The sequence below is a fragment of the Hemibagrus wyckioides genome, linkage group LG24 (genome assembly GCF_019097595.1).
Source record: "Hemibagrus wyckioides isolate EC202008001 linkage group LG24, SWU_Hwy_1.0, whole genome shotgun sequence".
In the NCBI taxonomy this organism is placed as follows: Eukaryota; Metazoa; Chordata; class Actinopteri; order Siluriformes; family Bagridae; genus Hemibagrus; species Hemibagrus wyckioides.
The window spans coordinates 8652584-8724159 of record NC_080733.1 but is presented as its reverse complement, the minus strand read 5'-3'; the positions used below and the strand labels follow the sequence as shown (position 1 = coordinate 8724159).

The 71576-nt window shown below is 37.5% G+C and overlaps 6 protein-coding genes across 8 annotated transcripts in view; 3 read left to right on the top strand and 3 right to left on the bottom strand.

Moving 5' to 3' along the window:
- kiaa1522 (KIAA1522 ortholog) overlaps positions 1 to 5986 on the bottom strand; it is a 34631-nt gene extending 28645 nt beyond the window's left edge. The window contains exons 1-2 of one of the 2 annotated variants that reach the window (XM_058377802.1): positions 5738 to 5986; positions 4541 to 4821 (exon numbers count right to left, since the gene is read on the bottom strand). In XM_058377802.1, the coding sequence (XP_058233785.1) occupies positions 4541 to 4790 (250 nt within the window). In that variant the 5' untranslated portion in view covers positions 4791 to 4821; positions 5738 to 5986. The remainder of the gene's footprint in view (positions 1 to 4540; positions 4822 to 5737) is intronic. The other variant, XM_058377801.1, reaches the window with a different exon arrangement.
- An 11916-nt stretch (positions 5987 to 17902) lies between these two features.
- sync (syncoilin, intermediate filament protein) lies at positions 17903 to 22820 on the top strand. The gene is made up of 5 exons (XM_058377851.1): positions 17903 to 18051; positions 19124 to 19878; positions 21008 to 21430; positions 21570 to 21694; positions 21783 to 22820. Exons 2-5 carry the CDS (start codon positions 19138 to 19140, stop codon positions 21838 to 21840), a joined length of 1347 nt encoding a protein of 448 aa, XP_058233834.1. The 5' UTR covers positions 17903 to 18051; positions 19124 to 19137; the 3' UTR covers positions 21841 to 22820.
- On the bottom strand, positions 22788 to 28126 carry rbbp4 (retinoblastoma binding protein 4). Its single transcript, XM_058377853.1, has 12 exons — positions 27899 to 28126; positions 27100 to 27247; positions 26374 to 26519; positions 26086 to 26259; positions 25141 to 25256; positions 24854 to 25014; positions 24177 to 24303; positions 23968 to 24045; positions 23785 to 23861; positions 23629 to 23686; positions 23407 to 23517; positions 22788 to 23129 (listed from the first exon to the last, which is right to left on the bottom strand). The coding sequence occupies exons 1-12, from the start codon at positions 27912 to 27914 to the stop codon at positions 23067 to 23069; spliced, it is 1275 nt and encodes a 424-aa protein (XP_058233836.1). The 5' UTR covers positions 27915 to 28126; the 3' UTR covers positions 22788 to 23066.
- A 640-nt stretch (positions 28127 to 28766) lies between these two features.
- bzw2 (basic leucine zipper and W2 domains 2) lies at positions 28767 to 43277 on the bottom strand. 2 transcript variants are annotated; one of them, XM_058377854.1, is made up of 12 exons: positions 43190 to 43277; positions 36743 to 36813; positions 35648 to 35824; positions 34581 to 34684; positions 34292 to 34357; positions 33530 to 33665; positions 32718 to 32827; positions 32261 to 32431; positions 31054 to 31200; positions 30590 to 30728; positions 29327 to 29449; positions 28767 to 29194 (listed from the first exon to the last, which is right to left on the bottom strand). In XM_058377854.1, exons 2-12 carry the CDS (start codon positions 36804 to 36806, stop codon positions 29169 to 29171), a joined length of 1263 nt encoding a protein of 420 aa, XP_058233837.1. In that variant the 5' UTR covers positions 36807 to 36813; positions 43190 to 43277; the 3' UTR covers positions 28767 to 29168. The 2 variants fall into 2 exon arrangements, with proteins under 2 accessions (XP_058233837.1, XP_058233838.1); XM_058377855.1 differs by lacking the exon at positions 43190 to 43277 and adding an exon at positions 37820 to 37966.
- Positions 43278 to 43519: 242 nt separating this feature from the next.
- LOC131345127 (ankyrin repeat and MYND domain-containing protein 2-like) lies at positions 43520 to 50749 on the top strand. The gene is made up of 10 exons (XM_058377852.1): positions 43520 to 43736; positions 44210 to 44274; positions 45424 to 45562; positions 45692 to 45790; positions 45888 to 46048; positions 46978 to 47192; positions 47314 to 47449; positions 47878 to 48006; positions 48171 to 48300; positions 49706 to 50749. Exons 1-10 carry the CDS (start codon positions 43652 to 43654, stop codon positions 49882 to 49884), a joined length of 1338 nt encoding a protein of 445 aa, XP_058233835.1. The 5' UTR covers positions 43520 to 43651; the 3' UTR covers positions 49885 to 50749.
- Positions 50750 to 53650: 2901 nt separating this feature from the next.
- Positions 53651 to 57818, top strand: sostdc1b (sclerostin domain containing 1b). The gene is made up of 2 exons (XM_058377442.1): positions 53651 to 53993; positions 55419 to 57818. Exons 1-2 carry the CDS (start codon positions 53798 to 53800, stop codon positions 55790 to 55792), a joined length of 570 nt encoding a protein of 189 aa, XP_058233425.1. The 5' UTR covers positions 53651 to 53797; the 3' UTR covers positions 55793 to 57818.
- Positions 57819 to 71576: the final 13758 nt, after the last annotated feature.

Here is a 71576-nt window from a genome sequence, read left to right as displayed (position 1 = left end):
CAACTAACTGGGCAAAAATCCTCCTACAATATTCAGGTAAATTAAATGTTTTCTCGCCTTCAAATCCGCTACTGTGTTAAATGAGCTGTAAATCTGCCGTGCTGGAATGTGGGTCGAAACACAGCTGGAACTGAGACGAAATTCCATCCAGCTGCATTCCAGCAGGTTGAGAGACTGGCAGGCTCTCGGAGCACTCACCTGGTGCCAGCATGCACCTCTTCAGGGGCTCAGACACAGTGGTTTGTTTCTCATCTAGTTTTTTTGCTGCTATTCATGACCGCTGGTATTTGTGACTGACTAAAAGAATCAGGAACTGATAAGTAAGATTCCTGAATTCAAGCTGGCATTGTTCTGGCTTGATGCCAGTAGCACGATGTTTTTTTTTTCTTTTCAGACAATCTTTGTGTCCATTGTCTCCTGTCTCCATTCCTGGCATGCCTAGGTCTGAGCTACGAACAGGTCAGGTAGGAGAATCTCAAGGTTAATGCCATATGATACATCATGATGTGAATGGATAGGTATTCAGCATTCAGTATGTTTTAAGTACATAGCTGGTCAGGTGCAATGACAGGAAAAATTGAGGGTAAAGTGAGTGAAAGGAATGTAGTTTATAAAATAAAACATTGTTTGATGTGACAGTGTTTTGATGTGTGTAAAAGGATTTCTGTGTATCATACGATTTCATCAAATAACTTGCTTTTCTTCAATAATACACTAATAGTTCATGGTCATAGACTTGCTCCAGACATTTGTCCTTTTGTTAGACACTCAGCCACCACACTATAGACCGTTCTGTTGGTAGACTTTATTACTTTGTCTTTTCGCTGGTATGTTGGAACCACCGCCAAATGCCACGGTGAATATAAAAGTGAAAAAGTTTGTCTATAATTCTGTTTCGATGGACCTAAAAGAAACATTGAATAAATATTTCATTGCACATTTGTCAAGGCCATGACAATGCTGTCTTATCCACAGGCCTCTGGCCCTGTGCCCATTTCATTACAGCCACTGTGTTTCAGATGACTGAGATAGGAGAGTAGCAGGATGTTCCTAGAACTAAAATAAAAGGGAATGGGAAAAAAAGAGTGTGTGTGATGGAGGGTGGTTTTGAGGTAACACACTGGCTGCTATGACAACAGGAAGGGAGTTTATTGTCTCTCTGGTGATCTCTGTTATTCTTGGTTACAAGGGTCTGGTCTGGTAGTCTGGTCTAAAAGAGTGTGTGTGTGTGTGTGTGTGATATAATTATGGGTGTATCCAGCATGACCCTGTCTGAGGTCACATCGCCTGTGACCTTGTCAGTTTGGTTTAATACATGACCCACATCATTGTGATTATCCCCTGCAGTGCTGAACTATTTCAGTCTGTTCACACTGTCACCTCCTCTGTGTCACTGGACATCACAGCACACAGTACCTCAAACCCCAGGCCAGCATTCAACCGATGGATTAAAGTCACACAAAATCTAACTATAAAAGGATTACCCACTTAGTTTTTCCCACTGTTGACATTAAAGAGGTGTACAAGATCCCTGACTCTTAGTTTCCTAGTAAAAAGAAGACTAAATGGCTTCCTAAGTAATTGTGGACTGACTCATACCACTTAGAGACAACATTCAAGTTGATTTGCCAAGCAGGTGGTAGAAAGACGCAAAATGAGAGAGGTCAGGTGAAGTAAATAGTAAGAGTGGATGTGTCACCAGGTGTATCCATTACTGACAGTTACATAACAAAACCCCACACACCGAGAGAGAGAGAGACACAAGAGATGAACAAGATGAGCACTCTGAAGCTTACACAGCACACATACATCTCTATCATTCCAACTTCCAAATAAGTCTATGTAAGGTTTGCTTTTATACTTAAAAGGAACAATTATTTTCTCTCTATCTTTCAGCCTCATTATTATTTTAGCTTTTTTTCATCTATTTTTACTGGAAGGACCTGACTCACACGACTGTTTCTTATAACTGTATTCCTTTCTCATATTTTGCTGTGATTACTGAAAATGTGTTTAGAAGGTGCTAAGTAAAAGGCTTGATTGCATATAGTGCAAAACCTTACAAACTTTGGGACAATAATTACATGATTCAATTAATTCTATTTAACATAGTTCCTTCGTTGCTAAAACACAATTCCCAAATAGCACAAATAAATAATTGTTAACACTCTTTCCGCATGCTTTCCACAACTATTTTAAAATGGTATCCATCAGCAACACATTATGTTCTTTGTGGAGTTCTCCGAGTTCACCGGGTGTGAAAACCATGCCAGCAAGGCCTTTCATCTCCTGCACGCGGTTACATATTTGTTTTCGGGTGACGTATTGTGAGCATCTATATCACTGTCACTAGACATCATTAAACATTCAGCTGTGTGTTTTTCCAGTGTAATTATCAAGCGGTCACGTTTCACCCCTCCTCCATCTCCATTTGAGCACAGATCTCCACCCAGTAGTGATGTTCCCATAACTGATAACAAACAGACATTACATTTGCTCATAACAAAACCATTAACACATTTCCATTTGGCTCCATTTAACATTTTCAGTACACTGAGGATGCATAAAGCTTATCATTAATCCTACTTAGAAGGAAAAAAAAACTCTTCATCATTACATTCCACATCTTGATCCTAACAACAACCAGTATGGATATATGAAGGGTCTGTTAGAATTGGTGTGCATGTGTGTAACATGTTCTAACCTGGACAGAGACTGAGGGAATCCCACACAGTGATCTCACCCCTTATAAAGCCTCTGGACTGGATAGAGCCCCGTGAGGCAAGGAAAAGGGTGGATAGAGACCAAGTACAATGAAACAACGCTGACGCAATGGTTTAGTGCTGCACTATCAAGCACACAGCCCATAGATGTGCCTGAATCAGGACAGCTCTGTGGGCTCTCAGTATCGGGAGAGGCCCAACATAGCAGGTCTGTTTACACTGTGAGAAAAATAAGTACCATACAGATCTCTAAGGAAAGGGAGAACTATGTATGTAGAATATACTCTCAAAGGTACAACAGTTGTTGTTTAAGTCTAATTAATACCACTATGCTCTATTTTTAATCACCTTCTATAGCCCTATATGGATGGGATTAGTTTAATTGGATAACATCCGTAATCACTTTTTTTACATACTAACAACAGTTAATTTAATTCAGAATTTTAATAAATGATTAAAATAATAACATGATAAATATACACATTCATTTATTTCTAGAAAAATATAATACTGCATGATATTGTTTTTTTCTTTCTCTTGCTGATCGATTTCAACTGTAAGCATTATATGAACACAAATACAACATGGACTATAGCCTATTGATTGTCTGTTAAACATCAATGACACTAAACTGGTTTCTTAAGACAAAGCAGGAGAAAAGGGGATAAGCTGATAATCTACTTAACATCATCAACCAGATCCTGTTGATATATTATTTAGAGGTAGCTGATAGGCTGGTTGTTAACAGTCTACAGATGTTTGACTCGTGTCTACACCACACTAACAAAATAAAGTGTTATCAAAACCTCAGACACATCACATCCTTCGGTCAACAAAATTCCCTGCGTAGACACTTTATTTAGCAATTTCATTTCTATCCAGTTTAAGCTAGTCAATTGTATTAACAACCTAAGACCTCACACCAGGGTACAAAGAACATAGTATTGTGCAGTGGGGTAAACAATATAGCATAATAAGCAGTAATGAAGAGCTGAATTGGCTATAAATGAATGTGTGTGTAATTCTAGCTCCCTGTAATTCTGCAGTTCAGGAGTTGTAAAGTCTGTGAGAACAGAAGGGAAAAGAAGAAAGAGACAGAAAGAGAAAGAGAGGGTGTGCTCCAATTAAAAATGCATCTAATAAGGAATTCACTCTCTCATCTCTTTGGATCAATAAAGCATTGTGTCTTTAATCTCCCTCCTCTCTTGCATAGTCCTGTCGACATTCTGGCTCACACTGCCTGCTCTCTACTGCATGCCTGGATCAAAGTTTTCATCCTGAATAGAAGATCAAGAGCCAGAAGTTAAACTCAAAGACCTGATGCCTCTAATATGACCATATACTCATGGAGAGCATTCAAGCCTTTATTATATTTAAATAGTACAGTAATTGTATAATTTCAAACATCCATACTGTATATTTCACCCAACAGGACAAACAATCTTGAGCCATTTTTGGAAACAGTTTTCCACTGGTCTGGTTAGTCCACAAATCTCACCAAGCAGGTTTTAAAGAATGACTCTCGCTTAAAGATGAACTCTGTGGTCCCACATCACCACTGGCTGAAATACGGGCTATGCACATTTCGAATCAACAATGTTCCTTAAACTGACATAACAACAGAAGACTGAATCAAATGATCAACCAGAACACAAACAAACTACATATCATATGCTGAGATGTATAGAATAGTTTTCTCAAAAATGCCTCAGACCCTGCCATACCATACCAGGGCCCGAACAAGACAGAAGGATAAGAAGTGGATAATGAAAGCACTATGATGTTTACACACTAAAAACATCTGAAATGGGACTTACCTTTGGAAACATCATAATTGTCAACATCCTGTCTGATGGTGCTACACTCTCCAGTCCAACCTCCCAACCTCCCTGATCGACTTTGACCGTTACTGACAATCCTCTTTGGTTTACTGCCTTTAAACCAGCTGAATGTCCGACTCAGAGATGAGCCACGCTTCTTCCTGCTCTTGGTTATTTTATTCTGAAGGGCCAGCATCTCCGTGATGTCCTTGGGCACCAGGTCCCCTGTGGAGCTGCTCCTGGACATCCTTAACTTTCACTTACTGCAATCCTGTCACCTGTTATAGCAGTTGCATTGATGGAAAAAAAAGAAAAATAGTCCTTTTTAATCACATGTAATCATCCATAAAGTTATATGCTGTGATTGTGACTGCAGGTAGCTGTTCAAAACACAGCCCTCTCTTCACATGCACATACTACACCTGAGTTTATGGATTTTTCTACATCTTTATGGATAACAGATTAACAGAACAGTCAAGACAAATATTAGGAAGGAGTGCTAAGGGACCAAAAAGTCAGGAATGCAGTCAATCCTGACTTGTGGCTAGCTTGCTCAAGTGATATCAGCAAATCCAAAGGTTAGTGCTCTGTGGGACAAGCATTTTATCCATGGCACATATGCAGTTCAGGTGATTATAAAGCCCTTGTTTAACCAGCATGTCCAGTGGGTATAAAATATTCCTTTAGCAGTATAGTCATAAATAAAAAATAAAATTCCTTCTCACTAAACCTCATGAAACCTGGGAAAAAAAGCAGAAGAAAACAAAATGGGAGAAAGGAAAAGACAAAAAAAATGCAGAAAAAAAACTCCACTCCCTGTCAGAGGTATGTAGTAGAAAACTCCTAGCTTTGCCACAAGCACGTTGTTTTTTGCAGGATAGTGCCTGTGGCAGAAATCTCTCAGAGCAGAGTGATGCAGCTTTTAGAATGTGTAACTGCCCAGCCTCTGCAATATGCAATAGTGTGCATCAGACAACCAGAAAATGAGAGCTGCTTAAATGAGAAACACACTCCTGAACACACCCCCAGTGCAAAACAATCATCCCCAAACCCACCCATAAACACTCAAACTGTTTACTCGCTTAAATACAGTCCAAATTATATACTACAGACTCTATATGGTATTTTCTATGGACCTTGTCTACTCTAACATAAACAGTTCACACTTACATACTGCTGGACATGCATACATACATATTACATACATACACGAACACTCCCGAGGGGATCTTCCCTTCTTTTCTTGTCTGCCTTGTTCTCTCGGTCACATTGGAGCTTTGCGGTGCTGTTTATTCAGTTCTTTTGGGGTGACTGACGCTCCATGCTGGTCAGTCCTCCCCCTTCTGTCTGCTACAGCTCCAGTACTGCCCTGGCCTCTATTCAACTCCGCAAAGAGGAACTGCAAACTCACACGTGTGTTCCAGCCAGTGCTGTTTCACAATGACAGACTGCCTCCCTTTCTCACTCTCTCCCTCCTCTCTCTCTCTCTCTCTCTCTATCTCTCTCTCTCTCTCTCTCTCTCTCTCATACCCACGCACACCCCTCTCCGCCTTGTTCTTCGCTCCCAGACAGAGCTTTTCTGTTGTTCCCCCTTGTTTTCTTGCAGTCTCATGTCTTTCTTTTTTTCACTATTCCTTTCCAGGACTTGCTCAGGTTACTCAGGTAGTTGCCTGTCATATCATCAGGGGATGTCTAGTTAGCATCTGTTTATAATTAACTTTATGTAGTATTTCTGTTTTCGCAACAGAAACCTGGATAAAACAAAGACAGAAAAACCAACAGGAGCAGGAAAAATACCTATTTATCCTTTCTGTAAATGACAGCCAGAGTTCAGCAGGTGAAATATGAGCTTCACATGACACACCATGACCTAACAACCTACTTATCTCACAGTCGCACACAGACTCAAGGAGCACTCTCCTTTCCTTATAAACACATATTTGTTTATGCCGGTTATCTTCTATAAATGGATATAAAACATTGATTCTTTGATCTTTCTATTTTTTCATTTTCAATTACTTCAAAAGAATATTTCCTTAATCTCCTACAGCAACATTGCATGAATTGGCTATTTTCCGCTTTTTCACAGTGGAGTGAAGCTATAAAGTTGAAAATAAGTATAACGCAAGCAAATGATGGCATGCCACATGGGAGTCAGTGATGGGGAAATGGAGCAGGGCTCATCTGGTTTCAATAGGGTTACGATAGAGTAGAGCTAAGCTTACTTTCTGAGGGAGCCATAAGCACTATGCTTATGTGGATGGCTTTCTCATTGTCTACCTGCTTATACTATAAATGGTGTGGGGTTTGTGTAAATACAGAGCAGTGCAGTTTGTAAGACCTTTGTGGTATCTGTCAAAAACACATTCTTGTGCTGCTGGTATGCAGATGGAGTCTAACAGGGTTTTTAAAGCTAGACAGTATAGTTAAGCTTACATTTTATTGCATCCATATTAGATTAATTGCTATCAACATCAATACTTTGGATAAGCAATAATAGCAATAGCATCCAATGGCTGTAAAAACATCCTGCCCTATATATAAGATTAATTCTGTAGCTTAAAGGACTTACAGTCATGTCAGGTGATAACACAGAGTGAACCTCCCTGTATTAAACCTATATAACCTATACATCTGAACATGGGAAGGTATCTCAGAAGGTAGCATTCTATTCAAACATTCATTTCTGACATAAAACCAATTCCTTCTGTTTATAAATCTATTAATTTATATATTTATTAATGGATCAGTTACAAAATGGCAAAAACACTACTTTTCCACAAGTCGATTTGTTTTGTTGGATTCTTCAGCTATATTCAGATATATTAGATGAAAATATTTGCTTTCATCCTAGGCTCTTGTTATCTAACTAACTCTAATATATCTGTCCTCTGTATGTTCCTTCTGTACTGATGATGCAGCTATAATTTTAGACATTACAGTTGAATGACTGCATCCGTCTGATGATGACCTGATATTTCCTGAAATAACCACGTCATAGGTGTTGATTAATGGATTTTTTCTCATGTGAGTCAGTGGAAATGTAACTGGGATTAAAGCTAAACACAGATAAGGGAGATGTGTGGACTGGGATATGTATCTAAGAAGATCCAATATCTAAACAGTGGAGAGGTTTTTTTTTTTTCATGGTGCTTGTTTGACTTTTCCAAGCACAGATGGAGCTCTTCTGCGCTCTGTGCTGGACCGGACCAGACTGAGTTGAGTAAATCAGTGCTTTCTGGGGATCACTATCTCAATCTTTTTTTCAGGCTCCAGGCCAGAGAGACATTTTTTCAGGAATTTTGCCTGATGTGTTATTTGGGTGTGGACACCCAAAAGTCAGTGTTGAGACTGACTTCAAGAGTATGGGCAGAATATAGAGAGAGGCAACAGGAGAAGGAGAACCCCTGTACATAAGCATTTGAAGTATAGGGTGGGGCTGGAGTGAGTCAAACTCAAGTTTAGTCACTCCAAACAGATTGAAATGTTTAAATGCTGCTATAGCAACTATGAAGAAAACAGTCATCTGCTATTCCATGCAAAAAGTGTTTTTTCTGGTAAAACTATGGGGTACTAAGAGCAGAGTTCATTTCTGTGCAGCTGCGCATGAACATTAACCACCAGCATATCCTGAACTATGTGTGCAGTCTTTGATCTGGCAAAACCGACTTTCTCCAAGTGTAATGGAACAAAACAAAACAGTCTTAACAATCAACCAGGAAAATGCACATTCTGCGTCATAACCTTCAACCAATAAGCACATGCTTTTAACATACTCACCAACTAACCAGCTTCTAGCGTCTCCTCAGAGTTTACTCTTCTCATATGGAGGATTTTTGGACAAAATTATATAAAATGTCCATCTATATATATGTCCATCATGGAAATGAAATCATCAGTACATAAATACTGTTAATACTAGAAATAGAAAAACTATTTGTTTTGGTTAGTGATGTGATGTATCCAGTGCTTATCCTGGGAATGAGATTGGGAACACACCCTCTTACAGGCATGATTTTGGGAGGTGGGAGGAAACCAGAGAATCTGGTGAAAACCCACAAAGAGACAAGGGGAGGACATGGTCACATGGACAGATACTTGAGCTCAGGATCAAAAAATTGAGCCCCGGAACTGACTAGTTTTGTTGAGACTGTGCCCACTTTAGCCTGTCATTAGCTAATAAGAGTGGAACCCAGTGTGGTCTTCTCTTCTAGCCTGTCAACCTCAAGATTCAATGTGTTGTGTTTTCTGCTCAGCCCAGTTGTAAAGAGTGGTTATTCATGTTACTGTAGACTTCCTGTCAGTTTGAACCGATCTGGCCATTCTCCTTTGACCTCTGTCATCAACATGGAATTTCCAACCATAGAACTGCCACTCACTGGATGTTTTTATACTTCTGTCACTGAGTGATGGAGGCATTATTATTTCAAGCTATCCATCTGTCTGTCAGTGTGTCTGTCTGAGATTCCAATTAACATAGTATCCATACAGAGAACCACTGCTTGAAAGCCTGTAGGCTTTATACTATTCCACAGTCCAAATAACTGAGATCATGTTTTCCCCATTCTGATATGATGCATGACTGTATGAAATGTGTTGCTTTAACATGATTGGCTGATTCAATAATGAAATCAATGTGCAGGTGTACAGATGCTCCTAATAAAGTGTTATCTGAATGTCTGCCATGTATGGAACCAAATATTCCAGACTACAACTCCACTGCTCATACAGCCAAGAGAGTCAGTGATGAGAGCTGAGGCAACAAGCAGGAAATCCCGTGTGCCAGCAGGACTAAGCCTCCCTTTTCCCACTCCTCATTATCCCACTGCTCCTCCCTTTGTCCTCTGCATACTGAATTTCCTTCTGCACCAACGAGTTGCTCTGCTGATAACACAACCACACACTGTACCACACAGACAGCACTGTACCACATATACACAATACACACACACATTCTATTAGATAAAAGAATAGCTAGCAAAGCTGTCCATTCTTGGTGCAGAGCCTACAGACATGAGCTCACCTTTGTGCATCTCTCACATCCACATTCAACAACTATGTCCAGTTTGATGTCATAATCTCACTGCAACACCAATACACTGTCCAGAGTAGGTGGTGCACACAGACAGACAGAGGGCAAGCCAAAAAATGTGTTTAGAGTTCCTAAATAAAATCTTTACATGACAAACAGGGAAAAAAAATCTATTCAGTTATTATCTGCTGGTTATTATAACATACATAACTTTGCATAAATCCTACAAGCTTTCAAGTAGTGATTATCTTGGATATTATGTAAATTGGAACCTCAGACAGACAAACGGTTTAATTAATTGTTTCAATTTATTGTTTTCAATGATATGCACACCTTCAGTGTTAACTGGCGTTAGAAATACTAATAGTTTATGGTTTATTATGAGTCATTTATTTTTGCACTTCTTGCCATGAATGAAACCACAGGTAATGGCACAAATAAGATATACAGCTCTGGAAAATAAAAATAAGAGTCTACCGCAAAATAATCAGTTTCTTATGTTTATTTCTTCCAGGTTCATGTATTGGTGAGATGAACAGTTTTGTTTCATTTTTTGTGAACTGCTGACAATATTTCTCCTAAATTCCAAATATAACTATTGTTATTTAGAGTGTATATTTATAGGAAATGACAACACATCAAAATAACCCAAGATCATGCAGAGCTTTAATAACTCAAATAAAACAATATGCAAATAATTTGTACACAAATTGTGTTAATGCTTTGGCTAAATAACATTAAGAAATCAGTATTTGGTGGAATAACCCCGATTTGCATGCGTTTTGGCTCCACCAGTTATTCACATTGCTGTTGGGGAACTTTATACCACTCTTTTTGCAAAAAAGCAAACAGCTCAGCTTTGCTTGATGGTTTGTGACCATCCATCTTCCTCTTGATGACATTCCAGAGGTTTTCAATAGGGTTCAAATCTGGAGATTGGGCAGTGGTCTCTTTTTTTTTTCCAGAGCTGTATTTCATTCCTAACAATCAATACCATCAGAGTAAATTGTCTAGTTAAGTCTAATTAAAATAAGAACATTCTGTTTCATGCTTCTGAGCATTCCATCAACTAAAACCTATATGACTCTGACTTGAAGTCTGCCACAGGGGACAGGATATTTCCCAAAAAACATCGACAGAGCTGTTTCTACACTGACAGGTCTGATTTGAAGGATTAACCTTCCTTGTTTACCTTTGTTGTCAGCGCAGCCTTAGAACACACTCAAAAACTCAAACGTGCGTAATGTAAGCTAGTATATTTTTATTTATATAATTTATATTCATATATTTATATATATATATATATGAAAGGTTTTCTGGACAAAGCATGCAGGAAACAGTGAAAGAATGAATCAAAGCTACTTCTCTCATTCTCTCTCTCTCTCTCTCTCTCTCACACACACACACACACACACATATGCACACATTTGTCTTTTTTTTTTACGTTTCTGCTGAGTGAGCAACCCTTTGAAAGATCAGACATGCAGTCTGTTTCATTATTCCTTCCTTCTGTTCTCTCTGTTTAGGGGAATAGGCACGTCCAGGCATGGTGTTGACCTTCTATCTCTCTCACTCTCAGGCCTCTCCATCCTCAGGGCACACTGAGAGGCTGAATGTCCTGGAATTCCTCCACCTTGCTCCATTTGCACCACACAAAGGCCTGGAGAAAATGTTTGTGTCAGTTTTTTTCCACATCCCTGAAATCGTGGAGCTGAACAAAGTGGGCGTTTTGTTTTAAGTTACAGACATGCTTGCTCTGCTTCCTTTTCTAGATGGTTTAATTATTGCCTGTGCCAAGAGAGCCTGAACACACATTTACTCATTGTAGTCCTAAATATACAGTACATTTTGCTGGTGCTGTATGTACATTCCTCATCTCAAACTGAGCATTAAAACAGAATTCAGATTTCTTTACAGCTCCACTGGGCAATGAGGTTATTCAGGACATTAATGCTCAGATGGACATTGTTTTGTTTTTGTCTTTTTCCAAGTACACCTTTATTTCTGGATCTCTGTTCAGGAAAACTGCACTGACCTTGCTCACTGGAAAACTGGTCTGGTCTTTCCTTTGTCTATAACATGTCACAATATATCAGTTTATAGTGGAATTTTTGAAGAATGGAAATAATTTACAACAGCTGAAATGCAAACTGTACATTTTTTATTTATTAATTTTTTTGTAAGCTTATTTGAACTCATCCCTGTTGTTTGATATATATTGCAAATCTCATACTTTTAGGTCCAAATATTACTAGTACAGTCGGGTAGAAATAAATAGTTCTGCTCTGCAGTGAATTATGAGGCTTTACTCCTCTTTCTATTACTGTTCTGTGTTTATTATATTGCAGTAAATGGTAGGAATGTGCATTTTCTCACACAGCAATGCTAATGTATGATAGACTAGCCAGTCAGTTGTTGTATGAAAAACATAGGGAATATCTGGGCTTCTCAGTCATACATCTGTCTGTTGTGGGGTCAGGTAGAGGCCGTCTTATCACATCTGTGCATTACAGCTTTCAATGGTAGTGCTCAAACTCAGACCTGGTAATTATGTACCCCACTAATAGACTCTATTGTAGGGCAGTAGAAAAACAGCCAATGTGACAACTCATATAATGAGTATTTATAAGCCTACAAAAGCCACCTAGGGAGCCTTGACATCAGATATTTAGTACTTGTTCTATCTCAGTATGTATACAAGCAATAGTAGTTTCAGGATACAGGTTCGAGTATATCCTCAAATCTAAATACTTTATCTGTTATATCTGTAGATCTGTTACAGGCATTCATTTATTTGGCAGATGACAAATCTCAAAGGGAGAAATTTGTCCTGGTGTTTAGGTGAACAGTTAAGAATTACAAGCATTACTGTGTTTTTTGGATTCTAGGATAACTCTGGGGTACTGAAATATAACCTAAGAGCCATTTCCATATCCATATTTGTTTTCATTAACAGAAAACACTAAAACTTTTAGTGAGCAACAATACAGCTGCTGAAATAAAAACCAACCAACGTTTCCACACTTATCACCTCATAGCTGTGGTCATTTGCTTCACACCTCCAAGGTTGGGGGTTTGATACCTGCCTCTACTGTTTGTGTGTGGAGCTCACATGTTCTCCCTGTGCCTTGGGCATTTCCTCCAGGTTCTCTGGTTTCCTCCCCCAGTCCAAAGACATGTGTTTTAGGCTGATTGGCATCTCTAAATCGTCCGTGTAGGTGTGAGTGTGTGTGATTGTGCCCTGTGATAGACTGGCATCCTTCCCAGGGTGTACCCTGCCTTGTGCCTCAAGTCTCTGGGATAGGCTCGAGATTCCCTGTGTGCCAATTGGAAAAACTGTGTGGAGAATAGATGGATGGAAGTGTTCCCATGTAAACAGTCATATTTGGAATCTGGGACAAATCTAGAAAAGAAATCTATCTATCTATCTATCTATCTATCTATCTATCTATCTATCTATCTATCTATCTATCTATCTATCTATCAGTCTGAGATATGATCTGATAAATATTAGGTTCTGGAAGCGAGGCTGTCGGACATTTATAGCAGTGTCAAAGCTGTATGTGGACCAGATGAAAGTGGTAACTTGGAACGGCTTTGTGTTATCACTCATTTCTTGTCTGGGTTGTGTAATGTTGGTGAGCTGTTTATTTAAGACTCAAAAACTTGTTTGTTTACAGTATGATGGAAGACTAGACAAATGTTAATGTTATTTTAATAACTCAGGCCAGCCAGTGCATAGTAAACATCTATTTTTTGCACACATGGAAAAATGGGAATCATGGAATTGGTCTCTTCTTGACCATCAGTGATAGCAAAACGATGGTGCAGAGCAGCAGCAGAGTAAAAAGGGTTGGTACTAAATGGAATATAATAAATACAAGATAGATTCAATATATATGCCAGGTATATTCAAATAAATCATCACCTCTCATTCCCCAACAACCCAATATGAGCAATTTATATATGACAGCATGATTAAAGTACACTTATGCATTGTTTATTGACTGATTTTCAATAATTGGCAATTGGCTGGCAGAACTTACAGTCTTACATGTCTTTCTCAAATCTATATTCTAAAGCCTAACATTTATAGCCAATAAATAGGACTACCATTTTTTATTCTCCACCTAAAACACACTGACCTGAATGAAATAATAAAACACACGTAACACCTTGATAGTCTTTTCAACCCATTCTTCACGTCCTTATTCATCGTGACCATCAACAGTGGCACAATTCAAAAAACGCTTAATTACCAAGCAGCTGACTGAAAGATAAGGATAGGTTTGTTGTCTTTTGCCTTAAAGGCTTCATTATCACTGCCATCATTATTATTTTTTTTCAGCCTTTTGAGCTGACATTGTTTCAGGCAGTGTCTAAAACATTTGGGTTCACTAGAAACCTGTTCTAAGACTCAGGGGCAAAAGATTTCTGTGAATTAGAAAGGATGGCATGAAGCTTTAAACATTCTGAAATGTCACTGAAACAAATGATGGAGGGGAAAATAATAAACTTTCAACTAAACCTGGCATGACAGTCAGTAAAATCCAGCAAAAAGTAAAGCCATTTTGTTGGATACATTAACAGTTACAGTATATGTGGTATAGCCAATATGCAAGCCTGCAACATTTAACATGAATGGATGGTTGGATGGATGGTTATTTTATATTTGTAGAATATATTTTGACAATCTTAGCCTAAATAAAATAAAAAATATAGTGATTAAGTAATCCACTAAAACAAGTACATTCCAGTACAATTTATTCCATCATTATATCACAATTTCCAGGCGAGTGTTTCATCAGAAATATGGAAAGTGCTTTAGAGACCATTACAAGAAAGAAATTTGTTTAAAATGGATGAAATTGAAATGACTTCTGAGAAATGAATGTGACCTTCATCTTGAGACACATGGACTCAAGCACAGGGATGGAAAGTAACAAGCTAAATGTTTTTTTTATTAAAACTGTTATACACTTATTTATCTCTTTTATGGAGTTAAAAATAAACATTATATTCAGGACACAATTTAAAAGATAATATTTGCAAATTTGAAATAATTGAATTCAAGACCAAATAAAGCATTTCTTACTGAAATGCCACACTTTAGCGCAAAATGTTTAGTCAGCGGAAAATGTCTGAGACAGCGGAGATAGATGATAATCTCTGGCCCAATTAATCAGGTATCTTCAGTTTTAAATGATTCAAGGAAACAATGTGATAAAGATCTGCAAATGACCCAATTAGACATCAGCATTTCACAGCTTAACATGCAACCTGTGATGACATGTACATACAGATAAGCCATTAGCTGAGTGAGTTAGATGAGATGTTAGAATGTTAGACAGTGTGAAAACAGTACTCTGTGTTGACTATATCTACTGTAGTTGGAGACATATTTTACTTAACATAAGCTAGCTAAGTCATTCAGATAGCTGCTGAAACCCAAACTAGCAAACTTTAACTTCATATTGTTCGTAATCAAGGTGGCGTTAATTACATGCTAGGTAAGAAAATGTTCAGATTTGTTGTGTCAACTGCACACATAAAAAAGCTCTCAAGTAGCTTGTGCCTAGATAAAGTATTTACTCCAACTTAAGTAAGTTTCTATGACTATTTTTACTGTTACGCAAGTGAATTATCACAATAGTAACAGTACTTTAGCTCAAGTCAGTGTCAAGCATACAATGATACAAATAACAAAAGTTGCAAGAACAGAACATGCAGTTCTGTAATAAAATGTGACAGAATGAACCTTGGCTTTTTTTCTCAAGTCCAAATTAAATCCACTCAACACAGTTTTATTATACAGTCGCAGTGCTGTTGCATTCCCGAGAAGTTTTCTACAAGCTGTGTTTCAAAGGAGAGGCAGAGAGAGAGAGAGAGAGAGAGAGAGAGAGAGAGAGAGAGAGATTACAGATTCCCACACATTGGTGTGGATGTAAAGTGAATGATTAGAAAGGAAAAAGCTACCCAGGCCCTGCACTCATACTTGTGCACATATTCAGGTGGAAGGAGAGAGGCTTTGAGACCACCCAGAGATCTGCTGTGTGAGAGAGGACCCTTCTAAAACAAACGAACATTCCTGAGTAATTCACAGGTCCTTATGTCTCAATCTGCATGGATAAGAGCTTGAAAGGGCAGAGACTGGGGGACTGGGGGACTGGGATTTCTTACACTGCTACATGGCCTTCACAATGCCCTCAGGTTTGGGATGTGGAATGGAAAGAGAAAGTAAGTAGCGCCACCCTGTGGTCATAGCAGAAAAGCACAGTTTGAATGAAGGATTAAAATCTGAAAAGTTACGGTAATATAAAGGTTTCTATAGAATCCACAGTATAGAAGACACAGTAAGGCATTAACAATGATCTGAAGTTTACAATTATAATTCAAAATAGCCGTTAATAGCAGATTAACTATTGACAATTTTAGCAGATTAACAATTTAACAGGAAATGTTAAATAAATTAAATAAATAAATAAATAATCAGTTGCATATTATTATTATTATTATTATTATTATTATTATTATTATTATTATTTATTTTTGTTGTTGTTGTTGTTTTTGTTGTTGTTAATAATAATAATGCTAATAATAATAATAATAATAATGTTAATTATAATATTAATAACAACAACAATAACAAGGTTTTGTTGGGTTTTTTTTATTTCCAGACCACATAACATCTTTAGCTAAACAGAAGCTGAGCAGCACCACTTTGTGGTCATAAAGGAGAAACACACCACTGGGAACTAAGGGATTTTCTGTTGCAGGAAAGCCCCTGGAAGCCACTGCTCTTTTCCATTAGCTCATGTCCACCTGTTTGACTCCCCTCAGGCCACACAGCTTGTACTTGCAGAAATCTTTCATACATTATTTCTCTTAACATTTTTATTATTTTACTAGAAAATTCCCCAGGCACATGGCATGATGGCTCCCTCAATGATATGATTAATATGAAAATGACAAAAATCATATGCTATGGCCTTGAACACTGGTTGAACACCTAGGATTCAATACCATACTAAGTCATTGATGCTAGTGTTGTAAGACACTGGTGTTGTTCCTTTAATTTGTCATCCATCTGTACCTGATTTATTGTATCAAAGCCAGTTTAAAGACACAGTTTGAAACTGCTTTTAAGACAGTTATAAATAGTGATGCCCATGTATTAATTTATTTCTGAGCTTAAAAGTTTTACTTTTACTCAAACAAGTCATTTTCATTTAGAAATTAGGAGAAACGCTTAGGGGCAAAACAAATTGTTAAGTTCAAGAAAAGCTTTCTGGGTGAAGCTTCTTTGTTGAGTAAGTTGCATATTTTGGTATTAGTCATATATAAAACTAATAATGTGAGTGATATTATTTGTTTATTGATTGACTTACCCTAAATAATATGTGATATAGTTATTAAATATCACATACTGCATGCCCAGTAACGTTCTGTATTCAACACTAAGAGAGATATATCTTTTAATCATATTATTTTGATTTCTATCAAAAGTCTGTCAAATTGCAGTGCTTAAATGGCTTGATGTATATATATATATATATATATATATATATATATATATATATATATAATTTATTAATAATTATATTAATAAATTATGTATATATTATTATTATATTGTATTATTATATTATAATTATATACATATTAATTTTTATATTTAAAGTAAACAGAGAAATAAAGAACCAAAGTATATCCTTCTGTCTTCTGACAGGTCATATAAAGTACAGTGTCTATTTGTAGGAGCTTTGGCATTGAACAGGCATGGAGGGAATTCAGAACCGTTACACTAAAAGACTTACACTTTGTCTTCATGGCTTCTCCAGCCTCAGGGTTGCACTCTGTTTGTGATAGATTTCAACCCTTAGGCTTGATGATAGCCAGGCTTTCAGGTCACGTTATAATGTCATTGTTTAAGAGTATTCAGAAGTCATCATCTGTGAAGCTTATTTCATATTAAGAGTTAGCACACAATATTGAATGCAGTATTTAATACAACAGTATAATGTTTTGAACACAGTTTTGCAGCTAGCTCTTCCTCTGTTTTTTTCCCCGAAGTGACATCATAGTGTCACATTTATCTGGCTGCCCTTTTCTAAATCCCATTTGATACTTCTGCTTTGTCATGGGCGATATGCTCCTAATTGGATTCTGACATTTATTTACATAAAATCCTCTTTCTGGAGACTCATTGGTTTATATCAGCTGGTCAGCTCCTGGTGGACCTCTTTGAACATGCTTAGCTTAAGATGGGCTCTATGTTTAACTGGCTCATATTTCGTCCCTCCTACTGTTTATTCATAAATGTAAACAGAGCCCAAGTTGCCTGGGTGACTCGGCAGTCTGGGAGAAAGAAACCAGATGTCCTGTGTCTCTGCCTTATTTTCTGACTTCTCCTGGCTCTTTCTCACTACTTGGATAGTGCTCTGAGACTGTGGGGGAAAGAAACCTAATTACTGTGGTGAGTACATGGCATGTTGGCTTTCTTCATGCAAAATACATGCGAATGAATCAAAGTCACTGCAGAATATAAGAAATTGTGTAGCATAAGGTGTAGATACATTTGTGAAAGATCTTGACGTTTTGGCTTTTGGTCATCTTAAAGATCTGAATGAAAGTTTTCTAATTTCAACCTAACAAATTTGTTTCAACAAATGTTGTAACTGGAGATTTGTTTGATATGTTTTTGATGCATCAGTGAAGAAACGTAGTCATAATGAAGTGATCATAAGTGCTAGTTTGTAGTGGGCTTTGTGCAAGTGTGCCAGTGGAATGTGCCGTGCCTGTGCCCATGACTGGCAGCTGCTCTCTCTGAGCCTGCCGTTGTACCTACTGACCCCATTTACCATGGACATGTTCTGTCAGACCATTTAGGGTATCATAGACAGGAATATCGCATTTTCTCCCAAGGGTACCCATAGCAATAGTGCAGCTATTTGCTCTAGATCTGGAACTGAGGTTCAAGCTGCAGCTTGGCAATCATTCGTCACTGTGCTGCACGGCCCATATTGTTGCAAACTTCAGTATCCATCATCTGTACTTTATACTTCCCCCAAAAATTGTTGTATTTTCTGATAATGGCACACATAACTAGCTTTTCTCAGTACTGTATTTTTGTCCGTAGACTAATCATCTATCAGCTGTTCATTAGGCTTGTGCAGCTGCTACTAAATGAGCCGCATGCCTCTCAGATCTTGAATTCCCCTCAGCTTCACCTCCATGTCCATTTACTACACAGTGCAATCTAAAACTCACAAAGCATCCAAACATTATGGTTGTTCAACAAGACCTCTCTCATTACCAAGCATGGAAGGTTACCGAAGGGACAAGTCAAAAATCAAGTTCAACACGTCTCAAAGTTTCCTTGGAGAATGAATAGTGCTCTAAAGGGATGTTATTTGGGAAACCCTCTGTTGTAAAGTTTCTTAGAAGGACCAACTAAAAATCTCTTTAGGTCTGACCTTTATTTAAGAATGTACCTGTATGTAAATGCCAGAATTGTGTAATTCAGCCCAAAATATATTTATCCACAGGTAATAAACTGAAAATGGAGGAAGACATTGACTTGGAGGAGCCTTGTGGGTCTCTGTCTAAGCCCAAGGAAAAACATGATCCATTATTTATTGAGGAAGATGAAGATGACTACTTTGAAGATTGCTTGGAGGAGATCCAGGCTGCATTTGCTCTTCCTGGTGTTTCCATGGCCTATTCACAAAAATGTCAGGAAACCTTGCAAGCTGAATTTAATGTACTTATGAGACAGATGCTGGCACAGCTAGATGAATTTGAAACCACCCACGAGACCAAATCTACTCTACCATCTTTATGCACAGATAGAGAGAACATTTCAGTAGCTAACTGTTTCAAGAATAGTGCAGAGTGTGAAGACTGTATTTCAGACACAGCAGAATCCATGGCTGTAGTTGAACATGAAGGCGGCACAGTAGAAACAGTACCAGAGCTGTCTGCAACCATGGAGCTAAAGGAGCTGGGGACAACATTTGAGAGCTGCATTGAGGAGGTGAGGCGACTAGAGGGCAGGAAAGAGGAGCTGGTGCAGGAGCTTCTGGAGCTAGAGAAACCCATGGAGGAGGAGACTCGTGCTTTGAGAAGTGAACTGGAGGAGGCCCAGAAGCTCCTGTGTAAAGCTAAGCTGCAGAGACACAATCTGATGAATGAGATGCGATTCTTCAAGAGACGCTTGTTTGCTGCTGCCAAGGAATGTGCACAAAGCCAGATGACCTTGGTCATACAGCAGAAAGAAGTGGAGCAGCTAAAGGAAGAACAGGTACTGTCTGTCTATCTATCTATTTATCACTGACCTACTGTATTAAATTTGGGTAGGGCCTCCATTTGCTCTCAGATCAACTGGAAACCTTCCACTGAGGTTCTGGTCCATGATAAAATAAATGCATCGTGCAGTTCCTGCTGATTTTCATGCTCCCAAAGGTATTCTATTTCGATCCAGTGACTGGGAAGGCCACTGCAGAACAATGAACTTATTGTGATGCTCATGAAACCAGTTTGAGACATCTTTTGCTTTGCGACACAGTGCATTATCATGCTGAAAGTAACCAGCAAATTGTGGCCTTGAAGGTCACCAAACCATTATACCTTCTCCACTAGCCTCACTGTTCACACAAGGAAGGTTGGGTCTATAGACTATAGATGTTGTTAGTGCCAAAATCTGTGTGCCTCAGCCTCAGGATTTATTGACCATTCTACATTAACTGTCCACTAGTGGTAAGCCTGTGGCCACTGCTGCCTCTGCTTTCTGTTCTTCCCTATCAGAAGTGGAACTTGACTTGGACATCTGCAGTTTTAGCCCATCCACCCCAAGGTTTGATGAGATGCTCTTCTGATCAACACAAGTGTACTGAGTAGTTATTTGAGTTTCTGTAGTCTTTCTGTCAATTTAAACCAGTCTGAATATTTTTCATTGATCTATCTCATCAGCAAACAAGCGAGCTTTTTCATCCACAGAACTGCCACACACTGAGTGTTTTTTCTTTATTGCACCAGTCTGAATACTCTAGAGACTGTTGTGATCAGCAGCACCTCTGGCACCAACAACCATGCCAAGATCTCAGAGATCATTTTTCCCCATTCTGATGAATAATGTGAACATTACCTGAAGATATCTGCCATACCTTCATTATTTTATGTATTTTATGCATTGCACTGCTGGCACATGATTGGCTAACAGATTGCATAAATAAAGATTGCATAAATTGCATGAAAGAAAACACATGAAAACACATTCAGCTAATCATGTTGCCATTGTGTTCTGCCATGCAATATTCAACTGCACTTAAAATATTGATGCACTCACCTTAAAATTGTTGAAATGTACCATGTTCCCTATACACTTCATGACAGTGCCCTATATCTAATGCCACATTGTCCTCTTCAATCAGGAGGAGATGAAGGCCTTTGTTGAGAAGTTGATTGAAGGCATTGATCAGCTTCATTCTGAACACCAAAGCCAAGTGCAGGCTTTACAAAATCAGATAGATAACATGACCCAGGAATCCAGCAAGGACAAGACACACTCGTACCTGTCCCAAGGCCGACGTGCTTCCCTCGACCTACAGCAGTACCTGCAGGGTGGAATCAAAGCGCTGGAGGAGTGGTATGAGCCCAGACTGGTAGCTTTACTAAAGAGACGACAAAGCAGCACTGATGCTTTAATAAAGTACAGGGAGCAGTGCCAAGATCTGAAAACCCAGTTGGGGCCCCTGAAAGAGGAAGAACAAAGGCTGGGACTAGAGAGGGCCCGTCTGGAAGAGCGCATCTATCTGATGGAGAAGCAGAGAAAGGAAAATGTGGAGCAATACCGTGTATGTAATTAAGTCTGTATACAACTTTTGAATATGCCTAGGTATTGAGACAAATTTTTCCATATTATAGATCCTGAAGCGATGGTTTTATCTTAGGTTGCAAAATATAATGCACTAAAGCCATTTAATTTTTTCCCAGGCAACAATAGACCGCCTTGAGGAGAGCAGCCGAGAACTAAAAACTGAACTTCAGATACAGATACATAAGATAAAAGAGATGGAAGAACTCAAGAATAGTCTGGCCAAGCAGCTATACTTCTATAGGCAAGCGTTATCATCCATACAAATGACTTACGACTTTACGAATTATCAGACAAATTACCTGAAAGATGTCGTATTTTTAATTACACAGAGAGAACCTAGAGGGACAACCTCCACAGGACATCCTACTGATGGAAGAGAAAACCTGATCGATGAAGAATGTGACCTAATGCTTCGGTTTGGTATTAGTGATAGAAATTCTTCTTGCTGTTTCTACAGGGATGGTCTGATTGTTTAACTCTTAAATGTAAATAATCTCACGTTGCACTGCCATAACTTTAATAGCGTAAACATGCATGTGGGTGCCCTTTCATAAATATTCCAAAGCAGGCAGAAGTAAATACGCAACTTAACAGCACCACTCACCCTCTCTGCAATGTCACATCAACAAGGAACGTGTGATGGAAACTACCCAGATTTCAATCTGCCCACTCAAACGGCTCAGAACTCTCTAGAAATACCAGCAGTGTTGACAGGGATGTGAGTCAGAGTGGAGGAAATAAAGCTTTTATACACAACAGTCTGAGTGCTAGTGACTTGTCTTTATAACCGCAAATAAGTCGAGACACAAGAGAACATGGACATATTAGGGCATGATGGTCGAACGCTAAGAACATGCTGTCTGAAAGACACTGAACAGGTTTAGATAAGCCTCAGTAATAAGACAGCTAAAATGCTTTATTTTGATCAGTGTGAACATACTTAAATAAATCAAAATGCTTAAGTCAGAAAGGTATAATTACTATGGCTGAATCATTTCAATGAAAAAAAGTTTATTCTCAATGTTCTGTACAACAGTGTGGACATAAAGAAAGACACTGAAAAACACAAAATGATTTAGAATATTAAAGACAATAACATGACATTAGACCATTGTTGAGGAAAAGTACAAAATGAAGAGTACACAAGTCACCATGTGGACCCTTGATAACATTTGCATGAATGACCCATGTAAAAAATAAATCTAAAGTCACCTACTGACATCCACCACAATTATGGACTATGGTAATTAAGTATGTGGGCCTAAGCATCTTTCGATTTCAATTTTACATCCTTTTACCCAAGACAAGCCCTTAGAGAATGTGAAGGCTATGGGATAAACATTACAAAAAAAAAAAAAAAAAGGAAAGGATGGGAGCTTAATAAGCCGTATTGAAAATTAAGAGCAACCAATTTCTCTTAGAAAAATACACTTTTCATATTAAAGAGAAATACTTTAATTCATTTTTTTCTCTTTCTCTCAAGACACTTCATTTTGAGTATATGAGAGTGGCTGAAGATGCGACTGATGCAGTTCACCACTTCAATTGGAAAGAGCATGGTCATGTGAGACAGTGAGGTGTGGTGGATGGTCGAAGTTCTACAATGTTTTATTTTATCCCTGGACCTCTGTGTCTGCTGCTCCTTCAGGGTCCTCATCATTGTAGATGTTCTCAGCCTGCAGGAGAACAGTGCAAAATTGGATTAGGGATTGTTCATGTTTATATACAGACACGGTCAAATCTATACAGCACATAACTAAGCACTGTTCTTTTAAATCCCTTATGTAAAATAAACAGATGACCAATATACCACACACTGATTATTTATCAGCCTGACTGTTTATCTTAACCATTGCCCAAGGTCTACATTTTGGTTTAGTTGTGAATCTTAACAGCTGAATCATTTACACTAGCTTTCAGAACAGCTCAAATGTGCAAAACATATTGACTCACCATCTGCCAAACTTGCATGATGTTGTCCTCAGACACAGAGCAGATCACCCATGGCTCATTCGGGTTCCAGGAGAAGTCAGAGATCTTCGCTGTGTGTCCACCATGGATGAACTGACAGAAAAAGAAAAGCATAACTATCTAACTAATATACACACCACACATACAGATACATACACAAAATCTGTCTGAACTACTAATTAACGACAATATGTTGCTTCTCACCAGTAATTCAGGAGGCCCATCTTCTGCATCTTCTGGTGATTGCTCCTCACCAATTTTACTGCACAAAAGAATAAAAGGTTGTGTCATGTGATGGATTACAGCAAATTTTTTTTGGTTCTTTGAGGAATTAGGAACAAAGTGAAGGTAAATGGTTACCTGAGGTCCCAAACATTGAGACGTCTGTCTGTTCCGCTGGAGGCCAGGATGGTCTCGTTATGAGGTGACCACTGAACCTGTAAGCACGTTTTTTTAAAATAAAAAAAAAAAAAAAGGTCATAAATATTTGCAATAAGATTGAACCAGCATAACTGCAAGTGATTTTTAAAGCTATTCCCATACCTGGAAAATTTCGTCTTTGTGCGACTCAAAGGAATGCAGCTTCAACTTAAGATTCCTGAGATCCCACAAGGCAACAGTCTATTAAAGAAATGTGTAAAGTTTATGATGGGATTAAACAAGACATTCTATTTAATAATAATAATAAAAAAGTAAAAGATCAAATATTCTTTACATGGGGACACAATTTGGCCTCCAACTATTGTTCCTACCTTGTCAGCAGATCCAGTAGCCAGGATGAACTCACTGTAAGGATTGAATGAGAGGCAATTGACCTCTGCAGTGTGTGCATCTACTGCATGACTGGGCTTGGATGTGTTGTTAGAGCGTGTATCCCAACTGAAACAGAAAAATGTGGAAAGTTTTGAATTCTTAAACTCTAACAAAATTTTAATAAAAGTACTACTTCTTCAAGATCCCCATTTATAGCTGTTTTTGACTCATATTATAAGACTTCTAGTCAAAACAGTGAAGTGTGTGAATACAATATTCACATCAGCTTGAACAGAATGTCCCTTTTTTGGTTTCCATTTATTCCAAGTAAATGTCAGATGGCTATGATCCTCTGGGATTGCACGGCACTTTTAATTTACTTTAATGCATTTGCAAGCTCGTGCTGAGTGTACTTCAGCGATACGAAACAGACCACATTGTTAATGATGTGTTATAAATGAGGTTTGGGTTGTCAATGTGGCATGGAGAGGGAAGCATTTGTACTTCTGACTAAAATGGCTTTCAGGCATTGATCTCTGGAATGGCAACTGAATCGCTCATCTGTGAGAACCTGGTGCATTTATCCGTGGATAATTCTACCATGATATTTTTCTGACACTCTAGAGGCTTCAAAGGCCCAAGCACCTTTAAGCTTCAATAGTCTAAGCTAACTTACATCATCAGCTTCTGGTCATCTGCTACTGATCCAAAGAGCGATTCATGCAGAAGGTGCCAGGACACATCCTCCACCACAGCAGTGTGACCAGTGAAAATGGTCTTGGCATCAACTATTTTCCCTTCCTTGGGTACTGTGCTGATGTCCCACAGACAGATTGTCTGAAAACAAGAGAGAACATCATAAACCCATTAGTATGTGTATATACATTACAGTGCGGTGATCTGACCAGCAGTATATTCAATAGTGAAGTGAAATAATGTGAAAACAGGCATGATGCGTCTTACATGATCATCGGAGGCACTGAGCAGGCAGCCACTTAGGTTGGGGTTCCAAGACAGACCATAGCCCTCTTTCTGATGTCCTCTCAATCGCAGGTCAGGAGTGCATTCTCCAGAGGGGTCTACAGGAAACAGGTAGCAGATTGGAAAGACACACCCACACATTAATGTAATGACAAATACAAACTCTAGATTCCAAGATTCCTTCTAGGTTTAAGATTCTCTGGAAGAAAACTGACACTGCAAGCTATATGTTGAATAACACAAGCTGTACTGGGTTGTTTCCTCCTCTGCACAGACAGATCTCACTGCTGTGTGCATGCACATAAAGAACAAGTGTCCCAAGAAACATATGTCTAACTACTAAATGACAAGTGGTGGGTCTACTGACTTACTATTTAGCAGTATGCAGTTTAGGATGCTGCAACTAACCTAGTAACTCTAAAGAGTGTTGTATGGTGTAGTGTTTAATTCCTTCTCCAGTCTATGGGGAAAGAACCTAGAATACCTGATCAACAATCCACACCAGAGAATAAAAAGACAATGACTGAAAACAAAAGATCTGGAATTACTCAACCAACTAGCCTTAAATGCAAATATGTAGAGAAACTCTTCAACATCTCCTGTTAGTTATTAGTCATAGGCTCTTCTGTTTTCATCAATAAAGTTGTCAGACCAGAAAGAAAATGGACTTATTTGCCAACTCTCTCAGACTTCACTTTTACACAAACTATCCTCCTCTAATAATGTCTGCAATGTGCAATAGACAACAAGCAAGTAAATAGGACTCCAAAGTAAAATTAAGAATATCTAAAATCATCACTTTTTAAATGCCAAGAAACTTACAAAAAGCTACAAAACACTAATTTTATATTTCATTAGCACTTTAACCGACTGTGACATAAGAAATAAACCGGTTGTTCTACACAATGACTGAAAAGATGTTCATACCTGGTTTGGATGGGTGTTTGGTGTAATCAAAGACCAGCACATCACTGGTTGGAGTCTTGGTGGCAATGATGCAGGGGTTCTGAGGCATGTAGCGAGCCCGGTTCACTTCTCCTTCATGGTTAATCTTAATTTCAATCTCAATCTTGCCACTCACTGATCCAAAGCCACCAAACTCTGAAATCAAAACAGGACAGACTTCATAAGACAACCTGAAAATATGATATACATGCACACATGCTTATATCAAATACTTAGTAGCTTATCACCAAATTACATAAACACTCTTACCCCCTTTCTCACTGTCGTAATGCGAGGCATCAAACTGGGTATCATCATTGGGCAGCTGAACGCTGGCAATGACCAGGTGGTTTTGCTCATCAGAGGTGTGGGTACCGAGAACCAGCCGGTGGACACTGTAGTCTTTCCCCTCAGGCCTGCAGGGTACAGGACACAACAAACCCGTTCTTAATTAAATAGCAGATGCAACACAGAACAAATTCTTAAAGTAATTCAGCTCAGAAAAGGGACGATGTTTTGTTCATCTGTTACAAAACATACAGACGTCAGTATTTGAAGCAAGGTTCTACATGGTGTGTGAAAAGATGATCAAATAGACAGTAAACATATAAAGCACCAGGATTTGAATATTAAAATCACTATCTGGGTATTCCTTTTACTCGACATCCACACAAAGTCTTATAAAGGAAAAAAAGGTAAGCTATGTACTGAGCTTAATGTAAATGTAAACTGTGCCACTTACACTGTGACAGATCTATCAGAAAGTTTGACAGCAGAGTTTGTGCATTAATGTAAATGTAAACCTATAGCCTCTACCACCAACTTATAACACATAACTAATAAAAGTTAACCAGGTGTCTGCAATGTATGTTTATACACAGTTTTGTTGACTTTTTTCCGGGCATATATTTTCAGTTTCTGGTGTTGTGCTGCTCGTGTCATCTGAAAAAGGTCTAGAGAAGATGAGGACCCTGTGCTTCAGATGGGAGTGTGTACCTGGTGACATCCGGGAGCCACTGCGCGGTCAGACTCGGCCACTCGAGTGCGTGGGTCATCACCAGGTCGTAGAGGAACGGCGTGTTTTTCTTCCATATCTTATACTCTTCATTGATCACCCTCTCCTCAACTGCATCATCAAAAGCAGCTGCAACACACCGAATGGAAAATCAGGCGCTTATTGAGTGACATGTGAACGACTAAACTTCCACCTTAGCCACACAAATAAAAAAAAATCACACACAAAACTAAACAGTCTGAACATCTCAAACATCACTTCAGGAGAAAACGGACAGCTTTAAGTCTTTACTGGATCACGTTCGCAAAGTAAACATACAGGTCTAGGGAACTCGTGCACAAATACTCATATTTAATAATTAATCCAGAGGGAAACACAAGCTGTTAATATATTTGCCGGAATTTACTTTACAACGCATTCTTACAGGAAATAAATGTGCTGAGGCTAGCATGCTAATTCATTCAAATAGCTGCCGCTCACCACCGGCACCTAACCCGGCCAACCTGTCAACTACTTTCAGGTGTGCAACTTTAATTTCTGGCGTAGTTCAAAGTGTATCACAAGATAATATACTTCAGCAAATAAAATTCTTTATAAAAAAAGTTAAAAACACTGCAGCCATGTTTAGAACGCCGTTCGCTGGTAATATGGCGGGACGCGGCCTGTGTTGATACGCAAATGGCTAACAATTAGCAACATTAGCTGAGGCAGTGGAGTGGCTTAGTAAATCTCTCGGAATTTTAAACAGCCGTGCATACGGTCTCCTTAAACAGCGCTTACCTTCTTTATCAGCCATGCCGATTCAGTGAGTAATAATTATACACCTACAGTCCGATAACCGAGATCACCACGAACGGAGCTTCCACATTGACGAGTGCAAGATGCTCTTTGTCTCGCGCTGCCGTGCACATTCGCGCCAACTACAGCCGGAACCGCAGAAATGTCCACCAATCAGAGAACTGTAGCTGGAACCGCAAAAATCTCCACCACTCAGAGAGCAGCAGCGAGACCGAACGCTCTCCACCAATGAACGGAAGCTGCACCTGGGACAGAACAGTCTCCACCAATCAGAGAGCAGCATCCTGCACAGCACGCGCTCCAACAATCAGAGAGCAGTAGCAGGCGCAACACGTTCTCCACTAATCAGGGAACAGTAGCTGACGCAGCACGCTGTCCACCAATCAGAGAGCGGTAGCCGACACAGCACGCTGTCCACCAATCAGAGAGCGGTAGGCGACACAGCACGCTGTCCACCAATCAGAGAGCGGTAGGCGACACAGCAGGCTGTCGACCAATCAGAGAGCGGTAGGCGACACAGCACGCTGTCGACCAATCAGAGAGCGGTAGCAGACGCACTATGCTCAACAACACAGAGATTCACCATCGTGGAACCATTTTATATTCAGAAACTTTATATTTGGTTAAATTAAGTGATTACTTAAAAACTCACTGGTTTAACATTCAATCTTATGGCTGTGTAACTGAACATACTAATCTTTTGTTATAACAATGTAATCTTTATGTTTCTTTATGCTTCTCTTTTAAACTAAAAACCTAAGTGAAGGCAATACTGGGAGCTTCATAACCTTCATAGTGTAACAGCACATTAGATATAAAAACACAGGGCTTGATTTATGCCACTAAAGCATTTGGGCTTTAAAAAAGTTACTTTATTGGGAAAACAATTTAACACTTCTCACTGCATTACAGTTTCATGGGGGGAAAAAAAGAAAAAGCTATAAACCGTCTAATCCCCCACATCAGTAAAAACTAGATATTTAAGTGACAATTCAGCAAAAGATGGTGCATATAAAAACCATTTTATTAATAAAAATTACTCATACATACAAGCGGGTTTATTCAATTGAATATTTGAGAAGCTAATTTACACAGTACCTGATCAGCATTAGTAAAGATTATGTGTCTTTTGTTAAAAGGATATCTATGGCTTCTCCCGTTGGTTGTGCTCGATTGTCTAGGAGTCGTCCTACTACAGTGCGCTAACAGGCTTCAGAGAACAGTGTGCAGTGATCTCCAGGCGTCCCGAATGCTAATCTTCTCTCTCGGATTCAGACTCTGCCAGAGAGAGTACCATACACAATTAATGATTTACCTTCAGCAGTGGCTGGTATGATGTATATACAGTAAAGCAAAACTGAGAACGAAGCAGAGTTTATACTTTTCAATGTCTTTGTAAAACCTGCATACCTTCCTCGGCATTCTGAAGCCACTCCACAAATTTCTTCATCTGCTCCAGAAAGACGCTTTTCCCTTTGGCAGCATGAGCATCTTTGTACCATTTTAAAATGGCTTCCTCACTAAGGACATCAGCTATTAACAGAGAAGGGTGCAAAGTCACATGAAGACCATTTGAGTTTTTTTTTTTTTTTTTTGAAGTATCTGCTAATAAGTAACGGACCTCTGACACGAAATCTTTTTTTTGTAATTATATTGAAACAGCAATCTAAGAAGGTACTATATTTTACTTTATTCTTTATTATTCTGGAGTGTCTATGAACCTTGTCTATGAAAATCTTGCCTATATACATACATAGCCAAAAGTTTTGAGACACCTGCCTTTACATGCAGATGAACTTTAATGACATCCCGTTCTTAATCTGTAGGATTTAATATGGAGTTGTCCCACACATTGCAGCTAAAATAGCTTCAACTCTTTTGGGAAAGCTTTCCACAAGGTTTATGTTGTTGATGTAAGGCTTGGATGCAGCTGCACGGCCATGAAACCCTATTTCATGAAGCTCTCTATGCACTGTTCTTGAGCTAATCTGAAGGCCACACAAAGTTTGGAGGTCTGTAACGATTGACTATGCAGAAAGTTGGCGACTTTTGCACACTGTGCTCCTCAGCATGTGCTGACCCTACTCTGTGATTTGACATGGCCTACCATTTCATGGCCGAGTTGCTGTTGTTCCCGTTGCTTCCATTTTGTTATAATACCACTAACAATTGACCGTGGTATATTTTTGTCGTGAGGAAATTTCAAGAAATGGACTTATTGCACAGGTTGCAATCTATCACGCTACCACACTTGAATTCACTGAGCTCCTGAGAGTGACCCATTCTTCTACAAATGTTTGTAGAAGCAGTCTGCATGCCTAGGTGCTTGGTTTAATACACCTGTGACCATGGAAGTGATTGGAACACCTGAATTCAATGATTTGGGGGGATGTCCCAAAACATCTGGCAATATAATGTATATGTAGCAGTTGCTCCATTGAGAATATTGTAAATACAAATATGTTATTTGGAGAGGAGTTTACATGATTTGATTAACATCATTTAAAGTATATAATTAAGGGACAAAATACATTTGTTTGGACAGCACACACTTTCTTTGTTAATCAGTTACATTCAGGGTAAGGTGTAAATTGAACAAGTATCATTTCTTCTGAAGCTATTTATATCTACATACCATAACTGAGCAAGTGAGTTTTTGCTATTATTAAGTACCTTTGTAGAACAGCACCACTATCTTGGAGAAGGATTTCATGAAGTGGATGTTGTCATAACAGTACTCCTGAATCTTCAGCAGCAAGACCAGTTCAGATTGACCCTGAGTGCTGAACACAGCCAGCAGAGGAGCGTAGTGCTACACAAAAAAAAAGTGAGACATCAGGATGACTAATCAGTGAAGGCTCATAGATACAGTTATGAAATAGCAGAATAGACTCGTAACAGTAAAAAGAGCTAAAAGAAGTGCTCTGAACTTTTGCTCTGGAATGAAGTTTGTGAGCAGTCTATACGGGCAAAAAAAACTATTATACTACGAATGTCAACACCAACACTATGAATAAATTGCTTAGCTTTCCTGCTTCCTACACCCAGGGACATGCAGGTTAGAGTCACAGTCACTGCAGTAAGATGGCAAAATGTATTTAACATATTTAAGGAGAACACCTCTGCAACCTCGGTACCTTTAGGTGTTTGAGGGCCTGCTCAGTAACCAGCTCTTCCTTCTTGTTCCACTCCACAGCGTTCATAAGGCAGGACCAGAGTAAGCCAATCACAGCCTGCTCCTGCAGATCATTCCTTTTCATTTCCTCCTTCACATACACCACAATCTGAACACGAAATTGAACATCTAGTCAATACCCATATACACTTACACCCAAATACATACATACATATCTTTTTAAGATATTTCTAGATTTTCAAAAGAATAAAATTCTGCAGCCGACACAACCAAAGTTGTATTTTGGTTGGATTTTCATACAAAATCAACTTATTTCCAGATGATCTGTTGAGATGCATTTCAGAAGAAGCTATTGTATTAAACACTAATACTGGATAATTGTTGATCTTGAGCAAAGTGAAAGTTTTTGCTGCAAAATATTAAATTAATGTGTTGAATATTACTTTAATAAAACAAGTTACATATTTTTCAATAGGTTTTCTGAAAGTTGTGTTTCCAACTCCGCTATAGGGTCAAAAATGAAACATGACTTTTGAATCAGTAGACTTACAGGAAATTTATTTGCATTTGAATGTATAAATCTAAACCTATATGATTATTTAAGGAATAAAGAGCAATAGGTTGCGCTGTTAAAGGAAATTGATCAACACCAAGGTGGTTTGTTGCGGCCTGATAGGAGTTACTGTTACAAGCCCATGTGACCCAATGTGTTTTCTTTCACTTATACAACAATTTTACAGTAAGTACAATTTGCTATTTATTAAAGAACGACATCATACTTTTTATACATTTATAATTACATTCAACTTTAAACTTAAGGTTGTCTGCAAATCAGGTTTGCTAATGACTTATTTAGTAGATATACAGTAAACACTTACAAAATGCCAAATCTCCTTTTAGATCCATATTAGAATAAGCTTTGCAGTCTTGTAACTAAAACCACTGTCAGGGCTGCTGATCAACAATTAATCAACATGTTCTGACCAATCAGAACCAAGAATTTAACAGGTCAGTGGTATAAATTTTCTACACTAACTGTTATTTTAAACTGTTCTTATATAAAATAATTAAAATAGTCAACTGATAGGATTAAAATTTAGAATATAGACTTTTATTCATTTAAAGAATGTTTCTTTGACCGATATACAGGACTTCAAAACAAATAATGTTAAAATACAACCAAAGAGATGGTGACTTGGCATGTTCACCTCTCTGATGGGACACTCTTGAGACAGACGCTCTTGCAGTTCTTTCTGCAGCTCCTTGCGAGTGCCCAAAGACTGCTGCACACGCAGGTAGTCCGACAGCTCCTTTAGCCCGGCTTCATTAAAGTACATGGAGAAGTGCTCCACATTTTGCTTGTTGGCAGGAAAGAGTTCCTGAGGATATTATATGGGACTGAGTTAATGAATACCAAGTTAAATAGAGAATTAAATATAACATAAATTATTTTAAAATGTAGTAATACTGTACAAAAAAAAAGTAAAGAGCTGTAAGATTATCCTGTGTTCTTTCTTGTTTACAATGTCCAGTTCTCACGGTCATGAAAGCTTAGAGCAAACACCTTCACAGATCTGCTGATCATCTCAAATTTAAGCATGTTTACGATATTAAATATCATCCACTTATTGAAACCGCAGGCAATTTTTCCACACACAAACATACAAGAAGTTTCTTATCCAGGCTGGCCTTTCTCAGGGCTGAAGTCACAGCATTGGCATCTTTCTCAGCTATCCATGCCTTGAACAGCTTCACTGCAAAGGAAGCAGCGATTCCTGTATAATAAAATTAACATTAAACTGAGTGAAACAATCAAATTTCCACAAACATAGAAGGATTGTTCTGAAAAACATCAGGGTGCATTTACATGGTGTACAATTCCAAAATAACCTTTACTGGCACTGAACAGTCACAAAAATAGACATGTCTCTAAAATGACTACAATTTGAACCTACATATGGAAGAATAAGTATTGCTTAGCTAGTACGCACATGTAAAGTGTCCCATCCCTACAGGGATTTCCATACATCTGTTTTAATTAAAATATGAGAACTCTACTTCAGAAAAAACTTTTGGTGCTTGGCAGAGGTGCAAAAGTTATATTGCCAAAACTAATCTGAGACGACTTTGACATGGTCCATTATCATGCTGTTAGAAAATGAGTAAATTGTGCCATGGGGGAATGCCCACAGACAAAATCACTGAGATCACATTTTCCACAGACTCCCTAAAGCCTGTAACTACATGATTTAATACACTGCACTGCTGCTACACGATTGGCTGATTAGATAATTGCATGAATGTTTTGATGTGCGGGTGTTCTTCATAAAGTGCTCAGTTAGCGTATGTAATCATAATCATAAAACATTTAAGTGGTTATTGAAGATTAATGAATGTCAGATCAAATGTGAAATCTGTTTACATGCACACACACACACACACACACACACACACACTTAAAGCCGAATGTCACAAACCTTCTTTCACTATGTTATCACTGAAAAGGCTGGTAAGGATGGCAGGTGGCAGTGTGCCAGTGGCCAGCAGGATGCCGGTCAGCATGGCAAGTTTAGCCTGCTCAGACTCAGTGAAGGCTTTCAGAAAGAGAAGCAGCTGTCCAGGACAAACAAAGGCATAAAAAAAGCAAAAACACTGAATACTTCATTCTTAATTATATAGCAACCAGAAACTTTAACATAATGAGTATTTATTGACTACAGTTTCAAAAGGTCCACAATTATGTGGTTTGGTTATTATACCTTGGGCACACCTTATTATGAAATATCTAGGCTCACGTGTTGAAACTGCCAGGTTTCGGATTCAGTATCGTGAGTCAGTCTGCAGCTTAACCAAAATTCAATTTGAAGAAGAAAATCAACACTAATGGGATAATATAATGAGGGCTACACAGTACGGTATAATACATACTGCATCGACCATTAATGTGTTCTGATCTCAGTGTACTAGTCTTATTAATCAGCAAAGCTCTTCCAAAATAAAATGATCCTTCAGATGTGGCCAATTTCATAATAAAGGTGCAAAGATGTAATTAGAGCCTGTCAGAAGAGTTATAAAAGGGAGCAACAGAGACAACACTGACTCATCCTGACAAACAGAACAGAGCTCTTATACCATATAGCAGTATTTACACTGACTGATGAAAGATGCAAGAAGAACTGTTTTACCTCCACACAGTATAATCACCATCTGCTGGAAGAAGTAGAGTACAAGCAAAGTACCTTTTTTATTTCTTCCTCAAATGCCTTCTCCAGATATTTGTATCTCCTGATAAGTTTATTGAAAACCTGGTGATATGTAGATGGAAAAAAATGAAAAATAACTAAACAAATGCCTTTCCAAAGTGTTGTAATAATAATAAACAGTTTTATTACAGGATAATGTATAACAGGATTAATGTATAAAACATAATACCAGGAGTGTCATGTAGGTCTGTACTTCAGAGCATTGCTTTTACTGTTCAGTAAGGTGGAGTTAGTGAAGCAACATCTGAGTATTATCAAGCATTACCTGAGCATAGCTGCGAACAGCAGTGTGATTTTCCTCTGTAGTGAACACACAGTGAACAGTCACCTTGGTCTTGTCTCCATCATCAATGCGTGTTCCCCCGGGGGCTGGAAGGCAATCAGAGGTTAGTAGTTAATGGTGTAATGGCTAGCATGATTGTACACTGCCTATGATGAGGTCAACAAAGGTGAAAAAAAAAAACACAATAGCTCAACACCAACACCATCTGCAGTATGTAAGCTTACGAATACATTGTATGGCCACTGTATATGTGTATATATATATATATATATATATATATATATATATATATATATATATATATATATATATATATATATATATATATATATATATATATATATATATCAAAGTTCTTCCACTTCAAATTTGGCAAACCATATCTTCATGGAAGTGGCTTTGTGCACAGGTGCACTGCCATGATGGAACAAGCTGCCTCCAACAGTTTAAGGAAGACTTGCATATGGGAGTGACCTTCCTAGGTGTCTACACATTTTTTCCCATATAGTGAATCCTGATAAAGATATTAATGGTATTAATCGTTTTACCAAAGAGCTTACTAAGTCATTGTGTAATAATTTAGAGAAACGGTCATTGGTATAGGTGATTACACAAGGCAGATCAAATTAATGTATGAAATATAAAATATAGCTCTTATTTAGGTTTATTTAAGTGAATGTAGGGTTGACAAACTGTCCATAGCAACAGATAGTGTTTACAGTAAGTGCATATCTACTGTATGTGCATTTACATTTATTGTATTAATTTCAGCTTCAACTCACTGTTACTCACTTTCCCTAAACTGTTTCTTTAAGGCAGAATTCATACTTGTCCCTCTGATTAGTGCAACTTTATACAAACCCCATTAAACCATATCAATGCACCGTTGCTATTGATCGTGACACTAAGTGAAGCATAACTCCAGCTGCCAATTATTTTTCATATAATAATAATAATAATACTGTAAATGTAGGAAGAGCTTTTAAAACATCTAAAAGTAAAATAAAGTACAGCACAAACCATTAACATTCTGCTTTCTTAGTTCTCACCAAGCATGCTCCCAGCGATGAGGATGTCAAACAGAGTGTCAGCATAACGACGGTAGTCCAGTCTGGAACCGGTGACATCCAGAAACTTGGCTACAGCATCAAGATCACCCCCAGCTTCGTAGAGGCCCTGAATGATTGTGTCTCTGAAAACCGTGGGCTCAAACTTCTCCTTTTCATCTGCAATAACCAGAGGGATGTAATCAGAACCAAACTGAATGGGGGACCGGTTCAGACTGGTACAGATCAACACAGACTGGTACATAGTACTTTTCATTAAGTGGTCGCTAAAAACATTTCTCTTCTGGAATGCTGGAGAGTGATGAATACTGCACTTTTTAATGAGATTTATAAGCTAATTACTGTCCATCATTACTGTACATGGTCCACGAATTCATCGGACTACAGGAGTGAAAGTACACACTAACAGTCTGGCTGTGGCAGTGACACCCCACTTCTGAACAGTCCATAGCACCTACAGAGCAAGGCTTTGAAGTGTGACACCAGTGTCCTGTGATAAAAAACACCCTCACATTTGGCAGCCACAGGCCCCTGAGGAACATTTTGTAGGCCAAGCTAGGCTCAGGATGAAACAGTTTTTCCATGAGCATTTGTCTATGAAGCACTGTGCTGCAATCACAGCCCTCTAGCCCTAATTTATTTAAATCATGTAAAGCCAGTTTGAAATGTCCAGTACCTGAACCAATGTGGGCAGCTTCAGTGCTGCTGTTCCTGATCTGTGTGTGTGTGTGTGTTTCAGGTGGAAAAATAAGCAGCAGTAGTGAGGTGGTAGGGGGTCTGTACACAGTTTAGTGTTGTGCAAGAGCGGACACAAACAGTCTATTAATGGAAGGCAGAGAACTGCTACAGGGACTTTTGCAACAGAGAGTGAAAGACTGCAGCACATGAATACCTTAGGGGAGTGTGTATGCGTGTGTATGCACTTACATGGATAGGCGCCCAGATAAACTTGGATAAAAGTCATTTTGGAAACCATTTTTAAACAGCCTCCAAGACAAAAAAAAAACCTATATAATCCAGTTAAATTACTGCAGCATATGACAGTATAGCTGGACAGTGCTGAAAATGGACACTTACCCCTTTTTCTAGTCTTAAACCGTTGGCCTGTAAGCACTGGCTTCTGTTGCTTACCGGTATTCATAAAAGTCCTGAAAAGAAATAAATAATAGGTTACTGGAGTAAGACAGATTTCTTTTTATCCAGACTTGGAGAAGTGTATTTTTTAACTAAAACATTTTCATGCCAGTACAAATCGGACTAAAAGTCTAAAGATATCATCAGACTGAAATATTCCCTGAATCTGAAGGCGGTACAGAACATTAAAGGAATAATCCAAAGAATTTCAACCAGTAGCACATGTGTGAGTATTAAAAAGACCAGCATTTTGAGATCTGTTTATACAAAACTCACTTAACCTTGGATGTCTATGGGTAGTTGCTGGGGCATTCGTTATATGCAAAACACATTTTTAGAGGACGTTTTAATGCTCTAAGAGTGTATACTTTATCCTTTCAGACTACTTTTTCCACACAATCTGTGCTTATGTGTAACCAATGTAGCGCAAACTGCTTCGATTTCCACTTGATCTCACAGAGCCACAAAATGCTCAGGAAAGCATTTTTTTTTCTTGCTGTATTGCTCTCTCGTGCTCGTGTCACATGTAGGAATTCACATTACAAAGCTGTTCATTGTAAACAATTTTTGACAATTCAACCTATTAGGCTTGAGTCATGAGTTTTTACAGTAGAGAAACAGGACAACTATTCTCCATTTTTATTACAAATATTATACATGCAGCAAATACAAATTAAGCTTACAAAAAAAGGCTGCCATATTTTATCAACGCACAGCTTATGTTTAAATTATAAGCACTTATTTTATTACTTATATTAAGCAGTCCTAAAAAAAGATCTGGAGCCGATACAGGTAATAACAGTCAAGAACCTGATTCCACTTCATAAAACCATCATTCAGAAAGCAAAACTACAGTAAAAATTTATAACACCTGACTTTCTCACTCCCTTATTTTCAGTAACGGCTTCTGTGCCAGGTATTTCCCACGCATCATCACGAACACTTTCCTGAACACACGGCTTATCTGAGGTGAAGCAGTACAGAGGGAACAGAAAAAAGCCTTCTGCTTGAAAAGCTTACCAGCTGTAATGTCCTTTCCACTACAGAGTGAGAGTGATGTGCGTGTGTCTCTCTGAGCACTCCAGCAAAAAGTGACTGCCGTGGTCAGGCTCACGCTGCTCTGTGCTAAATATAGAGGAGCTCATCTCTGTGACAGCGTAAACTTCAGTAAGCCAGGCATGGGTCATGTGTCCTATTACAGTAAGGACATGTCTGAACATAGTCCACTGCCTGGCATTGTGCAGATGCATGCACACACACACGGTTTTGCAACAGTTGATGGCATTGTCCTAGTCATGTCTCCATCACATCTCTAAATATATTTGACATTTTCTTTTAAAAGTAGAGAAAGCCAGTTTACTCAAAACTCATGTATAATAATAACCTACTGATTGATTTTAGTCGATAAACAAGCACAAAATCTGCATATACTCTACAGTACATTAAAAGTGCTACATTCACAATAACAGCATACTTGATTATAGCTCTTACTCTTAAACAATTAAAAAATTTATTCTAGTTCCTACCTAAAGTACAAAAAGGATAAATTCTTCCTTTTGAATATTTAGGCACATCTCTGAATGGACAAAAAAAAAATGGACCCTAGGGTTATGGTTTGGGTTAAATGGACCCTTTAATTCTAGAATTTACAAAAGTGTTATGCATTTGCAGACCTATATGTGTTGCCCTTAGAGTAAGCAGGATTTGAGTAAACATTGTGTTTTTCCATTGTGCATATACACAGTTCCTTTCAGGTAAACAACCACTAATGATTCACCAATCAAGCCATAACAAGCAACACTTAAAAAGCCAGTAATCACAAAAATCTCCTTTTCCTAAGCAAAGGTATTTTTTTTAATGTTTGTCTGTGGCTTATGAGTACATAAGAACAACCCCCACAATCAGTCATTTGCAGCTTAATTAGAAATAAGTGCTGCCCACACTGCCCTAACTACTGAAACTGCTGAAATTTTGAGACAGCATAAAGAAAGCCACTAGAACTGAATTTGGTACCCAATTCTGAAGTAGCGTCTGCAGCTACTTACACAAATAATGAGATTCAATTCTGTTACTCCTACCTCAAAGTTTTTGGTAACATTGATGATGAAAGGTTCAAATCCTTCAAACCAAATATTTGTTAAGGAAACTGATTTCTCAATTTCTCTGAATCAAAATGCACAATTGTTTAGAAATACCAGATATAGTGTTATCTAGATACTAGATAATACTACAAATAGTCTACTGTTGTCATTTCTGGTGCGTTTCATGTCTTGTGCGACATTTTTGTCGCATCCCTATTAGTCACCTTATTCTAAATAAAAATGGCATAGGAACAAGGTAGTTCTCAGTTTAAGCTAGTCATTTCTCACAACACTGACTCCATGTGCACAGGAGATACCAGATATCACCCTGGCATTCCTTGCCAGAAATACAAGTTCCACCAGGGTTGTTTTTTACTTCACATTTAACCGGCCAGGATTTCTTCAACCACTGTATGCTGAAAATGACCACACTGCATTTGTTAGGGGTGTACAAAAGGCATCAGACACAAGCACTGGCTGTATTCGTTACCCGGTATCTCTGGAGCTAGACGAAGTCTCTAAGTGTCGTCTCTGGTTTAATTTACACAGTGAGAATTAACAGGGAAACTGAGTCACCCAAAGAGAGATCACACCTTGCAAATGAAAGAGGAGCCGGAGTCGTGCCTCACCCTTTAATTACATCAGATAAGAGTCTATGTGCCAGAAAGAGGAAGTCCCACTTCATTATTATACTGGACAATACAGCATATATCTCATCCCATACTCAAATAGACGTTGATCCTTTTGAAAACTATACTCAAAATTCACACAATCATTTCTGTTCTGTTGAAACTGCTACTGGACAAATATATAAAGTTATAGTGAGATGGACTTTTTTAAAAATGTGAAAGGAAGGGAGAAAAAATACTGTATTACATTATGTTCTTCAGCTGCTGAGAGTTGAAGGCTGTTGACCGTGCTGTGGCAGTAAGTCTGTAAGCATAAGTCGTACCCCAGCACAGAGATATCAAATGTTATCATGCCCTAAATTCAAGCACGAAAGAAACCCTACTACATGGTGAATGGCAGGACCATTCAGGTGAGAGAGAAAGAGAGAAAGCAAGCCTAAAAACCCTCAAGAAACAGGAGTGTGATAATGGACATGTCTAATACTAGACTATTGAAAAAAAAAAGGCATTAGGACTTAATTATGACTGATTAAGGTTTAGATTTTTTTTCTCTCTATAGAATAGCCTTTTATTTTGTTTTTTTCTATTTCGGTAGAGAAGCTAGTGACTGATGGATGATCGTCAGCTGTACATCTTTATTTAATTTTCCAGTTGAAAAGTTGTTTGATTGCCTGATCTGTGTACTTTTATCTGCTTGTGTGGGTTTTAGCAAGTGTGTATATAGCTAACACAAATATTGGGTTAATCCTTCAAAACACACAACACACACAACCTGCATTATAAATTTTTTCTCTACAAAATATTTCAACTAGAATTCACAGGCTAGTTGCATCAACAAAAGCATCTACCTTCAGCCCAGAAACATTCAGCACACTTTGGGATTACAGCACACCATCCTTTCGCCCTTTCAAATGGAGCTTATTTTTAAGATAGCTTGCTGACATTAGGTGACTAATTAATTCTGTAGGATTTTGTTAAACATTGCTACAAACTGAAATTTCTTTTGTACATTACAGCTCTACTTTTTCTAAATGCTGCTACAACAGTTTTGCACACCAGCAGACTATTGATCGGTGTTATCTTTACGTATCGTTCTTGTAGTTTATTCTATTGTCTGTTCTCATGGTGTCTTGTCTTGCACTGGTTGCACACATGCAGTTTATATCAATATGTCATTTTTTTCTTTTACTCTTTAGCCCTAGTTCTGTGTTGTTTAATGTAGCCCTGCATTTTATGTAGCACCAGGGTCCAGGAGGAATATTCTTTCATTTCACCGTGTACTGCAAAAGCTATATATGGTCGAAACGATAATAAAAGCCTCTTGACTTGACAAGGATAAGTGATGTTAACTTATAGACTGGGCAAAGTTACACCGCATAGGTGGAGCACAAGCACAGCTTGAATTACAGTAAGAGCAGAACAGCTGGTAAATACAAGACAAGCTGTTGCTGAGATGTTCTGCTCAGGCAGCATGGTGGCACTGCAGGCAGCGCTGCTGAATCACAGCTTCCTGGTTACATCCTGACTTTGAATTATGGTCTGTGGGGAATTTCTCTTCCTCTTGGGTGTGTGTGGGTTTCCTCTGGGTTCACTAGTTTGTGAATTTGTGTGTCCATGGTGCCCTGATATGGACAGGCCATCCAGGGTGTATTTCTATCTATAGTCTAGTGTTCACAGGAAAAGCTCAGGATCCACTTTAACCTTGATTAGGATCACAAGGTTACTGAAGATGAATAAATGAAAATATGTACAATCAATTAATCTGGATTAAAAAAGTTGGCATAATTTCCAAATCCTTATGTTGAAGAATGAGAAAAAAAAATCACTAAGAGTGCAGCACACATTGTGGGGATTTATGTACAGCATCTTTGGCAGATGTCCTTATCCAGACCGACTTACATTTATCCTATTTAATAAACCTTATGATCAGTAGTCCAATGTTTTAATCATTGAGCTACCACTGCCACAAGTCTTTAAGTGTTATTGCAACTTTGACGAGCTCACAGACCTTATCCTAGATTAGGACCTCTCATTCTTATTACATCCTGACTAGTGTGCCAGTTGGACATTGTCCAGCTCAGGCCTTCTAATCTATTTCTATAGAGCCATACAATGATTTGGCATGTCTACAGTGTGGGGGTGTTCTCCAGTTTCACAGATGATAAAGTGGGATGCTGTACTGTCTGGAGAGGAAAAAAAACACATGAACGTGGTGTAAGGGCAAGTGTTTCCAACTCTCTCTCTCTCTCTCTATATATATATATAAAATTTTATTTTTATTTATATTATACACACACACACACACACACCCCGATCAGGCACAACATTATGCCTAATATTGTGTTGGTATCGGTATATTATATAAATATTTATTATATAGTATATTATACTATATATATATATATATATATATATATATATATATATATATATATATATATAATAGTACATTATATATAATAATATAATATTTTTATATAAACAGCCCTGACCCGTTGAAGCATGGACTCTACTAGACCCCTGAAGGTGTTCTATGGTATTGGGCACCAAGATATTAGCAGCAGATCCTCCTACCTTGCAACATACAGGACTTAAAGGATACTTTTGATACTGACCACTGCAGACCAGGAACACCCCACAAGAGCTGCAGTTTTGGAGATGCTCTGATCCAGTTGTCTAGCCATCAAAGTTTGGCCCGTGGTCAAACTCGCTCAAATCCTTACGCTTGACCATTTTTCCTGCTTCTAACACATCGACTTTGAGGACAAAATGTTCACTTGCTGCCTAATATATCCCACCCACTAACAGGTGCCATGATGAGGAGATAATCAGAGCTATTCACTTCAACAGTCAGTGGTCATAATGTTATGCCTAATCAGTGTATACTTGCTTGAATGGATGGGTGAACCAGATCAAACCAGAACAGAATGAGAAGCGTTCACATTTTAGTAATAATAAAGAGCTTGATAAAGCACGGTCATGTAAATTACAACCTTTAGTCTTTAGTCTTCCATTATAATAATAAACTGATTAATGTAACAGTTTAAATGAAATGTCACAGGACTGCGGTACAAAGCAGACCAGAATTTGAATGGAAACGGGGGACACCCACAACTCCGCATGAACCTGATCATTCACCTGGCTGCATTTCCATACTAGAAAATGACTTTTATTTGTATTTTATTTTAATTGTGCAAACACTGAGTTCTATTCAATACAAACTTACAAATAAGGTATTTCCATCTTTCATTGAAGGAAGGCGAAATACCGCCTGTCTGCACGCTATTCATACGAAAATAATGAAGACATAAATTATAATACAAAACATAAAGACCAAGGTTTGGGCAATGTTGATTAATTTATAGGAGATAATGCATGACTTTGACTTTGCAGTTAAAGCCCAGCTCAGTCCTTACTTCTGCTGCCTTCAATGCGCTTAATCCTATGCGATAGTTTCCATAAAGAGAACATCCACAATTATATTTTAATGTAACTTGTTTCCTCTGTTGTAATACTTGTTAAACAGGAGAAATATACATATTGTACTTCCTGTACTCTTATAGAGCCAGCTGAACAGCTTAAATATTACCAAACCGTTTCAGTCCAGTAACACAGGAACAGAAAATATAGCACAAAAAAAACAAAAAACAAATTTAAAACAATTAAACTTATATTTTTACCTGGCAGTGGATTTATTCTTCAGAAGAGTTTGAAGCACCGGTTGATGACCACTAAGTCTCACTCATCCACACGGAGAAGCAGTGAAATGCACTCAGAGCAGTCTATATTTGACAGGACCAAGGAGTTTAATGTACATTATATGTCCACATTACAAAGCAAATACGCTGTAAATAAAACAGACTACACGATGAAGGTTCTAATTAATACAAAATGAGGCATTTCAACCTGTAGAAATAAAAAAACTACTTGTTTCAATCTTCTTTACACTTGAGCGCGTTTTTCGTCTCCCCCCTTTTTGTGAACCGCAAATGGTATGATCCTAACAATGGCTTTTCTTCCATGGCTACAGTGTTATAAATTGAGAGTTCTTGTATATATACCGTTACATTACAGTGAATAAATAAAGGTGTTTTTACGGTAAAATATATATTTTTTTAAAAATCATACGCATTAACATTACAATGACAACTCAAGAGAACACAGCCACAACGAAGAGAGGTGATTTAACATCTGCTGAAAGAGAGATGCTACAGGTTGCTGCTGCAGGTATAAGAACTATATATAATTTAACCTTAAATATTCTTAATATATTTTTACATGCATGCACAAACTCATTGCTTTCTAAAATTGATGCGTCTTAATTTATTGTATTTCATATGACGTGTCATTACTTCATACTACCTACTTAACTACTGAGTACTGGTGTCACCCCACTCTTCTGATTATTTTATACCTTAAATATGCCTGATGGTGACTGGTTTGCATGCATCTGTTTTGCATAACCTGACAATAAAAACTTGCAGAGAGTTGGCTTTATTGGGTATCAATACTTCACGACCACTGATATAATTAATTATATAAATAATTATGTAAGCAGCTAATTCTAAGGTGATTTAGTACTGATGTACACAGTTTTATATGATATTCATGTTTTTACATTACTGTTCATTTAATGTTAAATATGTGTAAAGGATCTATTAGTTTTTAATTAAAATTGTAAGCAAATCTTTTGTGTGCAGGGGATGTGCAAGAGGCCACTCGGCTTCTCAACAGTAAAGAAGTACGGGTTAACTGTCTGGATGAGGTAAGGGTGATTAATTCATCTGTGTTGTATATAAACACAAACACAAATGTGCCTCATGTTGTTATAAGAAAATAAATCAGTAAAAAAAAAAAGGTGGTGTGATGTGGCCCAACACAAGCCTATCATTAAGTTGATTGTTTTCAGATAGCAGCATTTTCTATTATTCTGCAATAATTACGTTTGTATTAGGTAAAGAATTACACTTTAATCTTTATAAGTGCAGTTTACTGTTGTTAAACATCCAGGAAACAGGTTAGCTACAGTCCTTCGCTTATAAGCTCTCTTTCGCTCTCTTGTAGTTCATAAAGCAAAAATTCAGCTTGATTTTGTACAAAGAAACCACAAAGCTATCTGTCCTGAAGGTTTTTCTACTTTTCCCAACCTTAACTAACAGCTTTGCCTCTGACTGGTACACATGGACACTGGAGACTCCTTCTAAAACACTAGACAAATGTCTCCTCACAGAAATATGTCACTATATCACATCATATAATTACATGCTTTTAAGCCCATTTATGTGGAGGGCCTTGTGTAAGTTGTTGCTATAGTAACAACTTGCAACCAACCCAGTTGTCAGTGCCATGGTGCAATAGAAAATTAATCAATTTAATCTTCTGACCAATCAGAATTGTATAATTGTGTGTAAATGATGTAATCTTTTATTAGGTGAAGTTGTGCAGTGCCTGTTGGAGTGAATTAACAACACATGCTGTCCATTGTTAGACAGACATATGGTGGAGACTTGTGAGAGGCGGACGTGCAGCTCAAAGGGATTTTGATAATGGAGAGGCGGCACTCAATGTAGCCCACAAGACAGGCTTCTTCAGACTCTTTTGTCAAAAGATAGAGTGGTTTAAAACACCAAACCACAATCCTCCTGCCTGTCAAACTCAGATGTGTGGCATGCAGTCTATGCCACCAACGCACTCAGTCAGCCCTGGCCAAGAAGTAGCTCAGATTATGAGTCATAAAGATAACATGCAAATGAAGTAATAATGTTTGTTGATTAGTGGCAGAAAAACAAAAAAACAGGTTGCTGCTTTGAATAATCAAATCAGACATCTGTTCTTAAAAATGCATTCCAATAAAAGGTGCGGTTTCAGTTACACATCTGTGTATTTCATGTTTTCCCATGACCTTTCCATCCAGAATGGCATGACACCCCTCATGCATGCAGCTTACAAAGGGCAAGCAGACTTATGTAGGCTATTGCTGCAGCATGGAGCTGATGTCAACTGTAATGAGCATGAGTACGGCTATACTGCTCTCATGTTCGCCAGCCTTTCAGGTGACTACACAAATAATTCCTGGGGGTAAAAATGTGTAGTTATTTGAAGAGTCCATTTTTAGTCCTTTTTTGGGGGGCTCTGTTGTATTTTAAGTAAATATTCCTAGCTCAAGTAAAATTTATGCTTAGGCAATGCTGAAATTACATGGATGATGCTGGACGCTGGGGCAGAGACAGACCTGGTCAACTCTGTGGGACGGACAGCAGCACAAATGGCAGCTTTTGTAGGTGTGTAATACACGTAATGCTCACAGACACACACAGCTTACAAACTTAAAGTATATACAGCCACTGAGCAGTTATTTCTTTTCTCCTGTATTTCCAGGCCAGCATGACTGTGTGACCGTGATCAATAACTTCTTCTCACGAACAAGATTAGAATACTACACCAGACCACAGGGCTTAGAGAAAGAACCCATACTTCCTCCAAAACTGGCAGGACCTTTACATAAAATCATCATGACCACCAACCTTAACCCAGTCAAGGTAAGTACTGTTTTAAAATCGATATATTTTCCTGCAGAGATCATTTTCTACAAACTGCAAACATCCAGCCGAACTTCACATATGGGTACAGATTATCATAAAATGTGATCATGTAGCACAAGATTCATTAACTAATAAGACCAGAAAATGTGACAGTTTGTGACAGGAAAAGTACCATGTGATTGACAGGAGTGGAAAACAATGTGGCCTTCTCCTGTTGTAGTCCGTACACCTAAACATTTGTTGTTTCAGGCATGCTGAGATGCTTTTCTCCTCACCAAGGTTATAAAGAGTAATTATATGAGTTTCTATGTACTTTCTGAAAGTTCGAACCTGGCCAATTTGATCTGAGCTCTCTTATCAACATCCCACAAAACTGTCACTTACTCAGTGCTTTTTGTTTTTTGCACCAATCTGTATATGAATGTTTTATGTGAAAATCCCAGGAGATCAGCAATTATCAGAAATACTCACACAGCCCATCTAGGAGCAACAACCTTGCCATGGCTGAAGTCACAGACATCACATTTTCCCTATTCTGATTTTTGTTGTGAAAAGTGACTGAGGCTCTTGACGAGTAAAAATGACAGGTGTTTAGGTGTTCCTGAAGTGTAATGTGGGTGTAGACGTATGTAAATACATCTCACTGGAAATTCTTGAAGTAAAGTCTCATTGAAAACTGGCGTCATTCGATCTCATGTGCCTTATGTTGATTGGATAATGGTCTCTTAGCCCTCAGATATTTTGCTATCACTATTTTTTGGTGTCAAGAGAATATTTGTGAATTATTGGTAGTTCCTGCAAGCTGATGCAAATGGTCCTGAAATATTTCACTCTGATATTTCTCCTGATTTTTCCTCCTATTCATTTTCTTCTTTCTTCATTCCTCTTATCCCAAATCCCACCTATCCTCCCACTCTCTCTGTTAGATGGTGATGATGGTGAAAGAAAACCCGCTCCTAGTAGATGTCGTAGCTCTAGAGAAGTGTTACCGAGTGATGGATCTGCTGTGTGAGCAGTGCGTGAAGCAGCAGGACATGAATGAAGTGCTGGCTATGAAGATGCACTACATCAGCTGTGTGTTACAAAAGTGCCTGGCCTTCTTACAGGAGCGTGATGACAAACTAGACGCTCTCCTCAAGAGGTAATTTCATTGTCAAGTACCATAATGTGATGCAAATGGCAGCCTTTCATCACATCGCCCATTTAATATGATCACAATTATTAATATATTAGTTCCACAAATGGTAATTTCTTTTTTTCAGTCTTTTAAAAGGCCGGGATGGTGATGGCTTTCCTCAGTACCAGGAGAAATTTATTCGTGACTGTATCCGGAAGTTTCCTTACTGTGAGGCGACTCTGTTGCACCAGCTGGTCGAAAACATAGCTCCTGTGGAAATTGTTAGTGAATCTGTATGACTTATTACTAACATTTTGGTTTTTGTTACCTTTACCTTGTATTACCTGTAACCTACTTATATTACAGTCATATAAGTGGTATGCATAAGTTACTTGTGTGTTCATTCTTGAAAGAGCATGTAAAGGTATACCCTAGTGTATTTTAGTCCTTACTAAGCTAATTTGCAATCTTGTTTTTTTATTTATTTATTTTAAGTTTCTTCCAGGCTTCAGGCTTCTGTTTATGTTCCCAGCCATTTTTCCTTAAATTACAGCACACAGGTCATATGTAGTTTTTCCAGACGAGATTGGATCAGTTAGGGGAAATTTTCAGCAGAATTAATTTACCTCACAGGCAGGAATAAAAGCTAACTGCTCCTTTAATCAACTATATATAAGTGTTAAATCAGCAAACTGCTTATTGTTTCTAGGGGAACTCCCCAACAGCCTTCTCAGTTCTTACTCAGGCATTGACGGGTCAGATGGCTCTAATGGACACTGAGTTTTGTGCTACATGCGGAGAGAGAGGAGCTGATAAGAAGTGTTCATTCTGCGAAATGGTACAGACGCTTTCTGCTTCCTGTCATTGAATCCATTTTTAAGTGATTCAGATCATGGTTGAAAAAAATCAACATTAAAAAAAATCATTTTGCTGATTCTAGCACTGTGAGCACACGTAGTTAAAGGCACATGCTAACTATCCATATTTTATTTTTTTTTGCAGGTTGTCTATTGTGGGCAGGCTTGTCAGAGGCTGCACTGGTTCACACATAAGAAAGTGTGTAAGGCCCTGCAGCGACAGAGAGAATTTCAAAGTAAAGATTCTGCCAGTGTGAGAGAAATCCCTGGAAATGGTAAAATATTGACATGTTATACTGGCTTTTTTTAATTGTGGGAAATGATGGTATGAATTGTAAGACACACCATCTAACTACAGTGTGAGAATGCACTGGTAAATATTTGAAAGCAAAGATCTAATATGTAATTATTATTAGTTATTACTTTATTATTATTATTATTATTTATTTATTAATTTATTTATTAATTTATTTATTTATTCTTTTTTTCCTGCATGGAAATCACCTCAGATTTGCTATTTACAACCAAGCACTAAATGTGACAATTTTATTTACAATAAAAGTGTAAGTGTATTTCTTGCTCAGTCTTTAATTAAATCTGACATTGAGCACTGTAGCATTATAATCAATGTTTTATTCATGCAGCCTGAGACCCATAAAATAAAGTTTAGAAACCCTCTTGAAACATAATCCAACTATTGAAATATTAGATTAATTATTTAAATATTTACAATATATTTTGCCTCTATGGTGCCACAGAGCTTTTATTCCTGAAATTTTCACCATATTCAGAACATTAGTCTTAACATAAAAAGCACTGAGGTGAGGCAGGAAATAACTCAAATGGCCTTTTTCCCTGGCTAAACTTAAAAGCATCTAATGATAAAGAATAAATCATTTTTAACTGAAAAGGAGCAAAGTACTTATCCTGAAATGAGCTCTCTTTCTAGCCTCCTCTTTAGTCCTCGAATTTTTTCAGTAATTCTGAGCTCCCTCCTTAAATCTATTTTCCCTTAATTTTGAGTCCCCCCTCTTTTCTCCCCCTCAATATATATATAATATGTTTTTTTAATCCTGAGCTAATTTCCTTTCCTTTTTTTCCTTGAGGTTTTCCTGAACTAATTTTCTTTTCCCCAATATTCTCTATCCTCTATTCCCTTTCTTTCTATTTGTCATATAATAAATCACAACTCAAAGTATCATAGTGTTGCTCTGTTACCTAGCAAAGCTCTATGTTCGCACAGAGAGTGCAGCAGTTGGAGGGAGATTATAATGAGGTGCGGCCCGATGCATCATCTTTAGGCTAATTACCTGCGCAAAGCCATTGCATAGCAACTGGTACGAGTCTGTGATAAAAGCCTGTGCAGGTGGCTGCAGATTTGCCTCAGAAAAGCGTTACAGCTTTTGAATGAAGCATCAGATACGCTAACGACTATAAGAAGTCAGTAAAAAGTAAGATAAATTTGATAATAATGGGTTGATATATCCAGCTCTGTAACAAACTAACAAATAAACAAAAAAATGACAGACTCCCTGGATATGTTTCTCAGATCCCTCTGGGTCCCTGGGATGCAAGTTGTGAAGTTGTGTCTCTCTGATAGGATAGTATTTTATGGCCCATGTTTAGGTGACTGCTTCCTCTACTGTCAGCTAACTCAGCTCTAATCCTTTGTTTCTTCAGCTGACGGTCATGATGTGATGGAAGGAAATTGCAGCTCATTGCTTGGTCTCTGTTTGGGTTTTGCGGAACTTGGACATTCACATGCTTTTTCTGAGAACTACCCTGACCCTTCAAATGCTGTTGCAGAGGCCATGTCTGGCTGCCAGGACTGGGGAAGGGAAGGCCATCCGTCTTCCTGACTGTTAACACTCTGCTCATTCACTATACATTTTAACCCAGCAGAACACAACCAGAACCCTTACTGACAGGGAAGCAATCAGTCCTACATAGAACCTAGAGTGATAACAAAAGCCCAAAAATAGTCCCAAAAATTGTTGGGATTCTTCCTAAAAGTATTGTACTTGAAATAATTTCTAAAAGGGAAATCCTCTGTTGTAGGGCTCTACACAGAACATTTAAGAGTTCCCCTTAGAGCTTTTAGGGTGATGGGTACAGTGTAAATATACTACCAGTCAAAATGTTCGGACACATGGGATTAAATGTAGATTTTTCATTGTCTTAATGGCAATTTGATAAAAAAGCATATGGTTAAAATTTGTTTCTGGACATCTGTAACGAAGGTAACATGCATTTATAAGTTTAATTATGAATCAAATTGTTTTAATTTAAAAAAAAGTAATAATTTCCCCAAAGAAACGCTTTCATATTAAATTTTGGAGAAGCAATGAGGAGCTTGGCTTATTTGAGAAAGCCTTCTGGATGAAGCTCTCTGATAAAGCTGGCTGAAAATAAATAGTTCAAATCTTCATCATGAATGCTGTATTTATATAGTACAAATACTTTAATTTGCTCAGCAGTCTTGGTAATTCTACAATTCCATACGTTACTCTACAATGTTTATTTTCTAATATGGTAGTATTATGAAGAAAATGTTTTGACTGGAAGTGTGCTTCTGCACTGGCATAAGGGCTTACTTATATACTTACTTTGCAGAACAACTCTTTTCTCTCTCTTATACCTCCCGCTTGAACAGTTTTTATGTTTATTTCTGTTTATTTATTTATAATTAATTTCATTCTTGTCATTTTGTTAAGATTGTTCACAAGTCGTTTCATTTTTCATGAGTTATTTTTTCTCTGAATAAACATTTAACAAACTGATTCATTGACTGGTGACTTTCTTAAGACCTATCAGGGTAGTTGTTTATCCCAAAACTAACCAGGCTAAATCTGATAGGAGAATAAATGTAAAAACTCTCTTGTTAGGTAGAGGTTGCAGGAGTGCTGTTGGCTCTCTGCTATGTGTTGATTATGTAAGTGGGTGTCTAAGGCTTCTGTGGTAGTGTAACATTTAAGACAGTAGAGGGCGGTGTTTGTCCTCTTACACTCCAATACTGCTTCTTCCACAGGCCCGTGGACTTGATATTTACCCCTGCAGGCTGTCCTCCTGGATAGTGTCTTGTCAGCACTTTCCAAGATGATGATTATATCTTCAATAGTTTCATCTCCAACACGTGAAACATTAGGAAGCCTGAAGCCTATAGGAAACTTAATAGTGCCTGTTTTTTCTACATTTTTCTAATTTGATTATACACATTATAAATGCTCTGCCTTTAATCTCTGCTTTCTATCTCCAAGACCTGAATAATATAAATTTTAAAGTGTGTGTGTGTGTGTGTGTAAAGATCAACTTTCAGTGCCTCTTGAAGTCTTGTTTTTTCCAGCATCTAGATCATCTACCCACAAGGCTTTACCACAGTATGTAACAAAATAAGATGGATTAACTCTGACTATCAAGATCTTAGGATGAGTCAGATGTGAAATGTGACAGTCTAACCAAAACTTTTTAGCTCTGGAGCCATACAGTTAAAAAGTAATTCCTGTTCCTTATAAACTATTTGAGCTGCTGTATATAAATTTATTTTACCCTGTCAAAATGCAGTTTCATGTCTAAATAGACAAATAATACTGAAAAGTGTTTACTAAAAATACAAACCATTCATGAAGGTTAATTTACTTCCTCAACAACCTGGTTCCATCATCATGATGATTTCAGTGTGCTTCAGTGGCCTCCTCACTCTCAAGACCTTAATACAAATGATTTATTTTTTGAAATAAATATTTTTTCACATATGCAAAATTTATTTAAAACATTTAAATGAATAAAAGAAAGTTTTTAATATAATTTTATTAATGCAGCTGGAAGTTTGCAAAAGAAAGCAAACCATATATTGTGATACATGCTGTGTATCGTAGAAATGCATTTGAGTAAAAAAATTATATTTTTTTGTCACACACCTCTAGTTTATGATGATAAAATGATAAAATAATAAGTAAAATAATTTTATATATAACTTATTTTAAATGAAAAACCTTTCAAAAATTACTAAGCTTTTTGTAATTGCCATGAGATTGTCATACACAGCCTATCACAGGGGACTTGGGGCACAAGGCCAACCAATCACAGTCCACAATCACATACACACTGACAGTACTTTACTTTACAGTAATTTACAGATGCCAGTCAGCCTACAATGCATGTCTTTGGACTGGTTGAGGAAACAAGAGCACCTGGAGGAAACCTCTGAAAGACAGGGCGAAAACGAAATATTTAACAAGATTTATTACCGCAATAATTAAATGAATCATGAGGTAGCTGTCACAGTGGGATATGAACAGAACAGAAGTCATCTTCTCAGACTTTCCCACGCTTGGTACTGCTGAATACGTCCTAAGGCATTTCTGCTGAACTGTGTAGAGCTCTTCACCTTAAGCTGAATGCTTTGTTCCTCATCTCATCTCATCCCAAGAGATCAGATCACCCTCTAGGCCAGTGAGGGTCTGTGTAATGTTCTCTTGTCATGTTGCATGTCAGTATGCTCATAACTCAGTGCTGTAACAAGCCTGTCTCACCTGGGAGATTATCTCTTCCTCCTCTGTCTTTGCTTCTCACTTTGTCAATGTCACAGAGCACAAAAGGACTATCTCAAATATCTGCTTTTCAGATGAAGAAATTAGCAAATGCTGCCTCATATCACATGGCGTTTATATTCTGCTTTCAAGCCTGAGGGGTTGAACATTCAGAGTTCCCCGGTAACCCTCCACAGACCCCTATCTACCCCTGTAAAAAAAAAAGAAAAAAGAAGCATTATCTGAAATCTGTTAATATTATACAATCATGTAAAGCTTGAAATGGAACATCAAAAAAACAAGTTTATATTTGATTTATAATATTAAATAATGGATTTATTTGCCTGATTTACAATATATTACCATTAAAGCTTATCTGTAGCGATGTTGTATATATTTATCCTCCTAGTCCATTCAGTGTGAAAAATGTCCATTCCTCCATGCCTCACTAGCCCTATAAATATACCTAGAGATATACTTGTGTGTATTTCTCAGTGTTAGCACACTACCGCTATGCACACTCAAAGATAATCTGGAAAAGCATTTTAGTATGTGATTCGAGACAAAGCTTACAATACTGAAGAATTTTTCAATAATGAAATATTCCCCATTGGAAATATTTGACCCCTTCACAGGATTCTGTTCATTTTCACATTAAGGCGAGTGGTCAAGAATATTCTCAACATGTAGGCTTGCCTTTTCTTTACTGCATAAAAACACAAATAAAAAAAAAAATAAATGCATATCCTGATGGAATGTTGGAATATTTTAAAGCAGTGTTGTTGTTGTTGTTTACAGTCCTGACTGTGATGCAATTAAAGCAATTAAAATTCAAAATAAATAAACACAGTTAATTAATGCATAAGTGTAGAGCTACTTTACACCACTGAAGCATGTGTAGATAAAATAGATTCAGAAAAATAAATTCCAAATTTTGTAATATGACTGGGTTGAGTCTTCTTACACATTGTACATGTCCGTTGTGATGACAACAAAAAGTGAATAGTGAAACCACACGGATCTGCTCAGATGTGCATGGTGTAGGCTTTCCAGCTTGAACATGACCACATTATCAGCACCTAGGCATGCGCACACCCATTTCTTACAAACCACATGCCAGGCTTGTGCTGTTGGCTGAAGGCGGGGAGGGATAAGTATAAAACCATATAACCATATGAGCTACAGGTATTATCACCTCACTCAAGCAATGTTTCGAGACTCGCTGGAAGCCTAGTGGTGTTATATGGGCTTGAACATGCGTTTCTACTGGCTGATGATTGTCTTATGTGCCCTGCTAAAGGGCTGCTATGGATTTCAGAATGGTGCCACTGAACTGTCGGATGGCATCGTGGCCTCTGCGCTTCAGGAAACTCAGGCCAATGGGTCTGTAAACCAAGCGCGCGGCGGCGGAAGACGCGCAGAAAACGCAGCGCAAATAGGTGCGTAATGTGCTTATTGTTTTCTTTTCGATATGCCACTGTTGTTTTTCTGGTAAAAAGGATGCATTACCCCCCCCCCCTCTCTCTCTCTCTCAACTCCAATTACTTATTCATCTTCAGTAACCTGCCGAGGAGTGTTAAAGAAATGCGCACGGCAGCTCTTTACATTGAAAACAAAAAAAAGGCATCTTATTAAGCGGAAATAGCTTAAATGATTAAAATAATTATTTAGCATTTTGTTCTACAAATATATTATAATTATACACCAAACATAAGATTATTAAACCCATTCCTAGACATTTATTTAAAGTAATTTCAAGCTCGCAAGTCTTGTCAGGTCGGCAGATAATTTTGCATTTATTTTACTGAGCATTTATTTGCAAAAATATCTGCTTATAGACAAATTTGAGACAAAAACTTGAGATTTAGAGAAAAAAAAAAGGAAATTGGCTTAATAATCTTACATTTGGTAAAAATAATGGGAAATACTAGATCAGTATATTCAATACATATTGTAAAGTGTATGATGTTCTTCAAAAATAAGCATTAAAAATGAATTATTCTTAAGAAAGAAGTTGTTCTTATTTGATCAAATGTTATCTTTGGAAGTGAATATATATCTTGAATATGGGTAAATTATCTAATACTATCTAATCTGTTAATTATACACATAATTTAATATTTTCTTTATAAAATGAAATTATTAAAATGAAATACACTTTTTGCCAATACAACAGAAAATTGGTGATTAGTGTTCAAATGCCAAATACTAATCATGTTGATGTTACATTTTGGATGAATAATTGCAAACCCAGTGCTTTTTTTGATCTGCATTAGCGATTGTGGGTGGAACTTTGAATGGCTGTTACTTTCTGCCTCAAGATACTGTAAATGAGTAGAAATCTTACTGTGTACACCTTCAGAAATATAGGTACCAAACTATACTATTACTTGTCACTGGGGTGATACCATCTGTTGAATCTTTAATGTCTATATTTTACCTGGAAACCTTTAAAAAGGGCTGTGGTAGCTCAAGTGTTTAGGGCTCAGGGTTTTTGAATAGAAGTTTAGGGTTCAAGCCCCAGCGCTGCCACTGTTGGGCCACCTAAACCCTCTTTGCTCCAGGGCCACTGCATCATGGTTGACCATGCACTTTTATCCTACTATGCTAACCTGAGATATGCAAAGAAAGGAATTTCTCTGTGCTGTAATGTATAGGTGATAAATAAAGGCTTCTTCTTAAAAATAAGGTACACCATATGCATCTTTCTAGGTATAAAGACCTACAAAATGTACAAATAATGCAAGCTTAATGGTATCACTCCAGTGGCAAGGGTTTATAAACTTTATTTCTGACACAGGGCACAGTCTTCAGTTATCACTGCAGCCTCCATATCTTAGAAGATGTCTGCTTGTTCTTTACAGAGCAAAGCCAGTTGGGCTGCAGAGAGCTGCGCTCTACTAAGTACATATCAGATGGTCAGTGCACCAGTCTGAAGGCAGTGAAGGAGCTGGTGTGTGCCGGTGAGTGTCTGCCTGCTCACCTACTACCCAACTGGATTGGAGGAGGATACTGGGCACGGCGGGATACATCCGAGTGGAGGTGTGTGAACGAACATGTGCGTACACAGCGTGTCAAGCTCTGGTGTCGTGATGGGAGTACACGCACGTACAAGGTCGCTGCTGTGACGTCCTGCACTTGTAAGCGCTACACACGACAACACAACGTGTCAGAGCTGAAGCCTTCCTCTCAGAAGGCCATCTCGAAGAAAAGGCGTGGAACAAATGCAAAGGCATAAAGAGGGGTTTAGATCATTCTCAGCTGAAAAGTTCACTGTCACCATCTTTTAACCTCACATCACCTTTCTGTACTGTAAAGCCACTGATTATCAGGTACATGACACATGATGATATATGGAACTTGTAGTAGGATCTTTTAATTCTGTGTGCATTTTCTGATATGATTGCAGTTGAACAGCAGCTCTCTTTTAATGACATATTTTTAACATGGTTTTTCATTTAATAGAAATCATATTAACAATTTGGAAGGAGGTTATTGAACTTTTTTTCTTCTGTAATAATGTGAGAAAGCAGATTAAAGGCAGACCTCATTTAAACCCCAAGGCAATGTTAACTTAATGAAATGGGAACATTTTTAATAAGAGATATTAAGCTACACGCGTGAAGATATTAAGACTTCATTCAAAGTCACAATATTTTGCAGTTTCTCTGTCCTGTTTAATGTTTTTCAAAATAACCTGTATACCCATTTAATATAACCATTGTGGGCAAAATATTTGTTTGAGTGCAATAAATCTGGTACCTTTTTTTTGCCATGGTTTGTGTCAGTAATTTTGCACCCAGCAGCCATAAGTTTGATGTGCCAAGAGTGGATATGAAAAAGACGAATTAGTCAAAAAGAAACCTTATGACTCATTGTTATGAGGGGATACCCTCAGCCCAAGGCATATCAGCTTCTCTTTGTGGTAACATGTTACTGAACAGTTGTTTTTATTGTATTATAGGCCCTTTCATTCCTCATTTCTAAAAGCAACACTGTTTTGCAATTATACAGTACCTTTCGCCCCAGGCCTCTGTTTTGAGGAGTTCATCAAGAGTTTTCCATTGACTATAAACAGCAGTGTAGTGACTTTGGGCACATAACATTTTGGGTGGAGATGAAATAAGTTTGAATGAATAAAATGTGAGAATGAAAATAAAGTCTGGTCTTGCCTAAAGGATTACATCACCTGTTTTCCAACACGAACAGCAAACCTATTTACTATTTTTTAATAGAGGTTTAAGGGCAGGGGTTGAATGCATTCGATAAACGTTTACATGAATCATTTTTGCAAAATGCTCCCATTAATTATTTGTATGCTTGCAAAGGAAAATTAAACTCTAATCAATTGATTCTTTCAGAGATGAGGCTAATTAGTCAGAGGGAAGAATTTGTGGTAAAATGGCACAGGAGGTAGAATTGCCTCCTCAAAGCTTCCCAGAGCTCAGGTTATGGACTGTGTGGAGTTTCTCGTTTTCTCCCTGTGTCCATGTGGGTTTCCTCTGGGTTTTCTGGTTTTCTCCCTGCTCCAAAAACATTTAGCAGATGCTCTGATCCTAAGTGACTTACATAATACAACAACTGTGTGTTCAATGCCTGTTGTAGACTGGAATACCATACAGGATATGTTCCCATGTTATGTGCAGTATTCCCAGGACAGACTCTACCATGACCTTGACTGGAATAAAGTGGTTACTGAACATGAATGAAAAGAATTTGCGGTTACATGCTGCCAAAGTAGTCAGTGTAGCTCAAAGTAAGAACGTACATTCAGATCTGCCTGATGGCACCTGGAATTAACTTTTTTGTTCCAGACTTTAAAAGTTAAATAAACCTACCTAAGAGCAGCTTTGGTTATACATTCTTTCATGACTGTTTTCCTTATAAGGACTTTAATGTTATAATATAATAACTGTAATTCTGAGCTGTTTGCTTTTTTGCAAAAAGAGTGGTATAAAGTTCCCCAACAGCAATGTGAATAACTGGTGGAGATCATGGAGCCAAAATGCATGCAAATCGGGGTTATTCCACCAAATACTGATTTCTTAAGGTTATTCAGCCAAAGCTTTAACACAATTTGTTCACAAATTATTTGCATTTTGTTTTATTTGAGTTATTAAAGCTCTGCATGATCTTGGGTTATTTTGATGTGTTGTCATTTCCTTTAAATATACACTCTAAATAACAATAGTTATATTTTGATTTTAGGAGAAATATTGTCAGCAGTTCACAAAAAATGAAACAAAACTGTTCATCTCACCAGTAAATGAACCTGGAAGAAATAAACTGATTATTTTGCAGTGGTCTCTTATTTTTTTTTTCCAGAGCTGTGTATATATAAGCACTTTCTGTTCTTGTTTTCTTTGTGATATCTTTAAGTCTCTAGGCCTCGTATTTAAATTCATCAGTTCATCATCTCCCCTTTTCTACTTTCAGTTCATCATGTATTTTTCCATGACATGTCTCTTATAAGAGCCACAATCAGTTATCTCTTAAAGCTCTAGGTGAAGCCACACACAAAGATAATTTTTGCAATTTTTAATTCCCTCTGTCAATGTCAGGTCATGTCAGTATATCCCCCCTCTCTCTCTCCCTCTCTCTCTCTCTCTCTCTCTCTCTCTCTATTTTTTTCCTTTGGCTGAAGTACAGAAAGCTAGGAGGCTAGCTCAGCTCCACACAGCAAGTAAAAACCTCAAGATTGAGAGTAGGAGTCATACACACTTGGCACTTGCTGGCAGATGACATGTACATGATAGATGGATATGAGATCATGATATTAAGTATCTTAAAAACACATCCAACAAAAAAAAACTTATATCCTGATTCAGGAAGATTTTAGTCCCACGATTGTCAACTGCTGTGTTACAGAATGTCAAGCCTGCAAAAATTAAGCTGCTGTAAATAATTTATTTTCAAATGCAACAATTTCCAGGGCTGAAATGTTTTTTTTTTGTTCTTTCCTTTTGCAGCTAAAAGAGTGGGCATTTAAAACTTATTTAGACCTTCACGTTTCCATCCTATGCCTTGCATGGGTAGTGAACTCTAACACTGATGAGAACAAATATAAATCCTCCCGTCAGCAGGTGTGGGCTGAAGAATGATTTAAGAGTCTGCATGTGGTAACAATCCCCCAGTAATGATGCATAATTAATCACGCTATAATCTTCAGCTATTACTAGGCATTAGGCCAGACCTGAATCTCATTGAGCCAAGTGCTACCATATTTCTAATCTTTCCTTTTACCTCCAGGTAGCTCTGAGTAACCCAATTCACCCTGGCCAGAAAGGTCTATTTGTGTCACTGTATGATTTTAAATGTAAATAAATTCTTTAGGTAGTTGAAAACAAATACAGTACTAATGTTCTCACATAGGTTCCTGACCATGTTCCTGCCACTGGGCCTCATTTATCAATCTTTTAGTGAAGCTATGTGTAAATGACAACATGTCCTGTATAGAAAATTGCAGTAAGTTATGCCAATTACATTACTTGAAGCCTATCAGTCAAGGTTCACCTGAGTGAAATGCAAACTTTTAAACAAAATGTATGAATAACACATTGCTTTTCTGTAAATGCACATTCAAACCATTCTGAATACAAATTACACCAAGTACTTGTTCATGGTTACAATTAAAATGTGTTATAACACATTACAAACTGAAACAAATCCAGAACTCCAAAGGAAGGACCCTATACTGCATGTGCATGCATTATTGTAATTTCTGTTGATATTGAGAATAGAAATCCCCTGTATATTCACGTCAGTTGTGAATATGGATCTGTTACAAACAATAATTGTCCAGTATGTGTAGCGTATAGTTGTTGTAACTCTCTAATCTCCCATTTGGCCACTGCAATCAACTATGGACAATCAACTGTCCTATTCCTCCCATATTGCTAATGTTACACGCTCATGTCAGTTTCTTCTCTACAACATCAGAAGGATTCGACCATTTTTATCCACACAGGCTGCTCAGGTGCTTGTTCAGTCTCTTGTCCTTTCGAGACTGCAACTCTCAGGTCTACCTCTGAATGCAATTCGTCCTCTTCAAATGATCCAAAATGCAGCAGCATTGCTTGTTTTCAATCTGCCTCAGTTCTCCCACACATCAGATTCAAAACACTGATGTTGGCCTACAAAGCCAAGAATGGACCAACACCCTCTTACCTCACTCCCTCAGATCAACTAACGCAGCTTGACTGGTCCTACCATCTCTGAAGGTATGAGTTAGGAATACATCTAGATTTCTCTGTTCTGGCACCAAAGTGGTGGAATGAACTTCCCCTAGATGTCCGTACAGCCGAGTCACTGACTGCCTTCAAACGACGGATGAAGACCTACCTCTTCCTGAAACACTTAAACAGCTCTTATTTTCCCTGTTTGTTTTATGTATTGGTATATGTTGGGTAAAAATCCTCCCAACTCAGTTTTGACGGTATCCTAAGCCTATGACCTATTGAACCTGTGTTAATGTATTCAGTGATAGAGACTTCAAAGCATTTTTGTACATCACTCTGTATAAGAGCATCTGCCAAATGCCAGAAATGTAAATGTTTTAAGGAGAGATTTAGATTCAGAATTCTTCATTTCACATCCACAGCACCAATGCTACTACAAGCTGAGGAAATAGCCAAAGGTGGAGAGAACAGGTGTAGGTGAAACGCTAGAATTATCCTCACCCATGATATACATCAACAAACGGCCATCTGATTAAATAGCAACAAATGACAATAGTTAAATAACAATATAATTCTATTTATTAACAATAAAACAAAGGATTAGAATGCTATTTCTTAGAATCAATTTAAATACAGATATGGTATATTTGCACAATTGTGAATGAAAATTGTAAACTCAAATACAGATATGGTATATGTGCACAATTGTAAATGAATCTCAATTATATAGCTTACGCCTAAGTCAGGATGCCTTTGGTCATTACTTAAGCCTGAAAAATGCTTTGAGTGGTTGCTGTTAAAGGCTACATCTTCACTGATCTTTGGTACTTCAGATTATTGCATATGCCACAAACACACACACACACACACACACACACACTAGAGCTGTAAGGGATTTTCAGTACATGAAGAAGGAAATGTGGGAGATGTTAAAAGATACACAGTGCTATTTGTTCATCATTGAGGATTATGTGTCAGCACTGAAGGTGTGCAAACACCTGACACTAATCCTTTAATTGTGATCTCGTGCTTAGTAACATCAGATTTCTCTGCATCATACCGTGAGTCATGGTTTATAAATAAGGATGCTTTTAATTATATTTCTGCTGTACATGCTCTACACTTAAGTTAAGTCACAAGCCTTGATTTATTTTATTTTTTTTTTTTTTTACTTCAAGGAAGTATTCTTAGCCCAGGGCATCTGTTGAGCAAGCAATAAAACACAATGTGGTGCACTATTATAGAAAAACAATGTAATACAGAGTACTGTGATGCAACGTGAAGCAGAGTTACAGTCTATAACAGCACACCCCAATGCTTTATTCCTCTTATACCACAGTGTAATAATTAAATCATGGTGGTGGCTCAAGTGGTTAAGGCTCTGGGTTGTTCACCAGAAGCTCGGTGGTTCAAGCCCCAGCACTGCCCAGTTTCCACTGTTGGGCCTTTGAGCAAGGCCCTTAACCCTCTCTGCTCCAGGGGTGCTGTATCATGGCTGACCCTGTGCTCTGACCCCACCCTTCAAGGATGGGATATGTGAAGAATTTCACTGAGTTTCACTGTGCTGTAATGTGTATGTGACAATTAAAGGCTCTCTCTTATAAATCATTATATTTAGCATTTAAGAGACAATTTGTTTCTTTTATCACTTATATTATAGTAGCTATAAACAGTTCTTCTCTCTTCACTAGCTCTTGTTCTCTCTGTTGATGTTAATAAGGCAAAAAATGAGCTTTTCATGTTACTCAGAAATCAGAAAGCACCAAAACTTTCCACTCAGCAAAGTGCTGATAGATAGATAGATAGATAGATAGATAGATAGATAGATAGATAGATAGATAGATAGATAGATAGATAGATAGAAAGTTTACTTTATTCATCTAACTAAAATAATTTAAGGTTTTAAATGAAACAGAAAAGTGTAATACAAGGCTATAGTAAACAGTAGCCTAAAAAACAAGTTTTTTTAGCAAGTGAATCCTCTCACCTCTGAAATTTGGAACAGATTTCTGCAGGCAGTGTGAAGGTGTCCATTATATTTTGCATCTACTGCCCCCTAAAGGGAAACCTGCTTCATATATTTAATACCAAATAATTGAAAATTGTTGTTGTGAGTTTAATGAAACTTTAAACTTAAAATTAAACATAAAATCTAAAAAAGACTCTGGAAACAGTATATGTTTTTCCTTAATAATAAGAAATAGAAAAATAAATAAATAAATAAATAAATAAATAAATAAATAAATAAATAAATAAATCTGAGCAATTTAGCCAGAGCAGTGGCCAGTCCTGAGACTAGATATAACATCAATTTCCATCAGTCATTACTTCGGTGCTTTTCACATCGCCATGGCGACAGTCTAGTGCTACATGATGATGAGAGAGTTTAATATAAAACAGCTCTTCACATTCTCAACAACATGCAAGTGATGACTGCCACTGATTGGGGGTGTTGAAATAAAGCACAGACATGTGGGCTTACTGACCCAGGTGCCGAAACCTTCATGAATGTCACCCATCATGAATCTCTGAGAATAATGGAAAATGATGAGTAGTCGAAATCTGTGCCGGACCTCTGTCACCATACACCTATAACAAGACATCTCCACAGAGAACTTGCAAAGCCACAGAATAACTCTGATTCATTTGAAGTAATACATTTATCAGTACACACTGTTAACCTTTCATCTGCTATTATGCTAAAAATGTACTGCCTGACAGTTTGTTCCTCTTTTCAGGATCTTGAACAGACAATGTCACGCACTCCCCATATACAGAAAACATTTACATTGCATGCAATGTGCAGTAGAAAATAATTAACTCTACTTACTGTCTGATGTAGTGCATCTCTCAACTAACTAACTCACTAAGCATGAAGCCAATAAAAGAAAGCGCCAACAGGATTCTTGTTTGAACTCCCATTTTAATATGATGAACAATCACTCACAATTAATTCAACCGTCAGCCAAATCAAATCAGTGTGATGAAAAGATCGTCTGTTGCCATTTGTGATTAGAGTAATTATGCACATTTCTCAGCAACTGAAATCCATTAAGAACAAACAGTAGGTATTTATTTCCATTTGCATGCAGCAACAGGCGTGTAAGGTCAATATTATGGAGCTACATAGCATATAATTAATAAACTTTAAAAAAACAGACAGTAAGTGCTTTATCCTGAGCAGGGTCATGATGGGTTCTGAGCTAATCCTGGGAACACTGAGCATGAGGTGTGAAGATGCCCTGGATAGGAACGCAATCCATTGCAGAGCACCATGAACACACACACACACACACACAAACATTCACACACTTGTTCACACACTAGAGGCAATTTAGAGTTGCCAATCTACCTACCAGCATGATTGTGGGAGGTGGGAGAAAAAATGGCAAACCTGAAGGAAACCCACATAGACAGGAACAGTAACCCTGGAGCTGTGAGGCAGAAACCTACCCTGTGCCATCTGTGCCTGAGTAGCCATCTGCAGTAAAAAAAAAAAAAAATGTATGGAAGATTAATAATAATCATGAAATATGTTTCTAGATGACCTTTTGTAACCTCTCATAATTAATTCTGTAGACTTTTTTGTCTGCCAGTAGATATTTGTAGCTTCTGCTTTAGGAACTGGGAATAAGAAACTAATCTGATTAAGAAGAAGAAATACATATTTAATAATATATAGTTATTGTGTTGCGATCAGACTAATGATGTCTCATAAAATAATACCTTTCAAGCCAGGTCCTTGTGGATTCTTGAAAGACTTGTATCTTCTCTTCTATAAACAACTTGAATACTGCAAAGCAGACTTTATACCACAGCAATCAAAGAAGAATGTGATATATGTACAAACACAAAATGTCTGAGGGAGAAAAAATCAAAAATGATTTGAGGGAGAAGGTGAATTATACACTGCATACAAAAGAGTGGAGGGAAAAAAGGAGAGAGTGTCTGTGAGACCAAGAAGATTAAAAGAAAAGCAAGAGAAAGAGAAAGCAGAAAAACAGAAGGAGATAGATAGATAGATAGATAGATAGATAGATAGATAGATAGATAGATAGATAGATAGATAGATAGATAGATAGATAGATAGATAGATAGATAGATAGATAGATAGATAGCACTGCTATATTTGAGTGCTGCATCTACTTTTCCCACTCTAGATGGTGCTCTTTACACACTCTGCTAAATGTGTGTGTAGTGAGCTGTGTTACAAAACACTTGTGAAGTTAGACTTCATACACAGAACCATTCACTTGTAGCAAATACGTATACTGCGTCATATGTGTGTGTGTTAATAACATTAAACAGAACATTGCTGTACTGTGTAGCCTAAATACAACTGACAGTGTTACCTCTTCACATTAGTATTTTCCTAATTGGAATTAAATTGCTCAGGAAATTCGCTACAGACAAGAAAGTCAATCTTCTCCTTAGATTATATATGAACCAGTTAAATAACTGGCTAGCCAAGCTTACTAATTTGGCTCAGTGTAATATAAAAAAACTCAATACATACAGCTTAGCATGTATTTCTCAGCTATGGATGGAATTATAATATTACCGATAGTCTTCTTAAATGATATCACATTGCAGGAATGGCGACTATAAAAAGCAACCTGAAATTAGAACCGAAGAACAAAATTTCCCTCAGCACCTAAGGAAAATCAAAACGAAAGTACAGCAGAAAAATGTACTTAACTAAAACCTCAGGAAACGTTTCATTAGAGTAAAATACAGCCTGCACTGCACTAGAAGTATCCTTCCAACCTTCAAATAAAGTTGTGTAGCCCAGTCTGTATTTGCCTGGTACTCCATGCAGCACTGCCTATGAAGCGGCTCTTCCCACTCCGATGACCTTGCAATGATGGATGTCTCATATGAGCTGTCCGGCAGAATGCCTGCTTCACCGCAGACGTCTGGTGAAGGGAAGCATGCCATAAATCCAAAGCCAAGGCTTCCACATGGGTTCATGCCAACAACCAAGAACAGTGCAGCAATGCTAGGTTAAAATGACATATTTTTATCCGATGTTGATGTCATGTCCTGGTTTAGGTGTTCATGAACAACAAGCAGGGGAGACAAGGGGGTATATACAAGTCTGTATATGTGTGAGAAAGAGTATGAGCATGTTTGTCTCTCTGTATGTGTATGTGTGTGTTTGTGTGTGTGTATACCAAATCCATACCTCCTTAATTACAGATTCTCTTAAGGGGCCCCTGACAGACATGTGAGGTAAGAGAAAATACTGCAGGGATGGCCAGCCTGTATGATGATATACTACATTCCACACACTCAGAGGAGCTGAGGGGAATAAAAGGCAGACCAGATGGGATAGGATGAGTTAGGCTATTTCCTCTTCTTCCAGTCTCCATGATGATCCCACTTCCCTGTTCTGATTTAATAAATCTGTATCCGTAGTTCTGATGTTGGAACTCCTGTGGTCATTTCATTTCATGACCTACTCCTGAAAAAGAAAAGAACACACCAGTCTGTAATGTCTTATTGATATAACCTGTCAGTGCAGAGATCTCATGATCATGATTTCTGTACTGATAGCAGAAATAGAGAGGCATGGTGTGCAGCATTGCTGGGTCCCTGGTTCGATCCTGAGCTCAAGCTACTGTCAGTGTGGGGATGAGCAGAGCATGCTCTCTCTGTATTCCTGTGGATTTCTCCTCGGAACTCTAAATTGCCCCTAGATGTAAATGTGTGCTCTCATGCACAGTTTGTCTGGCATATTGACCATGATGAAGTGACATTTCACAAATACTGTAATAATCAGCACAAAGAGAAGTCCCTGTTTTAGTATTGTATTCATTGTTATTTTCTCTTTGCATTTGAGTGAACCGTGTTTCCATAGAGATTTATGTGTTGACGTCATAACTGTTTTATATCCCTTCAAAAAAATATAAATATATATAAACCAGTGCATTTTAAACTACTTAAATTGCTGCTTCGTATTATTAGTTTTATGTTGTGGCATTTGGTTATTTAGTTATGTAGGCAAACTGCGTCACACCGAGACGGACTAAAAAACACACACACAACATACAACGTGTTTAAATTTACATGTGGATTTCCAAGACAAGTTTCCTCCTAGCTGGTGAAAAATGCCAAGAGATGGACTGCTAACTTTAAATTGTCCATTAGTGTGAATGTGTGTGTCCATGGTGCGGGGAAAAGTAATAGTGTCCCATCCAATGTGTATTCCTGCCTCATGCATAGTGTTTCTGAGATCAACACTGGCCATGAAAGAGTGGATAGTAATAATAATAATAATAATAATAATAATAATAATAATAATAATAATAATACTCAAAAATAGGATTCATTAATAAGAGAAAGTGCTGTCCGAATAATAAATGAACAGTGGCTCCACAGGGATTTATGATGTGTTGACGTCATGACTCTCTTTTATATCCCTGCAAGCCAGTGCATTTTAAACTACTTAAAGTCGCTGCTTCACATAATTAGTTTTGTGTTTATGTGGCTTTTTTGGATACTTAGTAATGCAGACAAACTGCTCCACAGGGAGCCAAGCTTAAAAAACAAAATATACAATCTGTCTTCAAATTTACATGAAGCTAAAGAAAGAGAGGAAGAGAGAAAATTGCTACTGCTCCTATGGCTTGCCTAATTTTGTTTTGTTTTTTTTCCCCCTCTGGATTAATCAGCGCTGACAAGAGGTCAGCCCTATTCCATGTAAACACAGCATGGTGGGGCGATACGGCCCATTTGTTAAGAAAATGCTGAATTCAAAGCAATTTAACTGTGGCTTTTTGGAAAAAACAGATATACTTACAAGCCTCAGAATGAGTATGCCAGGATGGCACAGGTCACACATGATGTTTACACACAATCTTCAAATAGGATTAGTGTTTAGAGGGCAAAAATTGAGAATCATGCCCTGATTAAAGAACACCGAGAGCTGAACATTCGGCAGTGAAAAAGAAAAGTCATTAGCTGGCTGACTGGAGTATTTAGTCCTCAGTGGGATACTGTTTAAAAAGACTTGATGTGAAAAACCTCAGCGGGTAAATACGGGACACTGTATGAGGGAAGCATCTGTCTTTTTTAGTCTGTGATGCTCCACTGGTAGTCTGTCATTGGAGATGCCTAATCAGTATTTCTGGCTTTTCTGTGGCTTCGAAAAACCTGTTTCAGTTATTAATGTGCCTGAAGATGTTCCGTTCATGCCAAGTTGTGGTTGAACTCTATATGTCCAGCTATTCAGGCAGGCTTTGAACTCATCCAAAAAGATTTGAATGTGACCAAACCTCTGAGAATTAGCTGTGAGAAGAAGTCAGAGGACAGCCACAGGATTATTTTATTTACTTAAGTGTAAGCCTACTTTCAACCTGTGCCAGTAGAGGGCGTGATAAACACACACACACACACACACACACAGAGAGAGAGAGAAAGAGAGAGAGAGAGTGAGAGAGGGAGAGAGAGAGAGAGAGAGAGAGAGAGAGCGAGAGAGGGAGAGAGAGAGACAGAGAGAGAGAGAGAGAGAGAGAGAGAGACAGAGAGACAGAAAAACAGAGAGAAACGTGTGCGGTATATGTGTATTGTTGTATGTATGTAACTACCTATATAAGAATCACACAAAATCCTAAATTCTAACAAGGTTCTTTCTTTCTTTCTTTCTTTCTTTCTTTCTTTCTTTCTTTCTTTCTTTCTTTCTTTCTTTCTTTCTTTCTTTCTTTCTTTCTTTCTTTCTTTCTTTCTTTCTTTCTTTCTTTGCTTCCTTGCTACATAGTGCACACATTTGTAATCCTGACAAATAATAGGTAATGTTAACAGACAATTCTTCAAAGGCTTAATTTTCCTTTGCTTTCATTTATGCAGAATTTCCTGATCCCTTTTAATCAAGTACAACAAGACTACTCTAGTAATAAGGACAGCACAGTGACAGGACCTGCGTATGATATCTTATGGCAGTGCTAGCTGTCAAAACTTTATTAATGCATACATCTGCTCAGAAAACATTGACTGATGCCATGGCAGCAAATTCACAGAGCAGAATTAACTTAGATTATGAGTCATATTTCCCAGGTTAAATCATATGTTTGAAAATCATTAGTTTCAGAAACGTGACAAAAAAAAAAAAAAGTCTGCCGAAAGAAAGAGACATTAACGGTACAAAGACACCAGAAAAGCCAAATTCCATTGAGAACCTTGGCCAGAACACCAAGGACTAAGAAAAAGAGGAAGCAGTTAAATCACACAATGTCAGCATCACTTTTTCGAGTTATCTGTAATATTAGAACAACATGTCAAAGAAGGTAGAGAGCTAAGTTGGAAGGATAAACTTTTTTTTCATTTGCGTTAACTACTGACATATGGCAGTGCGTTCAGCCAACCAGAGACGAATTCCCTTTTAAAAGGCTGAGACAAAGTGAAGGCATTGCGTGGGATAGAAGTCTCAGCTATAAGCACTACAGCAGACTGAGTCACTCGGCGTGGATTCAGCAGCTAACTGACAAAACACTGTACAGCTTCAATCATCAGAGTGTAAAAATCCCTTAAATGAAACGTCAAATACATTTCAGTTTAATCGTAGTAAACTAGCGGTTCTTGATTTTTAATTTGGGATTGTATACAACTCAATCATTCATTGTAAACAAACTGTATTCATTTTAAGTTTTATGTATAAGGAATAATACACTTCGGGCTCTACTATAAGAGTGAAGAATGAATGACTTGGTGGTGTGATGCTTTAACAACCCACAAATTTTTGCTAATTATAAAAATAAAAAAAATCCCATGTTAAGTGTTTGTCTTATACCACAGCAATTTGTCAATCATTTTATTTATTTATTTTTTTAATCAATAACATTTCATTTCAATTTTTATCAAGTGTCAGGCATGGAATTTCCATGCAACAAGTTAGCTACTAATACAGCATTAATTTTTAACAGCTAATTCAATTTTTATAATCTAATTAAGTTGTAATAGCTATAAACAATCCTTCTTTTAACAGCCCTTCATTTTCTTGCTCTTGAAGTTAATAAACAAACAAACAAACACTGTCATGTTTCAGTAAAAACAACAACAGAAGACTTCTGTCAATGCTTCTTATAGCAGAAAGTGAATAAATGTTTAAAAAGCTTATAATTACAGAAAACTGCTTCACCATATCAATCTTTATTAAATACCAAAATTTGTAATCTATTTATTATTAGCTTTAGATTATGTGCCACATCCACCGCACATGTCACAGAAATGATGGCGATGGCTGGGATAGAAAATTAACCAGCTCCTTCTGACCAATCAGATTAGAGAATTAACCAGCAGCATTATTCAGTAAACATGTACAAGAGTTGAGCTCACGAGTCCACTGTTGGTCATTAAACAAAATTTAGCTTTGCTGAGTGAAGAGTTTAAATTCTAATGGGAAATAAATCCCTTTCACCCCTGTGATGTGCTTTTTAAACTGAGAACAACAACAAAAACAAATGGTTCTGCTTACAAATAATGAAAGTACTGATGAAATTTAATTACATACTAATAAAAGCACAATACACAGTTCAACATGACAAAGATCGGGAGAATAGATGATATAAAATGCTATGTTTTATTTATTTATTTATATATTTATTTATTTATTTATTTATAATTTGACTGTAAATTTTTTTTTTTTTTTTTTTACAAAAACATACTTTGGGAGTCTTGTGTATGACTCTATCCATTTAGTCTTTTTTAAATGAATGGCAAATTTGACTAAATCCCCATAATGTAAATACTGAATTATAATAAAATGCAAGAAAAAGAAATTAATTTCACATATTAGTTTTCATTTTTTATGTGTGTAGTTTCAAACTGGTGTGTGTTTTGTGGCTATACCTTACAGACCAAGTCAAATTCAGACACATATGATTATATATGAAATATATATATATTTGTCTTTTTTTATTAATGTTAATAATATTTACTAGAAATATGTTGTAATATTCCATAGGCAAATATAAGGACTAAATCCATTTTCATTTTGAATTAAATTCATTTTAGACTTAATATGAGATTAACACTTCAGAAAACAAGAAAAATAAAATCTGCCTTAAAATAATCTTAATTTAAAAAAAATGTCATATTTAAATAGCTATAAAATCACAATTTGTCTCATATGTATCAGTGACAATTAAATCATTATCAGTAGATTTCTGTGAAAAGAGATTATAACAGAGATTGTATCCAAAGCTTGATCACTGGCTCTGAAAAATAATTCTAATAGGTTAAGTTTTGAAATAATTTAATCATATTTAATTATATGCTCCTTTGTGTGATTATGTGAATAATGTGGCTGCATGTATTACATAAAATCTGGAAAATGAAACCACACATGCTGAAAAAAAAATACATTTAAAAATAAATGAACGGTGTAGTAATGTGAGTTTTCTGTAATACATAGTAATACATAAGTACATAAGTAATACATAATAAAAATGCTGAAGTTCATTAATAAGTTGACTATAACTCCATGTGAATGGAAGATAAATTGTATTGGCAATTGACATTTTTTAAATTTCTCGATCATCCCCCATAAAGCAAGTGATAATAAAATTTTATTTAAAAAAATTGTGTTCAGAGAAATTTTCAGTTAGATATTACTGATATTCCCCACTGATTTTATTGGCACAGACAGTTTGAGGGAGTGTTGCCTAGGCAAAGCACAAAATCCAACAAAATCTAATATGCGCTGCCTGTCAAAGGAAAACTGCTTCTAGATCTACAGTAAAACAGAGCTTCATATATGTACACATGCCACACACACACACACACACACACACAGTTGGTCACCAAGGTCAAAAGGCCTCACCTGCAGAATATCCCTTCTCCACTGGGAGCTGTCAAATTAGCAGTTGGTTATTACAGAGGCTTAGGGCTTGTACTCTCAGTGAACGAGAGAGAGAGAGAGAGAGAGAGAGAGAGAGCAAAGCGAAGAAAGAGAGGAGCAGGAGAGTCACATAACCGCTCGGAGGCTGCGGGGCATTGCTATGGCACTGTGGCTGAAGCTAAAGCAAAACCATATGAGCATTAACACACACCCAGGGGCTCTACTCGCAGATTACTTTACATAACGACTAATTGGCTTAATTTGTTAAACAAACACTGCATTTTATTTTAGGTATTAATACAAGACCTCCCCGTGCAGCGGTCTCTCCAAACTGTGAGACACAAGATGGTAATAACACCCATGCCGGCTCTGCTAAAGTCATTTACCTACAAAATGAATCTAATTTCCTCTCCTGGTTCAGCTTTACAAGCCTGGTGGTCACAACATGCATAGATAGGATTGGATAGGATGGTATGGAGGGAAAAACACACACGCAACATCTCTAGTTAGCTCACTGTGACTTACCAAAATTAAAATCTCATATGTGTATCTTAAAATTTGGTTTCTGTTTTTTACACTTTCACTTGTCAAGAAGAAACTCCCAGAAAAATGTTCAGCAAGGTACCACTGAAAACAATAAGGAGGAAAAACTGCAAAGCCATTATAAGGTTCTTAAATAAGTGGCAACTAAATTTAGCACAAGCAACCCGTGTTAAATTCATATACAGTTCATAGAAATATAAACAAAATAAATGCTAAATAAACCAATATGTAATAACACATTTATAACACTTTTCCCAATTTTTATTTATTCCTGGTCATTTTAAAGAGCTTCACATGTGGAATCACTGTACATTTTGTAAGCAATATTTCCATCATCAAGGTTTCCAAGTTAAAAAAAAAAACATTTCAGAATAAAATCTACATAAAAAGTAAACTGATAACCTAACCTATAACATTAATATGTTTGTACTATGAACATTCAATAAAATTTAGAAAACATTTTT

What these genes read in the sequence shown, in the direction of transcription:
- sync (XM_058377851.1), top strand. Translation starts at nt 19,138, where the DNA reads ATGGAGGAAGACATTGACTTGGAGGAGCCTTGTGGGTCTCTGTCTAAG. An exon ending in AGCAGCTAAAGGAAGAACAG is followed by an intron (nt 19,879 to 21,007) that starts GTACTGTCTGTC and finishes CTCTTCAATCAG; the next exon opens with GAGGAGATGAAGGCCTTTGT. An exon ending in AAGCAGCTATACTTCTATAG is followed by an intron (nt 21,695 to 21,782) that starts GCAAGCGTTATC and finishes TTAATTACACAG; the next exon opens with AGAGAACCTAGAGGGACAAC.
- rbbp4 (XM_058377853.1), bottom strand. An exon ending in TGGCTCCCGGATGTCACCAG is followed by an intron (nt 26,520 to 27,099) that starts GTACACACTCCC and finishes TGTACCCTGCAG; the next exon opens with GCCTGAGGGGAAAGACTACA. An exon ending in GATGACCAGAAGCTGATGAT is followed by an intron (nt 24,304 to 24,853) that starts GTAAGTTAGCTT and finishes TTTCTGTTTCAG; the next exon opens with TTGGGATACACGCTCTAACA.
- bzw2 (XM_058377854.1), bottom strand. Translation starts at nt 36,806, where the DNA reads ATGAATACCGGTAAGCAACAGAAGCCAGTGCTTACAGGCCAACGGTTT. An exon ending in CTGTTCGCAGCTATGCTCAG is followed by an intron (nt 34,358 to 34,580) that starts GTAATGCTTGAT and finishes ACATATCACCAG; the next exon opens with GTTTTCAATAAACTTATCAG. An exon ending in TGATAACATAGTGAAAGAAG is followed by an intron (nt 32,828 to 33,529) that starts GTTTGTGACATT and finishes TTTATTATACAG; the next exon opens with GAATCGCTGCTTCCTTTGCA.
- LOC131345127 (XM_058377852.1), top strand. Translation starts at nt 43,652, where the DNA reads ATGACAACTCAAGAGAACACAGCCACAACGAAGAGAGGTGATTTAACA. An exon ending in AGTGTTCATTCTGCGAAATG is followed by an intron (nt 48,007 to 48,170) that starts GTACAGACGCTT and finishes TTTTTTTTGCAG; the next exon opens with GTTGTCTATTGTGGGCAGGC. An exon ending in GAGAGAAATCCCTGGAAATG is followed by an intron (nt 48,301 to 49,705) that starts GTAAAATATTGA and finishes TTGTTTCTTCAG; the next exon opens with CTGACGGTCATGATGTGATG.
- sostdc1b (XM_058377442.1), top strand. Translation starts at nt 53,798, where the DNA reads ATGGGCTTGAACATGCGTTTCTACTGGCTGATGATTGTCTTATGTGCC. An exon ending in AGAAAACGCAGCGCAAATAG is followed by an intron (nt 53,994 to 55,418) that starts GTGCGTAATGTG and finishes TGTTCTTTACAG; the next exon opens with AGCAAAGCCAGTTGGGCTGC.